Here is a 67,784-nt window from a genome sequence, read left to right as displayed (position 1 = left end):
TGATGGCTATGTTGTGAGTTTCAGCTTTTTATACTATATATATATATATATATATATATTCTTTTAAGAGTAATCAAGCCCTAATAGAAGAGACTCATATTTGGTGCACATGCTCTCTCGTATTGGTGCGTGTTCTGTTAGGGATATCTCATATTGCATTGCTAGAGACAAGAACTATGTGTGCTTGTCCAGTTCTTCAAGCATTTTATCTGAACATTTTGAGAAACAGTGTTATTTTTCTGTTCAGGTTTATAATTTGCATATTGATTAGATTGATGGAGGTTTGCCTATGGCAGAAGAAATTCTATCAAACTTCAATTCCCAGTTCATTGGGTATAATGTCTACCTTGTTTATTCAAAATGCAACATTGAACCCTTCTTTCCCAATACAGTTTCTCTACTTAAGATATTCCCTGATGAGCAACTTTTTTATGTTGTTGGACTCTGAATTTTTCCCCCTTAACTCAACCTGGGTAGAATTCTGACTCAACAGGATGAATTTTAGGCTTTATTATCTTAAAAACAATTGATTAAGCAAATGGCTTTCATTACCTACAGTCACATGAAGAGTTTATGTGTTCGGCATATTAGAATTGCTGGCATCTGCATAATCAGATGGATATAATGTCATTTTTGTTATCTGAATGGACAGGCAGTTGTCACAATATACAACTTCCAGCAATATCGTCACATTCAATCACCAGGGTGGTCACTGGAATGGACATGGGCGAAGAAGGAGATAATTTGGGACATGGTGGGAGGCCAAGCCACAGAGCAAGGAGATTGTTCTAGATTTAAAGGAAACATCCCACATTGCTGTAAAAAGAGTCCAACAATTGTTGATCTATTGCCGGGCGCACCTTACAACATGCAGATTGCAAATTGCTGCAAAGGCGGTGTACTCAGTTCATGGACGCAAGATCCAGCTAATGCAGCAGGTTCATTTCAGCTCAGTGTCGGTGCAGCTGGAACCTCCAACAAAACAGTCAGAATGCCTAAAAACTTCACTCTGAAGACACCGGGGCCTGGTTATACTTGTGGAGTTGCAAAACTTGTTAAACCAAGTAAATTTTTTACAGCAGATAAAAGGAGAGTCACACAAGCTTTGAGTAAGTTCCTTAATGAAGACCACATCTATAAATGTTCCTTTTAAGCTTTAAGGACAAAGCCAACACTGTGATATTTTCGTTTTTTCAACAGATGACAGACTAATATAAATTTCTTGTGCAGAATTTCACCTAGTTTCTTTCTGTGAATGTATGTTCTAATGGTTATAGGATAGGGTAATCTTGTTTATTATCCAATAGCTATTGTTTTTCTCTTCCTGGACACTTATTTAGCTATACCTGTATTTTTACCTGATTATTTTTATAATTACATTTGAGAAAGAGAAATTTTTAGTACTATAATTGTCACCTCTGTCAAAAAGCCTAAATGGAATGGTAATGGGTGGGGTGAGTTTGATGTAAAAATTACCAATCAAACAAGAAATTAAAACATAATTGAATCAATAAATAAAAATCACATTTTAAACTCATCTCTCTTTTATGGCAGTGACTTGGAATGTGTCGTGCACATTTTCACAGTTTCTAGCGCAAACAACTCCCACTTGCTGTGTCTCACTCTCATCCTTCTACAATGACACAATAGTGCCCTGCCCAACATGTTCATGTGGCTGCCAAAGCAACATGTCCGAGTCAGGGAGCTGTGTTGAGTAAGTTTTTTAAGCCAGAACAGCTTAACTCTTTCTTCTAACTTCTTTGTGGATGATAATTTTCTTACATATTATTTTTCTGTGTGGTTCACAGGGCAAATTCACCACATCTAGCTTCAGTTGTTTCAGGTTCTGGCAAGAATATCTATACGCCTCTGGTTCAATGTACAAGTCATATGTGTCCAATCCGATTTCACTGGCATGTTAAGCTTAACTACCAGGAATACTGGCGGGTGAAGATCACAGTGACAAACTTCAACTACAAGATGAACTATTCAGATTGGAACCTAGTTGTTCAACACCCCAACTTCAACAATCTGACCGAGATTTTCAGCTTTTACTACAAGTCATTGAATCCATATGGAACAATAAGTAAGTGAGATCCTAACATGGAGTTAGCTCCGGTTTAGAATAATAGATAATGTGCCCCTAGCAAAAGAGAATTAGTATCCAATTCCTCCCCTCCCCAGAAATGACTGGTTGTTATGATTTTCATAATACATTCACATGTTTTACTCTTGTTTTTAATGGATATTGGAAGTTGAGAAAGGGTATTTAACGGATTTGATTTTTGAACAGATGATACTGCGATGTTATGGGGACTTAAGTTCTACAATGATTTGCTTATGCAAGCTGGCCCTCTTGGCAATGTTCAATCAGAGCTACTTTTTCAAAAGGATGCAACTTTCACTTTTGAGAAGGGTTGGGCTTTCCCCAGGAGGGTCTATTTCAATGGTGATAGCTGCGTCATGCCGCCTCCCGATGCCTATCCTTGGTTGCCAAATGCTGGTTCGCGGCGACGCACTTCCTCACTTACTCTAATCATGACTTTATTGTCAGCCTTCACATTCATGCTTGCATATTCCTAAAGTCTATAATATTGAATGCGTAAAAATGATATTCTAAAGTTTTCACAAGGATCAAATTGAATACAGGGCCTATGCATCTTGGCAATGACTTCCAGCAGCAGTTAAAGTCGAATTCGTCTCCACTATGATCTTTTACACTAATATTCTTTTGTATTGCATATGGGTGGGTGAATTCACTGCCTTTTTGTTACTTCCAGCTCTTTTATGTTGGTTCGCTTACCAAATCATCTTGTTTCTACAATATTCACATCCATACTGTAATATTTGACAAGAATATGGAGATATTTCTGGTTATCACAGCATATTTTTGTTACTATTCCTCTTTTCATTTACCATATGAGCTTGTTGATTCAATTACATCACATTTTGTGATGGATTAGAGGCAATTTTGCATGTGAATCGAACATCTTATCTATAAGGTTCTGCTTGAAACCATGTTGAGATTTTTTGAACTTTTTCCCAGTAGAGTGTTAACCTTTTTAATAGACCTGCTTATTTTGCAAAAAAGAACCATAGGTGATAGGTGAAGATTTAGTATCACATTGCAGTATCAGCAATCAAAATACAAATAGATCCCATTGTTGAGACTCAAATATAATTTTCTATTCACAAGCTCGTATATTGTAGCATACATTTCCATGGTTGTTTAAAAAATGTTGGAACTTTTATACCTGTGCTCTGTTTCGGCTGTGTTAAAGTAAACTTAGCTTCAAAATTTTCAATACTGAGCATTTCCAAAGTCTAGGCATCCATCACCAGATAGACATCAACAGGAAAAGCAATGAAGAAATCAATGTTGATAAAGCAAGCAGGTTTCTATGGGCAGCATTTGGCAGAAATGGATAAGTGTCAGGTGGGGGCAGCATGCACTCATCGCCATTGAAGTAAACCTTGTGAGGAAATGCCCACCCCTGCTTGAAGGTGAAAGTGTTCTTGTCTTTCTGAAGAAGCACCTCCGACTGGACATTACCAGTCGGCCCAGCTTCCATAAGCAAGTCATTATAGTATTTCATGCCGTAGAACATGCCGGTGTCATCTGCATATGATTAAAGTAGCAGCCATGTCATGTCAGAATATTGTCATCACCTCAACAGACATTCAATAAAATGGAAGTTTATTATTGTCTCTTACTTATGGACTCATAGGGAACCAGAGGCTTGTAATCAAAGCTGAAAACTTGTGTGACATTGTTGAGATTTGGATGCTGTACAACAAGACTCCAAAGGGTGTAGTTCATCCGGTAGTTGAAGTTTGTAACGGCAATCTTCACACGCCAATAGTCCTTGTAGTTGAGCTTCACATGCCAGTGCACTCGGACCGGGCACATGTGGTGTGTGCACTGCAGCAACGGAGTATTGTCTTTCTTCGGAGTGTTTATTCCCTTCATCTGAAGAATTTTGGAGTTGCTCCTGTAATAATACCATCATTAATTCTTAATGTGATTTTTTGATAAGCATTCACATCCGGCTAGCCAGAAAGTTATTTTGGCAAGTCGGGGATGCAAAGTTTAGGTAAAAATGTGCTACGGTGCTCACTAAATTTGGTGAAAAAAAATTTTAACTCCCGACAAAGCATGCACATGACTTTAGAATGTAGGTGTTTTGAAAAAGAAATAATCTATAGTAAATGTTGATGGTTAAAATAGAGAGTAGAATTAAAAAAATAAAAATTATTTTAGCTAACATGAAGAGAAAATTTGCTGAATGGGAATGTTCATAAATGTATTGAAGTGAAGAAATTAAAAACGAAAGACTTACTTGACACACTTGTTGTTTTTCTGGCAACCACAAGCACAAGAGGGGCAAGGAGTGATTGTCTCATTGTAGAAGGATGAGAAAGAAACACAACAATTCGGGTTTTTCCTGGCAAGAAACTGCGAATAAGTGCAAGTCACGTTCCATGTCACTGCACAAAAGGATAAATTTGTTAGCCATTCTACAGCAGATCAAAACTTCAATTATTTGGGTCGTAATTTAGGTTCATGGGTCAAGTTTGTGTCGTATCGAGACCTAAGTATACTAATATATGGGTTGTGACATGAATACAACCATTTAATTATTCGCGTTAAATCTCTTAATTTAGACATGGCGTGTTTAACTAATTAATGAGTGACACAACATGATTCGCATAATTCAAATATTGGATCTAACTTATTAACACAATTTCATATCTTATAAGCATAAATTATATCAATTATACACATTCACAACTAGATTCATAACAAAAATCAATATGATAATTCATAATGTGAAGAGACAATGAAACTTACTCAGTGCCTGAGTCTTCCGGCGGAGGTCTGGGGTGAGAAAAGTGGTGGGAGGCACAATCTTTGCCGGGCCACATGTGTACCCTGGTCCTGGACCCAACAAAGTGAAGTTCTTGGGGAGTTTCACTGTCTTGTTAGAAGTACCCGCCAGCCCCACGCTCACTTGGAAGGCTGAGACAGCAGATGATGGATCCTGGCCCCATGCTGCCACCACCCCACCTTTGCAACAGTTTGTGAATTGCTGGTTGTAAGGAACACCAGGGAGCAGATCCACAACTGTGGGAGTTTTCTTGCAGCAATGAGGTACGTTTCCTTTGAACTTGGAGCAGTCTCCTTGTTCAGTGGTCTGAGCCCCCACCATGGACCATATCACCTCCTTCTTAGCCCATGACCACGACAAGGTCCAGCCTGGACTCATTATGTGGCGGTACATTTGGAAGTTGTTCATTGTTACAGCAGCCTGCAGGGATGTTGGAAAATTAAGAAGCACAGTCATCCATAAATTGTACTGAAAAACATTGATGAGAATTGAGAATAATTAGTTTGTGAAGCTTTAACTTACAACATAGCCATCTGCGGTCCAAGACATGATATCCCACTTAATCGTAATGTTTCCATTTGGATCCAATGGATCATATGCAGCTACAAAGAAAAGAAAAAGAAATTAAGAATGAAGCAAATTAAGAAGCAAGTTAATCCAATCAGGATTCAGGGGAACCAGAAGCTCTTACCTGCATAAGAAAGCAACACAAGGAGGAAGAAAGCTGAGACGGCAAATCTCATAGCTAGGATCTCAAGCTTATGATTCTGATATTGCAGAGATTTATTCAGTTCAATATAAATGTTGAGGGATCATGAGAATCTATGGCCATGCACATAATATAAGAAAGAAAGACACCCTGCAAAAGGAAAATATCAGACTCTAGAGATGGCTTACCTAATGGTTGTTAGAAACTTTAAAAAAAAATGTGAAGCCGATCACATTCTCCCTCGTGGAGTGTATGATCATTTGCTTTCCATATCTTGAAGCAATGACTATGGGAGACGACAGGCGGGAGGCACAAAGACTAAACTAACGAGTGAGTGCAACATTCCAACGGTCCTGGTTGAAGTTGAAGGTGATGGGTATGTGTATGTGTATGGGGTAGGTGGAGCAACCTATCAATTTACCCAAATAACCATGGGATATGTATAATATATCATAGTCATTTTACGTCTGCCAAGGCCATTTTGGTCATATATGGTAAGAACTTACTCCCAACCGACTAATTTTTTTCCAGTCCTTCAAAAAAATCTTGCTTTCATCAGGATGCTTTGGTTTCTGTCAGAAGCAAGAGTTTGAAGCAAGCAAACAGTGCAAGGACAGGTAGTGAGTCCCTTTTCTGATAAAAAGACACCCGATCGCTGCATATCTTTGAATGCTTCAAAAATAAAATTCCTCAAACATGTCCTTTTTTTAGCCTTTGGCCACTCAGCCATTGGCCCTTGCACTCGGTCATGAACAAGTACAATGGAAAATCTCCCTAGCTTGGCATCAAATCTCAAAGGCTGGAACCGGCCAGAAGACTAATTAAAAACGTGTACATCATATAATTTGGCCAAGTGTCAAAACTAAACATTAGTAATTGAACAAAGTGGGAGAACATATGACTAATATTTACACAATGAGTAATGCTATAAGTAATATTTTTTTTCTTAAAAATGATGTCAAAATGTTCCATTGAATGTTAGGAGGCCTACCTTCAAGGAGGCTAAGTGTATATATATATATATATATATATATATGGCCAATTGACACGAGTTGGACTCATGTTCAAGTATGAGTACCATAAATAATGGCAGCCTAGGCTCCATCAAAGAAGATATGGAGATAAAAATAAATAAAAAATAAAGGAGCACGCACAAAACAAAAGGAGAAGCAGAAAAGAAAAGAAGAAGTAAAGACAAAGAAAGTGATAAAGTAAGAAAATAAATTAACACGTACAAAAAGAAATGACTGCTTTGTTTGTTAATGTATTTTAGGTAGTTTTTTGTTTTTGATTTGAAAAAGTGTTAGGATGTGATCAAATAAATTAGAAAACTATTTTTGTTTTTTTAATATTGTTTTGTGTTTCACTTTTAAAATTATTATTGAATTTGAGATTGGTTCAATAATAATTTTAAAAGCCACATCACCTTTAAGGATAAAAGTCATACGAATTACTCTTATTCAAATGATTTTTTTTTTTTTTAAATAAAGAAAGCCTGAAATTTCATAAATACGTGTTAATACTTAATTATATGGCAGTATTCCTAGTGAATGGTGTGGGAAGTGGGACGGGAATAGGATTTGCAGCTCTTGGGCCTTCGGATCATTGAAGCTGGGCAAATGGTTTGGGCAGATTGGCTCGGTTCCAGCCCATTCAGCATAAGGTTGCAGTCCCTTATTCTAGTCTCTTTGACAGATCACAAAACAGGCCCATCACCAACCTTGTCACATATATATGTATATCTTGATGCACTATAAAACAAAACGGAGCTTTCAATATTAAAATATGCACCTAGCTAGGCTAACTTCTAGTTTATAAATCTTTTGGAGAGTGACATTAGGTTAGGACCTGAACCATATTATAAATTAATAACACACCTTTAAAATACTCTATGTATAGAGATAAACGAATGACGGCTCATTCTTATTTCCACCTTTCTTATTATCCAAGAAAATATGAGAAGCACACTGTCAATATTAAATAAACCTGGAATGGTATAAAGAAAAAAAAAAAAAAAATCAATTTGCAAGAAGAGTTCAATCAAAGAAATTAATATTTTTTTAAAGTTTTCTATTAAATGTGAGAAGATTTTAATTCATGTGATTGGGGTAAACAACGGGTCCCTTTTAAAAAATTGATAATTTCGAGTTTGAGTTTATCCTCATACGCACTTTCTCTCACAGTTCATTCTCAGCCACCGCAAAAGGCCGCTAGCTGTCGCTCGTCATCACTGATTTTTTGTACAAACCAAGAGCTAAAAAATATTTTCAGCTAAAATCATTTTTCAAAAAAAAAAAAAAAGACATTTTTCCTTGATACAAAGGAAGTATAAGAATAAGAATGTTCACAGTACTTTAAGCAAAGAAATGGGATATGCTTTCTTGGGTTATGGGAGACTTGATAGGTTGAGTTTTAGAGAAACAAGGAAAGGTAGCCTTCTTTCACAATGGAACATTTTCAAAATTCCTACTAATTTTTTTGTTATTTATTTTATAATTAGGTTATTAATCTCCTCATAACTAACTAATCCATTCAATTCAAATGAGATTAAGGTTCTTAACTTCAAATGAGTATGCATTTTGAATACAATTATTAAAAAAAAAAAGTTACAATCTTCTAATTGCCATTTTAACATTTTTTTTTAATAATTATTTTATAAATTTCCCCACTATAAATGAAAATTCTGGCTTATGGGTGTGCTTCATAAAAATAGTTTTTTATTGTCAGGCTAAGAATGACATATCCTTAATCAGTTAATCCTTATCATCAACTGTCATTTTGGATGAGTTTTGACTTTTGATGGAATAGGAATAGTGAATACAAAACAAAAGTTCCAAAGTCAAAGGTTCCAACTTTCTAAATGGTAGACCAAAGCCAATTGCCTGACTATAGAAACTTCCAAGTACGTAAACTAAATTAAAACAAGAGGCTGTAGCCCCCGGTTTTGGGTAAATCAAACGTCGTATGTAGCCCATCGTAATGTACTCATTACTCGGTCTCTTCCTACGTTGCCTATATTTTCCAATTCACCTGCCCCTATATATACACATCCATGCAAATTCTTTGTCCAAATTTACATTATCTTCCCAGAAAATCACACCTTTTTGTCGAATTCAAGGAGCATTGAAAGATTTCTTTTTTTTTCTTCCTAATGGGGCGTTGGATGAAGCCAGAGGTAAATACCCATCGTGCCTAGCTAATATTTATATCTATCTCAATTTTGATTTGACTCGTACATGTTGTTTATTTTGTGGATTCAGGTGTACCCACTGTTGGCTGCAATGACATTCGTTACAGGGATGTGCACCTTCCAGCTTGTAAGGAACATACTCACCAATCCTGATGTCAGGTACGAAATTCAGATTAAATTTAAGTTTTAAGGGGAACCAAAAAAAAAAAAAAAACAGGTTTTTTTTTTTTCTTATGTGTAATCTTTGGGGGGAATTTGCAGAGTGGACAAATCTCGTCGGAAAATGGGAGTGCTTGACAACAAAGAGGAGGGAGAGAAGTACGCTGAGCATGGGCTCCGCAAGTTCCTTCGAACCCGCCCGCCGGAGATCATGCCTGCCATCAACCACTTCTTCTCGGAAGACAAATGAACACATTACATGAAAATTTATATATTATATTATATTAATCCATGGGAAACATGGATTTTGTAGTTGATGATCATCATAATTTTTCATACCTATTTGTGGTGCCCTGTGTGTGTGTATTTTAGTTCTTTGGGATTCTATATTTCTATTGCCATGGCGAATGGGTCATGGCCAACCTTTTCAGGGAAAAAAATGGAATAAATGATCAATTCAAAATCTTAGCAAGCTAGACAGCCAAAATATGAAACAAATATTCTTTCCTTTTTTTCTTTTTTCTTTTTTTTTTTTTTTTTTTTTTTGGTATAAAGGGGGTCGTAAAATGTTAATAATAGCTAAATGACAAAAAATTGACCAAATAGGATCGTCAAAACCCTACCTAGCCGTTGTGTTGTTTCAACCACTCTTAAATGGACAAATGAGGATGGCTTAAACACTTTCAATGACTAGAGAGGGATAATCTAACCACGCTCATGGCCTTAGGATGTGGCTGATTTGGCCAAATGAAGTGGCTCAATCACCCTCTAATGTTTTTCTAAAAATAAAAATAAATAATTTTTTATATTTTTTGTTATGGGTGACACATGCATATTATAATAAGATTGGCACGGTACTGAGACAATATTTGAAAATTTCGGTTAGAAATTTAGACAGAAGTTAGGTACAATAGCCCATTTATTTTTTTTTCTCACTACCAAAAGCTATAACCAGCTTTGATACAGGAAATGGATCTATTTTGAAATGAAGAAGAGCTATTTAGGTAAAAGGGTGAGATAAAATTGTTTCAATTTTAAAAGATGAAGACACTTTTATTCCAATTTTTATACATTTTTACCTAAATAGCTCTTCTCAATTTTAAATGAAATGAAGATGATATGCCCGAGGGTCTAATTGCAAATCCTTACGAATATGAATATTAATTTTGCATTTATGACCATTATTAATGGCGCATGACAATTCAAATTAAAGCAATCAATGGGTTGACACGAATTATGATTTTTTCCATTTCATTTGAACTGAAAAATATCCCGTTGATTATGGTGGAGAGATATTTTTGTCACCTCAAAAATGAAAAGACAAAAATACTCCTGCTCTATAACTAACTGGATATTATCCAGGTCCTGCCCGGTTGACACATTCCCAAACTTCACCCTAACTACAAATTTACTTACACAATGTCTTTTGTTGCTTCTGAGCATATGCATATTCTATGCTGCAAGTGCTTTTCTGTCTGTTCCTCACGAAGGTTCTGTCGAGTTTCCTATGATTTCTCAGCCAAAACTGAGGAAGCTAGCCCATATTGTTTTGTTGTTGTTCTGTCAAGGGACATCATCCATCTTATACGCATAGCTTTGTTCTTGGAGTATTTTTCTACTCCTGCCAAATGGGTCTTCGGCAGAAGTTGCTTTTGATCACAGCTTCAGTATTTTGCAGCGTTGCCACAGCTTCCTCCATTGGAGAATGCAGGGTTCGTTTGTCCTTTGAATTTTTAGGCTCTTATATATATATATATAGTATTCTTATGGTTTTTAGCTGCAACTGTGAAGCTCCTCACTAATTTCAATGTGTAGCCACTTGATCCATGCTTATCAGATGGAGATTGCCACGCTGGATTCTATTGTTTCTCTTGCCCTCAAGCATTTTCAGGCTCTAGATGTGTTAGATCAACCACTACAAACCAATTCAAGCTCCTGGTAATCTAATCCTTCTCTCTCACACACCCAGAACAATTCATCTTATACTTTCCTAATCACGACCCAGAATAATAATAATAATTATAATTATAATAAAAAATAAAGAAAACTACCATTGTTTTTTCTTCTGATCGGGCATACAAGGCTACTTTTTCAATCGTTATATGCTCCAAATAGTACACTCAGAAATTCCTGTTTTCTTGTGAACAGAATACCTCTCTTCCCTTCAATAAATATGCATTCTTGACAACCCATAATGCTTATGCTATCGAAGGAGAGCCATCTCACACGGGGGTTCCTCGTATTACCTTTACAAATCAAGAAGATAATGTCACTCAACAGCTAAATGTACGATCTTTTATGCAAATGTAGATATTTTGTGCAAAGCTTCTTTTTTTTGTTCTTGTTTGATTAATTTACTTTTTGAACTGCCAAACAAGCACTCTCCTGCAGAATGGAGTTCGCGGGTTAATGCTCGATACCTATGATTTTGAAGGAGATGTATGGTTGTGCCATTCTTCCGGAGGAAAATGCTATGACCACACTGCATTTGTATGTGCATTTTATTGAACTATATATGCCTTTGGAACCAAAAAAAAAAAAAAAAATTAAAGAAACTAAAAAGTGGCATCACATATATTCTTGCAATAATAGGAACCGGCTATAGGCACACTAAAGGAAATTGAAGCTTTCTTATCAGCAAACCCAGCAGAAATAGTCACAGTGATCTTAGAAGACTATGTTCAAGCCCCTAATGGACTGACAAAGGTCTTCACCGATGCCGGGTTGATGAAATTCTGGTTTCCGGTGACGAACATGCCCAAAAATGGTGAAGATTGGCCACTTGTCACGGACATGGTTGCTAATAACCAAAGGCTACTTGTTTTCACTTCAATCAGGTCTAAAGAACAAAGTGAAGGCATTGCATACCAGTGGAATTACATGGTTGAAAATCAGTGTAAGAATTTATATTTATCTCCTTGCATCGTCCTGTAATTTTTCTAATTAATACATATTCTTTCCAATAGGGATATTGGAACTAAGGATTTAACTCAAGAGATTTTGCTAAAGAATGTGTTTTTCTTTATCCGAAACCTAAAATTTGCAGATGGAGATGGTGGAATGCAGGGGGGAAAGTGTCCAAACAGGGCAGAATCATCACCCCTTAATGACAAAACTAAGCCTCTGGTGTTGGTGAATCATTTTTCATCTATCCCCTTTAAGATAACAGCATGTGAACATAACTCGGCGGATCTCATTAACATGCTCCATACTTGTTTTGGAGCGGCCGGCAACCGGTGGGCTAACTTTGTTGCCGTTGATTTTTACAAGGTACCTTCAAATTTCATCTCTTTTTTCATTCATTCTACTTTAGGAGGAGCATATGTTTGGGTTCTTCATTTTGGTAATTTTAATGCAGAGGAGTGAGGGAGGTGGAGCATTTCAAGCTGTGGACACTCTCAATGGGGAGCTCTTGTGTGGTTGTGATGATGTCCATTCATGTGCGGTAAGATCTACAGTTTGCCATTTTTACTATTTTTCTTTTTAACAATGGTTAATTTAAGGGTAAATTGGCATATTCACTTTTTTTTTATTTGCTGATGAAAATCATCATGGGTTTTCTGAAGCTCCACATTGAAACTTTAAGCCCAGTTCAGATCTACTCCTATCATAGGTTGGGCTATCCTAGAAAAGCTCTGTTTGGCCCATGCAAATATTTTTGTAATTGTTTGGGTCGTCTGCACACGGGCTGAATCCCAATTTCTGTTGAGAGCCCACCAAATTGGCAACTTGTTAACTTCTCTGGACTTTTGAGATACAACTAGTTAGCTAAGCCCAATTGCTTTTATCACCATAAATAAAAACATAATTTTATTTATTTTTTATTTTTTTACATGTTCACACAAGAAAAATGAGAGAAGGGATTCGAACTAATGACTTCTGCTTCATGAATTATGGTTCACAGCCAATTGAGCTACCCTTAAGAGTACTATAGTTTTACTATAAATCTCTTATAAATTGAGTAAAAAATTATAATGGTCTAAACATTTTCCTTCCCTTTAATCTTTACAAGGGAAAATTCTAACCATTTTGATTACCTTTATTTTGCAGGCTGGATCAACTTGACGAGCCTGCCCCCCTTTTCAAACTGTAAAAAATGAAGTGAAAATCTAGAATAGTGCGAAATAAAGCAATTAATTATTAAATGTCAAAGCAGCAATGAAATGCCAATTACAAAAGTAGTAATGCAAAAGGTAGCAAACTGAACAACAAAAGAAAAGGCTCTATTTAATATCAATCATTGTTCATGTGTCAAAGCCCATTCAACTGTTACTATATGTTTGCAAATTTCTTAGACTTTAAAAATAAATAAATTAATGTGAATATTAATTCTTTTTATGTCTTGGGACAGCCTGGGAGAAACTTGGCCCATAGGCCATAGCCCATGGGATCCATAATAGAGACCATGCTTCATGTTGGCTACATGGATCCAACTCGAGATATCAATTCTTGGCATCTATCGTTATTTTTCTTATTTTTAATTTTACTCATAGGTGTTGCTATGTATTTATTTTTTACTCTTTTTTTTTATTTTTTTTTTATCAAATTTCTTTATTATTTAATAAATAATAATTTTAAAAAAAAGGTAAAGAAAGGAGGGAGTCAGGGAGGTGTACCAACGGCGACGGCTATACCTGGGCATATACCAACGAGGAGGTGTTAGATTAACCGACGACGTCCCTAACATGAGTGAACAGTGGAGATCGAGAATGAAATAGAAAGGATCTGCACTTGTAATCATCAGTTGCATTGTTAATATCTAGGCTCGCAAATTAGCAAACACAAGATTTTGCGTTTGTAAAATTCTGGTTGTTGATGGGTCTTTGTGTTCTTTTTTTGCTCTCTTCTTATTTCGACTTGGTTTAAGAAAACAAGAAAAAAATAATAATATTTAAAGAAAAATAGAGAATAAAATAAAAAATTTATTAAAGTTTGTATTAAAAAAAAAAAAAAAAAAAGAGTTTTTGGAAAGCTAAAATGCATAATTTTGCTTAAGATCCTCTAAAAGTCTTCTCAAAAAAAAAAAAAAAAAAAAAAAGTCAAAGCTAGTAATTATTAATGGTTAAGTCAATCAACCCGCTAACACATTGCCAAGCTTCAGTTTTAAATTTTTTTTTTTTGAAGTCCCTTCAAAATTACTAATTAAAAAGGGTCATCAAACATCACCTTCAAATTTACTTGCACAAAATGCCTTTTTCTTGGTTGGATAGCGAACCCCTTTTTTTCTTGTTTGTGGGCATATTCTATGCTGCAAGTACCTTTCTGTCTGTTCCTCATGAAAGTTTAGTCGAATTTCCTTTGATTTCTCAGCCTAAGCTGAGGAAACCCATATTATTTTGTTGTTGTTCTGTCAAGGGACATCATCATATACGCATACGGCATACCTTTGTATTATTAGAGCATTTTTCTACTTCTGGCAAATGGGTCTTCGGCAGAACTTCCTTTTGATCACAGCTTCAGTGTTTTTCAGCGTTGCCACAGCTTGCTCCAATGGAGAATGCAAAGTTCGTTTGTCCTTTGAATTTTTTCGGTCATATATATTACCATATATATATACTTTTCTTATGGTTTTTAGCTGTAACTGTGAAGCTCCTGACCACTAGTTTCAATGTGTAGCTACTTGATCCATGCTCATCAGATGGAGATTGCCAAGTTGGACTCTATTGTTTCTCTTGCCCTCAAGGATTTTCAGGCTCTAGATGTGTTAGATCAACCACTACAAACCCATTCAAGCTCCTGGTAATCTAATCCTTTTTCTCTCTCTCTCTCTCTCACACACACACACACACACACGTCATCTTATTAGAATTTTTCAACCCAACAAAGTTTTGATTTAATAGCCTCTCAAATCCTTATCTTCTCCATTTATCCTTCCCACATATATAGTGAATTAAAATACACCTTCCTTGGCTTCTGGGGTAAAGGGTAAAAAGATTCTTGGCTAATATTATGAAAGGATCCATTGGGTAGGACTGTTCATCAATTTTTTCTTCGCAACTTTTTACTTTCTATCCAATCAATGAACATGAAAATTTTACTTTTTGACTTTCTTTTCTTGTTATATAACATGAAAATTATTTGTGAGTAGCTAGCAAATAATTAAGACTACTTTCTCACAAATTCCTTTTTTCTTGTGAACAGAATAACTCTCTTCCCTTCAATAAATATGCGTTCTTGACAACCCATAATGCTTATGCAATCGAAGGAGAGCCATCTCACACGGGGCTTCCTCGGGGTACCGTTACAAATCAAGAAGATAATGTCACTCAACAACTAAACGTACGATCTCTTATGCAAGTGCTGATATTTTGTGCAAATCTTCTTCTTTTTTTCTTGTTGATTTACCTTTGAAACTGCCAAACAAGCACATTCTTCATCTGCAGAATGGAGTTCGCAGCTTAATGCTCGACACGTATGATTTTGAGGGAGATGTATGGTTGTGCCATTCTTTCGGAGGAAAATGCTACGACTTAACTGCATTTGTACGTGCATTTTATCCCCACTAAATAACTTATTGAACTAAAAAGTGGCATCACATATATTCTTGCAATTAGATAACAGAATATTCTATGTGATATGGCGTATATAATAGGAACCGGCTATAGACACACTAAAGGAAATTGAAGCTTTTTTATCAACAAACCCAGCAGAAATCGTCACATTGATCTTAGAAGACTATGTTCAAGCCCCCAATGGACTGACAAAGGTCTTCACCGATGCCGGGTTGATGAAATTCTGGTTTCCGGTGACGAACATGCCCAAAAATGGTCAAGATTGGCCACTTGTCAAGGACATGGTTGCTAATAACCAAAGGCTACTTGTTTTCACTTCGATTAGGTCTAAAGAACAAAGTGAAGGCATTGCATACCAGTGGAACTACATGGTTGAAAATCAGTGTAAGAAGCGTTCATTATTTATTTTTTGTAATTTATTTTTATCTTCTTGCATCGTCATGTAATTTTTCTAATGCAGATCATCATAAGAAAGTTTTAAAAATAAATAAATAAGACCCTAGCTAATTAACTATATTAAAGGATTTTTTAAACTTCCTTTTTTTCTTTTGAGGAGAGGGGCTTGGGTCGGTCTTGCTCGATCTCTAGTACTTATTGAATTATTTAATGTACATGAATTGTATTAGGGTCCCCTATAACTAGGGTGTTTGGATTACACATACAAAGAGACTGCAGGACCTTTCTATTAGAATAGGTAAGTTTCGCATCTCAAGCTACCCAAAATAAGTGGGGTTCACATTTCTTTCTCTAGTTGGTTGGTGAGGATCCTAATTCATTTATTTATTTTACATGTCCGCACAAAAAGGGGATAGTGACCTCTGCTTTGATGAAACATGATCATAGCCAATTAAGTTACTCTTTTATGAATTAGAATCTAGAGAATATTCAGTTAGTTATATTAAAAGAGTATTTTTGTTTTCTCAAAAACTAAAAAGACAATAATACCCCTCAAATAATACCCTAATTCATTTATTGAACTCACATTAAAAGGTCCATTTTATAAGTAATAAATGGTTGCCGTGTAAAGTCTATACATTCGAATAATTGGGTATGACCCAAAAGTCCTTAATTTTTTTTTTTTTTTTTTAATCAATGAATGTGCCATTTACTTATTCCGAAACCTAAAATTTGCAGATGGAGATGGTGGAATGCAGGGGGGGAAGTGTCCAAACAGGGCAGAATCATCACCCCTTAATGACAAAACCAAGTCTTTGGTGTTGGTGAATTATTTTGCATCCATTCCCTTTAAGATAACAGCATGTGAACAAAACTCGGCGGATCTCATCAACATGCTCCATACTTGTTTTGGTGCTGCCGGCAACCGGTGGGCTAACTTTGTCGCCGTCGATTTTTACAAGGTACCTTTAAATTCCCACCCTTGTTTCATTCATTCTATTTTAGCAGGAGCATTATTTTATTTTATTTTTTATTTTTGGTAATTTAATGCAGAGGAGTGAGGGAGGTGGATCATTTCAAGCCGTCGACACTCTCAATGGGGAGCTCTTGTGTGGCTGTGATGATGTCCATGCATGTGTGGTATGATCTACTATTTGCCATTTTTACTACTTTTTTTTTAAAAAAAAAAATGTTTTTAACATATCTTTTTTTTACCATAGGCCGGGCTGTCCTAAGAGCAGCCCAGCTTGCCCCATGAAAATAGTTTTGCCATGGTTTGGGTCGTCCGCACACAGGCTGAACCCTACTTCTTGTTCAGAGCCCATCAGATTGGCAACTTTTTATGTTGGACTTTTGAGATAGAATATAGAGCTGGCACCCATTTTATCACACCACACATAACTGACGTGGCATAAGCTAAATAAAGGTAGAAATTTTTGTTTTTTTTAAGTGTCCATTTAACTCATGCCATGTCAACTAGTGTGTAATAAAATGAGTGTGAAAAATAAAATTATTCGTTAATAAAGATAGTACAAGTTTTTTACAAATTGAAGTGTTAATTCACTTGGCATTTACAACACTAGCCACTAAATAATTAAATTTAATTGTGGCTGACATAATAATTTCAGTTTATAAACCTACGTGACACTTACCACGTCAGCTACTAAATAATTAAGTTTAATTGTGGCTGACATAGCAGTACTATATATATAGACTTTTGCACTGATTTGTAAAGAAATTAAATACCCCAAACATTTTCCTAACTTTAATCCTCATGGGGGGAAATTCTAACCATTTTGATTTCCTTTATTTTGCAGCCTGGATCATCTTCAGAAGCTTGCACTCCATGAGCTTGGCACTCCCTGAAAATTAACACTTCGTACAGTAAAACCTATCCCTTACCCCAATTACGTAGCTCAACACAATATTCAATCCTATATAATTGTAAAAAATAAAGAAATAAATTATTCAATTTCAAAGCAGCAATGAAATATCAACTCTATTTTGTGACCTAAAAAATGTAAGAAATTATTTACAGGAAGCAAATAAAGTAACAAAAGTAACTCGGAGTCTTGGATGATACACAAAATGCAGATAGGGCAAAAGGTAGCAATCACTGTTCATATTTCAAAGCCCATTCAACTGTTTACTATACGTTTGAAAATTTCTTAGATTTTTTTTTTCCTAGTTTTTTTCGTGTGAATGTTAACTCTTTCCATGTATGGGTATAGTTATTATGTCTTGGCCCAGATTGGATAGAAAATTGGCCCATGGGGATCCATAGTAGGCTTAGTAGCCCATGCTTAATGTTGGGTACATGGATCCAACTCGGGATTGCTCTTGCAATATATCATTATTTTACTAATTATAGGTGTTGGTATGTAGTTTTATCAAAGTTCTTTATTCATTTAATATTGTGGAATCTGTCTTAAATACTGTTATTTTAATAACAGTATCTATACTGTAATTTAATCAACGATCAATATTGAATTTTAAAATTTATTTACTTTTAGAAGCTTCTAATAAGAGAGAAAATGAAGAGACATTTTGTGAAATTTAATCTTAACCGTTGATTAAACTACAGCATACAGCATATAAGCTGGATCCGTAAAATAACAGCATGTAAGGCAGATTCATCCAGTGATAATTCATTGCATTAATGCTATAATTAATCTTTCAATGTTATTGGCAGTCAAAGTTAAACTGCCCAAGAAGGACGGTCTTAAGAATCTAAGATACCTATGCTTTGGTTTGTTTATCAGAAAAGAATAAAAGGATAATAATAAGCTACGCAACAGGTAATCCTCCCCTAGTCCACCTCAAAAAACAATTGGATGAGGTGCTTGCATGAATGCACGTGCAGTGCACACAAAACAATATCTACTTATTCCGATTATATATATATAGTGATTATTGCAGCTGGCAGCAACATATTTATATACACGTCATTTGGGATTGTTATTTAGGACTATTACTTCGTCGTAGTAATTCTATTTTGCACAATTACAATTGTTATTGCAATGTAACCCGACCAATCTCCATATGAGAATGTAAAGTGTAAACTTGGGTCGGGTGGTGGGCCTAAATTCCGAACTCTAGTAGGCCAAGCAAGCCTATTAGCTAGCTACTCATATTGCTAAGGGAAGCACGACATATACTAGCTACTCATATTGCTAAGGGAAGCACGACATATATGATATTACCCTTCCAACATACCAAATGTCTCGTTATTCCTAGCAAGGAATTAGGTGATACCCTTAACCTGTCATTAATCTGGTAACAATCGTAACTTACTAGGAAATAAGAAATTCAGTGTCATTAATCCGCTAGGAGTGTACGTACCTCCCAACAGGCGATATTTAGCAGAAAGTGTACTTCATTAGCTACAGGACGCAACTTAAAGGTCACACTCGATCAGTATTGCAACATATCAAAAGACGACACCTAGCTCACTACAAAAAATCTTGTGACCAGTAATGACACATTAATAACATGTGTGCGGCGTGTTACTAATTTGGATGTTACTAAATTTCTATTAGTAACATGTCAGAAATTGACACATCACTAAAGTTTAGTACTAAACGTGTTAATCAATTTGACACGTTACTAAAAATGGCACATTACTAAAGTTTAAAAAATTAGTAAAAATTTATTTCCGAAATTTGGACGAGTAGTGCTCCTAGGCCTGCAAGTTTTGTGTTTTTTTCATTAAAAAGAATTTCAAAGCCTTTACTATGATTCCAAGCCAAACTCTTGTTGCTTTCTGTTGGTCTCGAATCTCGGTTGAAATTTAAAACTGCCTAACCGCTTTGAAAGCGGTTAGTAAAAACCGCTAACTGCCTAGACAGTTGCGGTTAGCGATTAGTGGGTTTTGAAAATCCGCTAACCGCTTTTTTTAAAATAATATATATATATAAGTCATGAGTTTATGAACTTTTTTTGGTTGATTGAAATGGGCCTCAAGCTTCAAGTTCAACCATGTTGGTTCTTTTGGTTGCTTGTGAGTTTATGAACTTGTTTGTGTTTTATTTTATTTCTATGTGTGAGTTTATGAACTTGTTTGAGTTTATGTATAAGACTACAAGTGAAGTGATGATTTTGTTGTAATTTTATTTGTATATTATATGATGTGTAGATTTGTAGAAGGTGGCCAACAAGATTTTGATATATAACAATTTTTAATGCTAAAATGGCCATGAACAAAAAAAAAAAAAAAAAAAAAACCGTTTAAAATGAGCAAAAAAAATGTTTAAAGTGAGCCCAAAATCGGTCAAAAAAAAATCCCAAAAAATGCCCAAAAAAGCGGTTATCCCAAAGCGGTTAGCCGCTACCCGGTTAGCGGAGGCAGTTAGTAAAAATTACTAACCGCTTAGGCGGTTGCGGTTAGCGATTTTAGCCACTAACTGCTAACCGCAACCGCTATTTCACCCCTACATTTCCCCCACGGTCTCTGCCTTACTCCTCTATAGTGTCTTGGGTTAACAATACTCATGTAATTAAGAAAAGAAACTAAACAAGTTGCAAATAATTAATTAATTTGAAAGAGATAAAATGATCAGAAAAATCAACCATAAAAATCAGAGAAATTACCCATTAGAGAATTCGATATATGTTTGTTCCCCAAGTGGATTCAACCTGAAAAATTGAACTAAACTAACCAGAAAATCAGATCTAGAAAAATTTCAAACACCCAAACCCAGCGAAAAAAAATTTCTTCTCTTTTTCATTTTCTTCTTATCTTCTCTTCTTTTTCTCTTATCCTTTTCTTTTTCTTCTTCCCATTTGAGAGAAGACGGAGCTGCCAATGGGGGTATACTAGGCGTGAGAGCAAAAGAGGGAAAAAGAGAGGAAGAAAAAGAAAGAAAAAGTGTGGCAGGGAGGAAGAAAAAAGAGGGAAGAAGAAAGAAAAGAGAGAAAAAGGGAAGCAGCTGGCGCATGTTTCCAATGCCCATTGGTAGCGTGTCAAACTTAAGTAACTTTGGCACGTTACTAAAGTTTTTTTTTTTTTTTTTTTTTTGAATTTATTATTATTATTTTTTTCAGTTTTCGAATTGGTAACGTGTCAAATTTGACATATTACCATTTAGTAACGTATTACAAATTGACATGTTACTAAAAAATTTAGTAACGTGGTGAAAAATAATGAACAATACACACGTTACTAGTACTACATTTTTTTATAGTGGCTATGATCGTACGGGAAAAAACAAATCTCTAAGCTTACTCTCCAACTCTTTTGCAAGCACTGATGATCTGAAGATGGTCGCGTGATCATCTACATCACCATAATATAAATATGTAATCTTAATCAATCAGAATGATTTATTTTTCTTCCTATTTAATTTGTATGGTGGAACTCAAGAAGCAAAACAATGCTGTACGTTTTTGGAATTAGGTGTTTTACTAGTTATTGAGGCAGCATCTTAAAGCATGAGGGAGGTTGCCAACTTGCCAGGCTTTAATATGAAAGAAAAATCTTAGGTCAGGGAGGCCCTATTAATATTACTCATTATTCTTTCACCGCATGGCTTATATATGATAAAAAAAATAAAATATTTATTATCTATTTTTCATAAATTATTTTATCGATTTAGTTAAATCAGTTCAATCAGAAGCAGTATTTCCACGTTGTTGCAAGAAAAGCAGTATCTAATCGAGGAGGAGGCCTAAAGATTTCTGATTTGGTCTAAAAGATTCTTCACACCATAAATTAGAGAGAAAAAAGTAGCGGCATTCATGTGGTGGATGCATGATAAAAACTTCTTTAAGCCGCCGCTGTGTTGTAATCCAATCATATAGAAATGATATGGATCGATATATCACTGTCTGTCTTCACCGACTAGATGAATATAGACGCACTCATGAGTCACGGATCATGAACCAGGACACAAGAGCTGCAGTCAAAAAGTTGATGCTCCAAACTTAGTCAAAAAATTAGGTCCCGTGGTTTCAGACTCTTGACTATTGACTAATTACACAGTACCCAGTAAGTCGTGCTAAGTGGCATAATAATTTTCCCATGTATATATATGATCATCGATCTGAATTGAAGCATGTGAGTAGGTAGATTAGGAGGTATCTAACACATGCTACCAATAGAAAAATGTAAATATATTCTGATTATAGTACTCTTAATTAATTAGCATTAATTAGATTATTTATATCAGATCTACATGAATAACCAAATATTACTTTCCCTACCAACATGCTCTTCATGTTGCTTTGTGCGATCGAGAATAATGGGCTTCATGTTATTGGTGCATTTTTTAAACATATATATTATATAAATCATGCATGTGTGTCTGCGAGAGAGAAAGAGATGGTGTGCCTTGATATTCCTATATGAAAAGTTGATAAATTTTGGATGGATAAGAAGATCGATGAGGGGGATTGAAATTGAAACTGAAATTGAAAGAGCAGAAAAAACTTGGTTTTCACTGAGTCACTCACAAAGTGTCTGGTACTTGTCAATTGTTAGCTGTGGTACGAAGGATGATTACGAAATGGCCACGAGGGGGTAACGTGCAGTATATATGGACATAGTTGCTATTGTTGTTTGCTGCAAAAGAGGGAGCCCCACAATAGATTAAGTTCCACCCGCATTGTGGCCAAGCAGGCACCGGATCACATGGGTTTTGGTACCCCTTTGTAACATGAGGTTACCTAATGTGGGCTGGATGGAAGGGGAGGAAGATTTAAATATACAAAGTGAGAATGAAAGAAACAAGAGCAAAGACAAGCACTGGAGCATCAAACAAAAGGCAATGGGGACCTTCACACATGGGGTGGGGGTTCTTCAGCTTCTGCACTACTACTGGATCCAACCAAAAGCTGAGAATCTTTTGCCAAATGTTGGTTGGAACCACACACTTTGGGCAAACCCCTCATGCTAGCTAGCTACCTCATTTCATTAATTCTAATTAATCTTTCTCATTTGCTTACCATTCTGGTAAGGATATATATATATATATGAGTTCCAAAGAAGCAAATTCATGAATGTATAACTGCCTTAATTTATTGGATTACTAAAACGATGAAGAATGGAGTTTTCAGTTACCACTTATCTCAAAATTTTAAGTGGTTTTAAAGAGTTTTATGTTAGAGAGAGATCTCACTTAGGGAATCCATCAAAAGCATATTAATATACATATTTGAACATCATTCTAATCAAAAAGCTCAACCTAATGAACACATATAAGAGTTGTACCAATTGCGGGCCACCAAACGCAACTTTTCTCTAAGGGCATATAATCGTTCAAGCAGACTATAACTTTTATAATAATTTGTTGGAGAGAGAATCACTTAGGAAGTCTACCAAGAATAGCTTAATATACATATTTGGATACAATTCTAATCTAAAAGTTAAGTTAATAGGGAGTCCATTTAGGTACATTAACTTCTCACTTTTTTTTTTTTTTTTCTTAACGTGGGACACAACACTCACTCATGACAGTTCAAATTCAAGACTTATACTTTGATATCACGTTAAATCACCTTTATCCCAATTAATGAAATGAATATAATTAATTATTGGAATCATGTCCAAATATCAAGCATTAATTTCGTAGAATGCTTTAACCACTATATATGCTAAGACTTGGTAAAGTATGTGTTTATGGCATACGATCGCCTAGCATGCAACAAATTGGAATAATGAATCACATTTAGAAGAAAGGTGAAGAGGTTATTGAAAGAAGCATGAAGTCTTTGGTCATGAGTGATGAGTGATGAGCCAATGATCGATTTCCTGCATGCCGCTTTCAAGGGATAGACGAGGGTTCAATAAAGACGGCAGGATAGAAATTGATCACTACGCTTCCATATATCCTTGAATGATTGGGGTATGCCCAACTTGTTGAGTAAGTCAAAATTGCAACTGTGACCTTGGATTAATGGGTCATATATATTATAAAGATTCATCATGTATATCGATGGGTGTATGTTAAGTTAAGCAATGGTGACAATCTTTGTCTTTTCTATATTTTATGCTTTGGTTTGGTTTATCCATCCAAAAACACTACACTTTGGTTTTTTTTTTTTTTTTTTAGTTTAAAAAGGAGGAGATCGAGATAATAATAAGAAAATTTTACAACTTAAGGATGACAATTTGTATTCGCTTGTTGGGTTCAAGGTTTATTTATAAGATTATATAAGTTAACTCTAATTCGACCAATTTAATTAAACAGGTTAAACCTTTCAATCTTAACCCTTTAATTTTGTATTGGATTCGCGAATCATGTCAAAAATTGCATATTATTATGGTGCGTGTCGAGTTTGAGTTCTGTCGATACATGAATATAAAATAATATAAGTCAATCATAACTTGATTCGCCCATTTAATTGAATAGGTCAAATTCTCCTTAATCATTATCCTTTAATTTCTTGCTAAAAACTATCAACCCTATTGCACCACCCTGTTGGTGTAGGACTTTAGTATTGGGACAAGCCTGTTTCACATGCCTCTTACTCCTTAAAAAAATGGCAGAACTCAGAAGTAAGAGGAGATCCCTAGTTGCAAGGGATCCCTGTCCTGGGTGAAAAATGAATAAATAGGAGAGCACATGTGAATTAATATTGGAACAAGGCAGGTAAGTAGAGCCATAACTGTGGGTCGTGTAACAGTGAGCATCTATGGACCAGCACACGTGAGTTCGCCCCTGCCAAAATGGCAGTACTCTGAGTCTGCAGTGAAAATAAATATAGGGAGGGAGGGATGGAGGATTATAAAAACTATTACGCCGTGAATGCGTAATCTTTGGTGTCGTCCAAATTGCTGTGTTACCACTTACCAGTCTCTGACGTGAGTGCATGTACCGGTACGTGCACGATCTCACTTCTACACACAACTCTCGCAATTGCATTTGGCTCTGTGCTTTTCAAACTGAAAGAGACAAGATTGACACCAAGCTCAAACTGTAAATTCAACTTCCATACCATACGTGTCCTGCCCGGTGTCTATGAATTTATGTGCCTCCCCTCCTAATTAACGTTGTCAAACAAGACACTATAGATTTAAATTAAATCAAGTTAATTAAATAAATTAACCTTGTCATATTTATGGCTGCCACTTGAGTGAATCGTTCGAGGGGAAACTTTTAATGCATGAGCTCAGATGAGATGGACATCCGACTTTCCACGCTTGTGTGGTAGGAGAGGGACCCTTAAATGCAATTGGTATGCCCCAATAAACATATGGGTATTGTTCAAACCCGAACAGAAAGTGAAAGCCTCTGTTCCTTACTCCTTTCCCTATGCAATAATTAGAAAAATAAAATTATATATATATATATATATATATAATCGAGGGGGCTACAGCCTACATCAGCGTGTCACTCCAAAGTGAATGTGAAAGACATTGAAATGACGCTGTCTCACAGTTAATGTATGCATGGTTAGGATGTCAGTGAGCACTGATGCCTTCTGGGTTTTGCATTCTATTCCAGGTTACTTTGGAAGGTTAAAATGAGATTTAAAAAGAAAAAAGAAAAAAAAGAATGGCTAGATCATATATAGCTGAGTTGTGTGTGTAAATCCTTTTTGATTTTTAAAATATATTTTTTACTTTATTGAAAAAAAAAAAAGAAGAAGAAAAAGAATGGCGATAACCAGTAGTAGAAGTGGGAGGAGGTCATAGGAAGAGACAAAAGGAAAGGGACGCGAAAATATCAGAGAAAAAGAGAGAGAGAGAAAAGGAGGGACGACAAATCAATCAATTCTGTGAATAAAACAGGTGCTCGTGGATAGACCTACCACACGTGCACTCAATCATCAAATGTGTTACGCTTTCTCTCTCTCTCTCTCTCGCAGGATAAAGACGTCAAGAACTAAAAAACAATGAAATAGACATCTTTTATGGGAAGCCAGAAAGGGGTCCTCTTCTTGTGCAGAGATAGTACTACAGTTCTGCGTATTTATTTATTTTCTTTTGAATGTGGCAACTGAGATTGTTATTCTCAAGAATCCTGATTCTCAATAAATTCAATCCTTTTAGGCAACCCTTTCAAGGCTTTTTTTTTTTTTTTTGCTTTTTTAAAAAATAAAATAAATAATTTTAAAAATTAAATATTATTTTTATTTAACGTTATATTACAGTCAAAAAAAAATTAAAAAAATAATGTTACACTTACTTTCACTTGCTCTGCAATTTTTTTTTTCTTTTTTTTTTCTTTTTTTTTTTATCTGTTTTCACGTAATGGTACATAAATATTAAAGGGCAGTAGGTTTGGTTCTTCTTCTATAATAGCGACAAGTCCTTCTTAAAGCATCTTATTAATATTATGCATTTTATCAAATAAAAAGAATTATTTTCCACTTTACTATTTATTTTTTCAATATAAACTTGGGGAGTAGTTTGGGCCACCATTTGACCACACCCTCAATACAGGTATATCATTTGTGATACTTTTTAAAGCCAAGGCAGTCATTTAACCACAAATACTAAAAAACTAAGCAGCCTTAAAAACTTGGGAAAATTTTCTTAAATTATCACCCAATTAATAATGTTTTATTGTTTCTCCTAAATTTTTAAATGAGACAATGTTCTTTCAAACTATCAAAAATTTATCCCAAATTTAATAATGAGCGTTACATGAGAGTGAGTAAAAAACTAAGAGTATGTATAGCATTACTCAAATAAAAATAAAAGCTGATCAAAATTGAACACATCCAAAGGTTCGAACCTTGTGTGAGTCGGAGTCAATCAACCCAGAGAAAGAGGTAAGGTGGAGAGACCACCAACTTCTCTGGGATAGAGATTCCTAACAATTTTTTTGTTTGAATTGCTAGCAATTTTAGTAATTCGAACAGTAAATGTAAGAAAGTTAATATGAAATCCACTCGCTCAAGCAAAAATTGGGTGCTTGCCCACTTGTTTAGGCAAGTAAACTCCATATAAATTCTCTCACATTTACTATTTGAATTGCTAACTCTTCAGATAACAAAATTACTAAAGATTCAGATCTAGCTTCTCGGTGCAAATAACCGATAAACATTTTGGTTAGTTCAAATTTTCATTAAACAAAATTTAGATTCCTGCATTTATGAAACTGGGCTCTAATAAAGTGTTTTTTTAGGGGCATGCAACTTCACCGTTTTTTTTTTTTTTTTTTTTGACATGTTCACATAAAGGAAGTGGGAGGGGAGAGTCGAACTAGTAACCTTCGCTTCATTAAGTGTGGTCCACAGCCGATTGAGTTACTCTTGGAGATCAACTTCGCAGTTGCAAAGTCAACAATGTCACTTAGCAATTGAAGCAATTTTTTTTAGGAAAGATACGATTTTTTTTCTTATAAACAAAAAAGACTTCCAACCCTAGCCAATAAAAATTACACCGTCCTTAACACAAAAAAAAAAAAAAAAAAAAATTACACAGCGTGGACATTGGTTCAAGACTTCAAGGCTTGAAGCAAGAAAACAAAAAGAATATGAAGAGACCTAAGAAAAAGAGGGCAAAATCTTACTTCTATTGGACATGACAAAAGAGATAGAGTCAACCTAACCTATGAAAAACGTCAACGTTCACTAGGTTTGGGGCCTTTGGGCGAGTGATTAATGTTTTTTGGGTGGTATATTTTTTTGTTTTCTATTTGAAAAATTATTTTGAGTGATTATAAGTGTTTTGTGAGAAGGGGAGGACCCATTTATAGACCAAGCTAGGAGGGTGCCTTGGCTATCAAATTTTCTTTTACATGTTTTTATTTAGTTGTGTTTGTATTTTTAGACTTATAAATTAGATTTGACATCTACCAAAACAAATTGACCATTCATTCCTACTTTAATTATTTGTGAATGTTTTTATCTTGAAAACATAAAACAAAAACAAAAAAAGAAGAGAATTTTAACAAGTAACGTTAGTATAATCTTTTTATCCTCTCAAAATTGATATGACTTAATGATAATTTTAAAAGATACATCAACTTTGAGAGCGATAAAAAGATGGTCCCCAAATAAAGCAAAATTCTCGGCCTTATATGGTTGAGGATAAAAAAAGGAAAAAGATAGGTAGGAGGTTGATGATCAGGGGCTAAGATGACATCCACTTTAACGAAATGATTTAGAAAGAAGACAAAGAAACATGAATTGACCCAGTGAGGGGAGGGACAGTATCTCATACTGGTGTGAGAAATGGATCTTTTGCACTATGGCTTGATGCAATTTGCATTTTGCTAAAGACAATTAATCAACTGCACATGCATTTATTTGTAAATGCCCCACACAAATATACATTTATTTGTGTATGCATATATATATATAGAGAGAGAGAGAGATCAATGATTAACAGGAAATAATGCAAGGGAGAAGGAAAGGACTGAGTTGTGCAGAAAAAAGCACAAGAGAACAAAATCGAGGCCCTCGTGCAACTACTGGATGTTTCGATGTACATTTCAACTTTATTATTATAATTATTATGAATATCAATGAGGCAAAAGCAAAGGGCATCAGCTGCATGTGTGCGTGTGGGTAGACATTCCCCCTCCTCTCTTCTGCCCCCTCCCCCTATATGCAAATTTGCAAATGCCCCTTCCCTTCCTTCTTCACCCTTCACACTACTCTCTCTCTCTCTCTCTCCACACTTATTAATTATAAGTAACCTTTTCTGGCCTACCGTATGTATCCCTTCTGAAGTTCCGTGCATCTCCTTCATCCACTTAAGTCCTATCATTCATTCACATATCCCTATCTTCTTGTTCTCTTTGCCTTGCTCTCTTTTTTATTTTTTATTTTTTTGGAGTTTATAGCTCGAATCAATAACTTAGTATGTCGGCAATATATATCCAAATTGTGTGATCCATTTTAATTTAATACTTTAACATTTTTGGGAGCCCTTTATGCCACTTTTCATGCAATAATGATGTCTACATATTGTGGTGCAATTACCCAACCTCCAATATCCCGTCCAGCATGTATCAAATTAGGTGGAAAGGAGATTCTTCCGTTTATGATTCTCGCATATATTTTTAAAAATGAACAAAATGTTTTTCAATCCTTAGGATAAATACTTTGTAAAAAATATACTTCCAACATCACATCAATGGCAACATTTTGCAATCGATGGCTTCTAGAAATGTGCATAGCTTACATGTTACTCATGGCTTGCATGTTCTTCACGAGATCAGTTTGGAATAAAATGTCAAGTACAAAAACAACAGTAATAGAGGAAGCTTTTTAAATTACTTGATCTAAATTGAATTGAATTTTCTTTTTTTTTTTAAAAAAAAAAAAAAGGGGGGGGTGGGGGGAAGGGAGAAATGGCAATTAATCTGCTCATCACTTCTAAATATTCGAAAGTGGGACTGCATCTTTTGTGTCAAATCCCTTTCTAAGGATCTCCTTATGGATCCACACATTGTTCGAGTCACCATCCAATCTGCCTTTTATGCCACTTGAAGACAACCCATCAGCTTCAAAAAAAGAAGTCAAAAAACAAAATAAGAGTAGAAGAGATAAACAGAAATTACAAGACAAAGGCTGTCTCATTACAATCATATACCATGTTGATTAGACTGATGATCATCATGTACACCTACTGTACGGAGCCGCCCAATTATCTGTAATATTTATCGTGTATGTTCACAATAACCCTTGTCTTTGATTGATTCCCAATGCAAAAAAAAAAGAAAAAAAAAAAGAAAAAGAAAAAAAAAAGCACTTGTTCAAGGGAAATTTGTTGTCTATTTGGTTAATTAATTTACAAAATTACCTCTATTTGTCATGTTTCAACACTTACTCTAGCCCAAGACAATTAAACTTTTCTTACCTCTTCCTTTTCCTCCTCGTTTCCTTATGAAGTTGTCCCAAGGGGTTTCTCTCTTCAAGAGCAAAACTTTCATTTTTGTCTAGATTTGTTTGCCTCTTTTGAGGTTTTATCCGCCTCTCATAAACCTTTATCTATCATCTCAGGTAATATATTATTCGCCTCTCATGAAACTTTATCCATTGTCTCAAGCGATCTATTTTTGATCTGTCAAAAAATGCGGCCTCATTCCCTCCACATCCACCTTACCACCTCCGGCCTGCAACCCATTACATTGCCCCCTCTTCCCATATTTGCCATAACTTTCAAAATTGGTTCTGACAAAACTCAATCGGTCATCTTCAATAAGTTCCTCCCCCAATGCACACTTCACCACCGTCATCACTAGTCTCCTTGTTCCCGTCACTACATCCCTCGCATCCTTGCCATCTCAGTTGTTGGTGGTGTTTTTTTTTTTTTTTCTATACTTTTCTATTTTTGCAGCCCTTTTTTTTTTTTTCCTACCAACGTCCGAGTATATGGTTAAAGAATATTTCAAAGGTCATGTCTCTATTTGCGTCCTTTACATTGAAGGTTTGAGTAGCATTGAAGAGTATCGCGACAGTCATGCCCATGCTTACACCTTGTCTAACCGTCTTAAGTGGCGGCCACTTTTTTTAGTGTTCGTGCCAACAATTCATAAGGCCACGTCATTCATTAGATACAATTTTTTTTATTTATTTATTTACTTTGGTTGTTTTAGAGCATATTAATGGATTCACCAACCATTTTTCTTGTTTGTAGTTCTTCTCTAATGTACTTGATAAAAAAAAAAAGTTTGGCTATATCTAAAAGTTTCAATTGCCTGCCCTGTGTGGCATACCTCTTCTATGTGCTTTTCCTCGTGTCAGGAACTTTAAGGGGGGCACCCATAGACCCAGTTATGGGTGGGTTGGGGGATAAATTGTACTGTTGTGAAAAAAAAAAAAAAAAAAAAAAAGGAGGAAAAAAAGGTGAGGATGTATTTATTACTTCATTTTAGATAGTCAATCCATCGCACACACACCAATAAACAACTATAGTTGGTGTGTGTGAAAAGGGTTATTTTTTGCCATTAAATTAGTAAATACATCCCTATTCTTCTTCTTCCTCTAATTGTTTAATAAAAATAATATTTATTTATTTATTTTTTGTAAATAAAAATAATCTTTATTGATGTTGTTGCATGTTGCTAAAAAGAGAGATGATTAGGTACTCTTTTTTTAACTAAACTTGGGTTTACACTGTCTTTAAGGGGTAGGTTAATTGGCTGAAAATCGATCACCAATTCGAATTCTCCCTCCCCTTTTGTGTGAACATATAAAAAAAAAAAAAAAAAAAAACTTGAGTTTACACTATACATTTAATAAGTCTCATATATATTCATTGACAAAATGTTTCGAAAACAAATCCAATATGTTTAATATAATTATAGTTAAGGATATTTCGGGAAAAATTAAGGTTTTAGAGTTTTAGACGAATAGAAAACTCCAAATCTCCAATCATATTCAGTCAATTGATGTGACTAATAGAAAACTTTATTAGATAACACTTTTTTCTCTCTTCCAAATAAAAATATTAATCAACAATAAAAAAAATATTTACAAAACACTTAAAACTATTTTCACTCTTAAATTTTATCAAAATAATGATTTTTATTGTTAAAGTAATGATTAAGTAATTAAATGATCTCTTCCTATCGGCTTAAGGTTTTAAAATAACTGATAATTTAACATAGTATCAAAGTCAAATGTCAAATCAGTCCCTATTTAAATTAAATATTTCACATGTTGCGTCTCACCTATTAAAAGAGAATTTGAGTCCATGTGTTGAGCTTAAACTTTTGCTTTTGTGATAACTGGTAATTTAGCATCTATATTTTATTTTCTGTTTTTAAGTTAAAGATATTAAACAAACTCTCAAAAAATATAAAACATTATACAAATATTTATATAGGAAAAAAAAAAAAAAAAAAAAAAAAAAGCAGCCCCAAGACACGAACAAACATACTCAGGAATCAATTTTCGAACTCTTGAACAAAAATTTTCGTTTAAACAAAAATTCTCGAGGCCTGAATGCACGGAAAAGTTGATTTATCATTATTATTATTATGTTTTTGGAGTAGGGTCTTATGGAATTTCGTTTCCTTCCTTTCAGAGTTTACCAGATAAAAGAGTCCAAAAAGTCAACAGCAGACTTCTATGAACATAGCCTCTGTAGGAATCACAGTGCACAGCTTCAAACTGCTACAAGGGCCAGACTAGGTTTCAAACCTGCTGTTTTAGAGTAGATATACAACTCTCTCTCTCTCTCTTCACTTATTCACACGCTAATCAAGTTTCTTTTGTAATTCCAATTAATTTCTAATTGGGTGTTTTGCATGTGCCTCCTCATTTAGATATACCTTTTTTTTTTACTCACTAGTTAAGGCCTTTCTCTAGCTTCATGAATATAGTAATGCCCAAGTCATTTGCTTGAAGCCAAGGAAAGAAAAAACACACACACCTCTTAGGGTTTGGGCTCACTAGCCCAATGAAGTGGGCCAGCTAACCGAGGCCCAAATAAGCCTAATAACGATACCCACGTGGCTACGAAGCGATATGGTGCACCTACAAAGTACTAGTTAACCTCTCATACTTGAGTCAAACTCTAATTCCAACTCGACTGGCGATGTTTCAGAACCGATAAAAAAGTGTCATAATTCACTTTGAAACTTTAACATTCATGTGACATTTAACGCCGCCTAAGCTATGGACGTTATTGAAAAAACACTACCTTGCTAGAGCTATTGGCTAAACATCATAGGCAATTCATGTACGACTTAATTAAAAGACTATATTTAACTAGACTATGTAGATCGAGAGTTTTCTGAATAAAAGTATGAATTCAATCTCTTGATGATTAGATCGGTCGTTCTTTCACTTCTAGGGTTCCTTACGGATTAACTTAGACATTAAAAATATTTTCGTCGGCACATTCGACAAGCCTTTATATTTACTATTTTCTTTTTCTTTTATTCTTTTTTTTTTGAAAGATATTTTCTTTTCTTATAATAGGTATAACAGGGTTATTCCTTCTTTGTCTAGGCAGAGGTGATTTCAGTATCATTAAAAAAACAAAAACAAAAATCATTTTCTCGAAAACACCAACATTCATTATAAAGAATTTTTAGGTGTAGACATTTTACAATATCTGCCAAATTTAACTGCCTTCCAACCGCCTCAAATCCCACCCCCGGCGGCCCCACACACGCACAAACAAAGCCCAGTCTCTCTTTCTCTTTGTCAAAGATAAGTTAAAAACGTTGGGAAGTTTGATGGATAATAATATTTTATCTAGATTTTCTACCTTCTCTTTTGTGATTTCAACTACAAAATGTTCAGTCAATTGGCATCTTCAGTAAAAACTTTGCAAAATAAATAAAAAATAAAAAATAAAAAACAATTTTGTCATTTAATTTTCTGAATGTGCTTCATTTACTTTGAGGTCTTAGAATAGGGTCCCTCCTTGTAGGGTGAATGGTTTGGACTATGTGGCCTCTCTCTCTCTCTCTCTGTGTCTCTCTCTCTCTCCATCCAGTGGTGAGACCCATTATATATATGTACACTTGTGGCTAACTGAAACTATAGGAGCCCATACCATTTACAGTTCTTTGTGAAGTGCGGTGGAGCTTCTTGGGAGCATCAATGGCTGTTTTCATGGTGGTTCTTGGGGTGCTCTTGGTGCTCTGTATCTGCTCTGCTTTGTTGAGATGGAATGAGGTGAGGTACAGGAAGAAAGGTTTGCCTCCAGGAACAATGGGTTGGCCTGTATTCGGTGAGACCACCGAGTTTCTAAAACAAGGTCCAAGCTTCATGAAAAACCAGAGAGCAAGGTGATTCTTTTTACTTCAATTGGGTCTTCTTCTTGGTTGGATGTTACAGGGTATCTCTGTTTCTGTCTTGCATTATTGGTCAGAAACCTTTTGGTTTACTTTATTGTCTGTACTTTCTACCCTATGTTTTTGGCCAGTTACTGCTTCTTATATTCAACTAGTTAGTTTTATGCTTAAAGCTGACCTCTGCATGCCCTACTTATTTGTTAGTATAATTGAGCTTTTGGGTTACTGTAGCTTCGACTAACCCTTTGCAAATCTCATTAAGAAACTAACAATACCTTGCTTTCCTTCTGTTTGAAAGATGGCCTTAAAGCATTTAATCAAACTTTGTTTTTATAACTATATGACAAAAACATCCCTCTTCACACTTGTTTGAGTTATTGTAGTTGAGTAGGATGTTCTAGTTACTTTGTGATTTATCCTAGAAAAATAAATCTCATACAGTTTTGTTCATGTATTTTTCTCTTTTAATAACAGATATGGCAGTTTTTTCAAGTCCCACATACTAGGCTGCCCTACCATTGTATCCATGGAACCAGAGGTGAACAGGTACATCCTGATGAATGAGGCAAAAGGCCTTGTTCCTGGCTACCCCCAGTCCATGCTGGATATCTTAGGGAAATGCAACATTGCAGCAGTTCATGGCTCCACCCACAAGTACATGAGAGGGGCATTGCTTGCCCTCATTAGCCCCGCCTTGATCAGAGAACAGCTTTTGCCAAAGATTGATGAATTCATGAGAACCCACCTTAGCAACTGGGATAACCAAATCATTAATATTCAAGAAAAGACCAAAGAGGTTTGTGTCATAGCCACAATCCTAATTCCTCAACACAAGGCAGTTTCATAAAGTTCTAACCTTTTTCTTTTTCTCTGTTTCTGCAGATGGCTCTTCTCTCATCCCTTAAGCAGATTGCTGGTATTGAATCATGCTCAATAACGCAACCTTTCATGACTGAGTTCTTTAAGCTAGTTTTAGGGACACTTTCATTGCCTATTGACCTTCCTGGAACAAATTATCGTCGCGGATTCCAGGTAAATTGCTCTTCATAGTATTTTTCTCATTCTATACAGAGTCTTGATTTCATGGAATTTTTAATTATAATTTACATGCTTCACCATGTTTTACAGGCGAGGAAAAATATTATAAGCATGTTGAGCCAGCTAATAGAGGAAAGAAGAGCTTCCCAAGAAACCCACCAAGATATGCTCGGTTGCCTTATGAGAAGTGATGAAAACAGACACAAACTAACTGATGAAGAAATCATTGATCAAATAATTACAATTTTGTATTCCGGTTATGAAACTGTTTCCACTACTACTATGATGGCCATCAAGTATCTCCATGATCATCCTAGAGTTCTTCAAGAACTCAGAGTGAGTTACAACATCCTACTTCGAAATGTTAATATATTCTAGTATGGCATGCTTGTGGTGCTGAATTAATTTTCAAAATTTTGTAGAAAGAACATTTGGCAATTAGAGACAGGAAGAACCCGGAGGATCCAATCGATTGGAATGATATAAAGTCCTTGAGGTTTACTCGTGCGGTGAGAAATTTGTGGCTTTCTTTGAATACATTATCCGGTTTTTCAATAAAATATACGAAGTTGAATAAAATTTCATTTGGGTTTGCTTTTTCTCATGCAGGTGATCTTCGAGACCTCAAGATTAGCCACAATTGTTAATGGTGTTTTAAGGAAAACCACGCAGGATATGGAGCTGAACGGTGAGTTAAAAAAGTTTGTCTTTTTTGTGCTAGCTTCTATAGTCTTTTTATGGGCTCAAGAAGCTGTTTTGCAGCTACCATCTCTGTTTCGCACTTTCGCAATAAATAAGTCTGAAACCTAGCATTTCCTGTCGATCTAGGCAGATAATTCTATTTAAGACTAATTAACAAAGTGGGGAACTTTTCTTTTGTTTATAGTATGTGTGCTTCTTCGCTCAAGGTGTGGTTAGTTAGTCAACATGTGGTTTAGAGAGTGATGTGTATATATATTTTTATTTTAGATTCCACCCTTGGTGTCAGTCAAAATGTATTGTTAAATATTAAGCCGCGTTGGTTTGTGTCATGTGCCGGTGCATACCAGATACGAGTTTTGAGTGTCCCGCGTTCCCAATTATTGATGTAGTAGCTCCATCTTGCGTCCTGTGCATGTGAACGTTTCTCTATCCATAATCAACTGTGGAGTTCAAAAAGCTAATTAAAGCTTTTTTCTCTGTTCAGGATTTGTGATTCCAAAGGGATGGAGAATATATGTTTATACGAGAGAGATTAATTATGATCCTTTTCTATACCCAGAACCATTCACCTTCAATCCGTGGAGATGGCTGGTAGGTGACTGTTTTACTTTTGCTTTATTTGCCTGCATTATTCATGGAAAAGTTCCTAATGGCCTAATTACCTATGACTGCAAAAAGCAGGATAAGAGCTTGGAGTCTCAAAATTACTTCTTGATATTTGGAGGGGGGAGCAGGCAGTGTCCTGGAAAGGAACTGGGAATAGCAGAAATTTCCACTTTCCTGCACTACTTCGTGACTAGATACAGGTAAATATAGTGGTTTACCTATTTGTGTCAGGTGAAAACTGCAGTAAAAAGGTAAATAACTTACACAAATGTAATTTTTTTTTTCTTTCATTGCAGGTGGGAAGAGATTGGGGGTGATAAACTAATGAAATTTCCAAGAGTTGAAGCACCAAATGGGCTACATATTAGAGTCTCGTCTTACTAAATTAACTCACATATGTATTGTACAGAAGCAAGACAGCATATAAAAGAGAGATGATTGCACAATAATGTTCTAACAGGCTAGAAATTAATGAAACCGAGAGTTTCCATTTCTTGGCTAATTAATATTGCTCTCAAATCTGCCTTTGCTCTCAAGGACCAATCTCCCTGACCTTTGCATGCCTTCATTACCATCATCACTTCACTTCCAAACGAGAGTTTAAATAAAGAGAAATATGGAAACTATAACTAACAAATATATAAAAGTAGACAAGCTTTAAAGGCCCAGGGGCCTCAACCCTTCATTCATATTGGAGTTGGGCCATTTCTATGCTTCTCATCCTATGTAAAGTGTTGAAGCATGGGCCAATAAGAACATCCTCATCAAAGCTTTTATATTGCACTTTGCCATCTATCTGGGTTTGAAACCAAGGAACAATATATAAAAGAACAGAGCAATCCCAAACTGAATGGCCAATTCCCTGCTTTTGGAGCAACCAAACTACATAGAAAGCTTTCTCTTTGTCGCCCAAAGAGGTGGCAAACATGCAAGAATGTGGAATTCTAGATATGGATCTATTAATTTTCCCTTACCCAAACACGACCATATGATAGAATTCAAGTGGGCTTTAAGGAGAAAGTATGTTTAAGAACTCTTATTCAATTTACGACATAAACAATATGCTGAAAATCCAACCATAATTTCTCCTTGAATAGGAATCTTGAATAATTCATAAATATAATAATAATTTATTACTTATTTCAATTTCTTCTTTATTTAAGACATAGATGTTGTGCATCACTTGAACATTCATAATCATTTTAAAATATAATATTTTTCTCAATTTAATTATTTTTCTCTCTACGTCAGCTTTTCTTTTTTGGGTTGATAAAATTTTCATGCATTGAAAAAAAAAAAAAAAGGATTAATTACTTTTTCAATATACGTGGTTTATCCTGAAATCAAACTACCCTTCAATTGTAAAAAGTACCATAGATAGTACTTGTGAATATCTAATAAATGCAGTTAGTCCTAACCAATAATTTAATAGTGTGATATGTCAAACCAATTAGCAACTACCATGTGTCTCACATGAAACAATCAAGTTATGCATTTGTGAATTATTGCGCAAGTCTTCAAATATTTGCATCTGGTTATGATTAAAGATTCAAAAAGTGTGATTGAAAAATAACGATTTTAAAATGTGCGATTTAGAAACGTAATTTTAAAAAACGCAATTAAGCTTTAGGCAAAATTACTATTTAACCTTTAAAATTGTAATTTAATTACCATTTAAAAATTGTGTTTTCAAAAAAATACTTCATTACTTACGATTTAAAAACGCATATGCATTTTCAAATTGCAATTTTTTAAAAAATTAATCCTAAACAATTTATTATTTACAATTTGATTTAAAATCACTTTTTTTTTAAAAATTTTAATTTTAATTTTTTATCAATGAAACCATCCGTGTCTTCTTAATTCAAGAGGCTCTTCCAGAGACAGGCCAATGACCAATGGGACCTTATTGCTGCCTGCTATTAATGTCAATGGCTCAGTTGCCAAGAGCGCGTTGAGGTTATTTTCTTGTTGGGTTTTACTTTTTAGGCTTTAGCCCATGGAAATGGACCAAATGGTAGGCAATTTACCACTTCAAAATCATGCTGAAAGATTTCCAGAATTTTGATAAAGGACAGTTGAAATGGTAGCCTCTAATTCCTCTGGCCCTCTCTCTCATCTGAAATTGCAGAGGGCGTCCAGTGCACTAAGAATATGCTCCATTAAGAACGCGTTTTATCTGCAATTTCGTACATTAAAAATGATATTTTAAACCAAATCATAATTAAAAATGTTATTTTAAACCAAATTGCAAAAAACATATAGTTTAAGAGTGCATTTTTAACATCTACACATGGCACGTCAAAACGGACAGAAATTTGTTACAAAATAGTTTGTAGTTAATTCATACAAACCTATCTAATAAAGTGACATATGTCTCATATCTATTAAAAAAAAAACATGTGAGAAACACATATTTTTTTAAAGACATAATTTTCCTTTAAACTGAGTTGAAAGGATTTTCTTCAACCTAATTTATAAAAGTGACATGTATCTATTGAACATGTGAAAAACACATGAGTTGACACATGTGTCAATTAAACATGTGCATCTCACATGTTAATAAAAAAAAGGGATACATATTACTTTTATAAACAAAGTCAAGAAATTCTTTCAACTCGGTTCGAAGAAAAACTCTTTCATTTTTTTAATAATACGTGTTTCTCACATGACACGAACACGTGTCGTATGAATTAGAAATTTTAGAACTGTCTTTTGATGGAGATAGAAAACTGAAATGGAAAGACTGGTTCAACGGATACCCGCGTGAATATTATTTCACTTTATGGAAAAGTTCATAGTTCATAGGATATGGAAAAGTTGTGTCTTTGACGGAGAATTGAAAACTGAAATGGAAAGACTGGTTCAACGGATACCGCCGTAAATATTATTTCACTTATTATGTTATTCTCCAACGTGAATATATATACAATAAAAGAAAATAAATTGAATTGAGCTATTTACGCTATAGTTCGAACAACATATTGCTTAATCATTTAATTAATATTTTAACTATTATTCTTGTATATATGTGTCTCTAAACTTAAGAGGCCAATAAAAGAAAAAAAATTCCAACTCAAGATCTCGAGATAGATTTATTTAAACAGATAAATTTTATATAGACCATTTCACAAACTGTCAAATTTAAACAATAAATTATTAGAGATCCGAATTCCTTAATGTTGACCATTTCACAAACCGTCAAATTTAAACAACAAATTATTAGAGGTCCGAATCCGTTAATAATCTGCCATGGGTAGGCAACCTAATGTAGTGCCAAGGGTAGGCAACCTAATGTAGTGACAAGGTGCCAACCCAATGAGTGCTCCCAGGCCTGGCATATTATAGCATATGCCCCCAGTGCTGCAGTCATGTATAAATATTGACTAACAATCCGTTGGAAAGTGTCAAACACGTTTTCCGTAGAAAAATCCCCCTATTTCGTTTTCCTGTGACCAGGGAATTGGGGGTCCATTTGCAAGCCCAATTCTCATTTTCATATTTCTCTACTTTTTTGTTTTGGAACCTCTCCTATTAAATTTATTATTGTCTTTCAAGTATGTAATTTTCAAAATTACCTTCCTTAATTCAAACTCTGAAAAAGTGAGTGAAAAAAAATATTAATCTTTATAGAATCTCATAATAAATCAAAAGGATAAAAAGAAAGATAGGAAAGACAGAGAGAATTAAGGGTTGAATAATTTTAAATACAAATAAATTCCTTAAATTAGGATTAACAAATCCCTTAATTTATAAAATACAAATATCAACATGGATTTCTATTCTTATCAGCTTTCAAAGTAGTAAATAAGTTTTAAAAAAAGTAATTAAAATTATTTTCGTGATCTCAAAAAATCCTTTGCATTTAAATGGAAGTACATTGAGAGGGGATCACGTGACGTGACCAGCCAGGGCTCCCCAATATAACGGCGAGATTAACGCAAAAGAGAAGAGAAAGCTTTTACTCTCCCAAACAAACCAATACACGTGTTAACTTCCTGATCCCACACGCTTTCTTTATCACTCCTCCCCATTCCCTCCGCATAAAAAGATTCAAAACCACCTCCTTTGTCGGTGTTATTCTCTCTGCACTTCTTTTTCTCTCGTGACGTGTCTCCCTCCAACTGAAAATCAGATTAATTAGGAATTTTTTTTTTTTTAAAAAAAAAAAAATTAGTTAATGCCATATACCGTTTGAGCACATATTTGCTCCTTAAATTGAGCAATTGTAGACTGCAAATTTCTTATTCATGTTGTCCCTATTTATGTTTTAAATCCATTAAAAGGAAAAGAGATCTAGCATTCGTAGGAATAACTTAGAGCATTTTTAACGGAAGAGCCATATTTTTATATAAAATGACTTCTCAAAATTTACTTTTATCTAATTTAGTTAAGCTATTTTTAAATGTCTCTATTCTATTAAAATATTATTAAACGTAAAAAAAGTTTTAGGAAAAATGGGAAAAATAAAACATGCAGAGAAAAAGTAGGAAAAGATTTGGAAAAAAAGAGAAAACAGGTAAGAAAAACAATGAAAAATAAAATAGCCCACTTGAAAAGTGCTGCTATAGTTAGCCTTTTTTTTGTTAGCTCTTCCAATCAAATATCTATTTTACTTTTTTTTTTTTTTTTGCTAATCTAATGTATGGAGTTTTTAAACATTTGAATAGTTATTTTAGATAAAGTAACATTTGACTATTCCATTAAGAATGCTCTTCCATTTGGCTATTTTAGATAATGCCAGATTTTGTCCATTCAAAGGTGATATGCTTTTAAAATTATACCATTATATCAAGATTTAATAATAATTTATTTTAAATTTAATGATAATTTATATTTAAAGGAATAAAAAAGGAACAAAAGTCTTAATGCAGCATTAAGTATATTATAAATACGAAGGGTTAGAATTTACATTTACTTAAAAACACGTTGACCTTTAATCTAGAGGAAGTAAAGTAAAGAACAAAGTATTTAATTTAACAGTGACAGATCATTACTATTTGACCCCCCACATGTACCGTATTGGACCAATGCCACCTTTCCTAATTACCCTTTGCTTCTCATTTTACCTTCTTTTTTTTTTTTTAAAGCAATCACTTTATAGTGCGATTGATATTGCTGTTTTATAGACAAAAAAAAGTATAATTTTAAAACAAATAACAGAAAATGAACTATTTGGGGATTGATTTTTTAAAAAATTACAATTTAAAAAAATAAAAAAATTAGAATCTATAAAGTATAATTTTAAACTAAATAACAGAAAAATGAACTATTTGGGGATTGATTTTTAAAAAAATTATAATTTAAAAAAGTAAAAAAAATTAGAGTCTATAAAGTATAATTTTAAACCAAATGACAGAAAAATGAACTATTTGGGGATTGAATTTTTTAAAAATTATAATTTAAAAACCTAAAAAATATGAGTTTTCAAATAGTAAATATGAATGTAATTTTTGAAAATGTGCAATTTTAAAAATTAAATTTTTTTTTTTTTTTTAAAACGCTTGATTACGTTTTTAAAATCACACTTTTAAATTGTAAATTTTTAAATTATTATTTTTTAATCATACTTTATAAAATCGTAAACTCAACGGAGCTTAACCATCAAAATTAAATCAAACCGGTTGAATCATAGGGAGTTCTGTTGTCACAAGACTTACAATTGATCATGGAGACAACTTCTGTTTAACCAAAGAAACCCAATCTCTATCTCGCTGTCGCGCTGTCATTGGTTGTTTGCACGAGCACCGGCAGCCTTTGAACAAGTCATAAAAGTAAAACCTTAAACATTCGGACGCGTCTCCATTTAACCCTCCACTCGTGCCGATCTCCGCGGACTCGCACGTGCCAACGCCTACTCCACTATTATATTCCCACACAAAGTCTCCCTCTCTCACCCTTCAAAACCACCCCCCCACCTCTTCACACTCTTCAACTCTTTCTCAAACTCTCTCCCTCTCTCTCTCCCTCTTTCTCTCTCTGCAATGGCTTCCACTGAAGCTTCCGTCGCCCCAACCCCGTTGCTGAAGGATGAACTTGACATTGTGATCCCCACCATCAGGAACCTGGACTTCCTTGAGATGTGGAGGCCATTCTTCCAGCCTTACCACCTCATCATCGTCCAAGATGGTGACCCTTCAAAGACCATCAACGTCCCTGAAGGCTTCGACTACGAGCTCTACAACCGCAACGACATCAACAGGATTCTGGGTCCCAAGGCCTCCTGCATTTCATTCAAGGACTCTGCTTGCCGCTGCTTTGGCTACATGGTCTCCAAGAAGAAGTATATCTTCACAATTGACGATGACTGCTTTGTAAGTTCTTTGATTTATGCTGTTTTGCATCTCGATTTTTGTTTCTCGTGTGAAAGTTTAGATCTTGCTCTGTTTTTAGGTTTGGATTTTACGATTTTTTGTTTCAGTTTTGTATCTATTTGGATGATTTGGTTTCTGGGTGTTGTTGATTCTGAATTTGTTTGTGTGCTCTGCTTGTTTTTGTGTTTAATTCGATCTTCCCTTTTGACACGATATTGTCTGCTAATTTTATTTTTGTGCGTGGATCTAATCTTCATCGATTTCAATTTAGCTAAAATGTGTTTCTGATCTGCAATTTTGATTTTAAGCTTCAGATACGAACGAATTCTTCGCGTGCTTCAAAATTAATTAATATATGTGTTTGTCTATCATTCAGATCTGAATTCTTGTGCCAATCTGATTATTCAACAAATCTAAAAAAAAAATCTGATTTTCACAGCATTGGAATTGAATAGTCATCTCTAGTATTGTGTTGACCAAGTCCTGCTGAGGGATATTTCTCGCTCGGTAGTCTGGATTGATTTTTCCAAATTTTTTTTTTGGCCCTCATTGTGATAGTGACATTTGTAAGTTTGTCGGTAATGCTAGATTTTTAGCATGTTTAAGCCCTTTTTCCAATCTATATTAAACAACAAACTATTCTTATTCTGCGTTTGGTAGTGCATTTTTAAATTAAACCGCATAAAGTGTATAGTTTGGGAGTGAAAATGTTAAAAAAATATGCTTTTTCAAATTGCAAGCAATCGATTTTTGAAATTGCCTTATACTTTCATGTGAGATTTGAAACTTCTTCACATGGATCTATCTTAACTTGGCTCTCTATCGACAGACTGTCGTCAACAATCTCAGAAGTGGAGTCAATCTATGCTTTTTGAATAATGAGTGAGATGTTGCTGTCATGATTGTATATATCTTTTTCTTAGATCTACAGCTGTGATTTATTTATTCATTATTGTATGATTGTACCCTGTTGTATTATTATATGCTCCTGGAAAGTTTTTTATTATAAGATGGATCTTCGCATATTCGCATTTTTTAATGAGATGTACCTAAAGAGATAATAGTAACTGCAAATTACCTAACTGCCCTGTTCCTTACACTAAAAAGGGTAAATACCATTCTGCTTCCCGCTTGTGCTTTGGTTGACCTTTGCAATGTTTGGGAACTTGCTGGTAATGCTATGACCATTTTCTTCATTTTGATCATTTGTTATGTCCAAAGAAATTTGATTCAAATTGTTTAAACTTGGGCATGCATCTTCCTAGCACATTGTTTCTTGGTTTGACGTTAAGAGTTTATCTTCTACTGACCTATCAAAAGATGTTTGTGTTTTTCTTTTACCTTAATCACCAAACTGATGTTGTGGTAATTTGTTGATGCTTAGGTTGCCAAAGACCCATCTGGAAAAGCAATCAATGCACTTGAGCAGCACATCAAGAACATCCTCTCCCCATCCACCCCTCATTTTTTCAATACCCTGTATGACCCTTACCGTGAAGGTGCTGACTTTGTTCGTGGATACCCTTTTAGTCTACGTGAAGGTGCCAAAACTGCTGTTTCTCATGGCCTCTGGCTCAACATACCAGATTATGATGCACCTACACAGCTTGTGAAGCCTCGCGAGAGGAACACTAGGTTAGCAGTTTATTCATTAACCAAAATGATTTGAAATTTCCCTTTGTAACATAATCCTAAGTGCTATGATTTTTTGTTTTTTTTTAAAGGTATGTGGATGCCGTTATGACAATTCCAAAGGGCACCTTGTTCCCCATGTGTGGAATGAATTTAACATTCGACCGTGAGCTTATCGGTCCTGCAATGTATTTTGGTCTCATGGGTGACGGTCAGCCTATTGGACGTTACGACGATATGTGGGCAGGCTGGTGCATGAAGGTCCCCTCTCATTCTCCTTTGATTCTCCTCTGATTACTCTCATAGTTTACCTTCTAGTTTCATATTTGTTTTCGATCTTTTCTAGCATTAGTCCTCCTTGCACATTTGAAAAGTTATGGAACATTAACAGATTTCTGATTGATGATTATTTAGGTGATATGTGACCATTTGGGATTGGGAGTCAAGACAGGGCTGCCGTACATCTGGCACAGCAAAGCGAGCAACCCATTCGTGAACCTGAAGAAGGAATACAAAGGCATCTTCTGGCAGGAGGAGATCATCCCATTCTTCCAATCAGCTGTTCTTCCAAAAGACTGCACCTCTGTTCAGAAGTGCTACCTTGAACTGTCCAAGCAGGTTAAGGAAAAGCTTGCTAAGGTCGACCCCTACTTCGACAAGCTGGCGGATGCCATGGTCACATGGATTGAAGCTTGGGATGAGCTAAACCCGGCTGGAGCTGGAGCTTCTGCTCCACTGCCCAATGGCCAAAAGGCCTAATTGCAATTTTGATAGAGAGCCAATGCCATCCATTATCTTACTATAGTTTTTGCGAACTGTCGGTAGTTTTAGTCGTTGTGATGTTTAATTATCGTATCTCTGGCCCATTTGGTTACCTCTTGGATTTGCAGATTGGCGGGTGTAATTTTATTTATTGACTTCATGCTATGTTATCCCAATGAGCTTAGAGCAATAAAATACTCCATTTGATTTATTTACCAGGAATTTCTAGCTATAATTGCTTGATTGATTGACAGTGATTACACTCCTGTCGGAAAACAAGTGTTTGTGGGTGGGACATGTTTTTTTCTTTTTCGTCTCCTGTGCTGTCAATATCATCATCAGCAACCTCTATAACTTACCAAGGATTTGAATTTTGAATTGGGAATAATCGAACTGTTGTGAGACGCCTGCAAGCACCTGGTCATTGCTCACTACTCATTAGATGGAATCATCAATCATGGATGTCGGTGATGTTGTTAACTACTGGAAAATGTATGACTTGTACATAAGAATCCTCAACTTTGTTAGTAGTAGTTTTATTTTTTCGTTTCTTTTAAAGATGAAATAGATAAGAGGCGTACAAAGTTGCAGTTAATCACATGTATGAAATTTGAGTAGATGATCATACTGAGTGAAATATGAAGCTCAACCTACCTAAGCTGAGGCTTGCGGCTTGCGCTGTAGGATTTTCATCGTAGATACCGGTTGCAAAGTTTTGCATATTTCCAGATTTTACTCTACGGAGAGAAAAAAAAAAGCAACTACGGAAAAACTACGCCGTTGCCGGGGATCGAACCCGGGTCACCCGCGTGACAGGCGGGAATACTTACCACTATACTACAACGACTTGTTGGATTGATGCTAATGACAAAATATATTTAAATACTATTAAAGTGATCCTCTTTTACAAACGGATGAAAAAGATGAATGTTATCAAACAACCTTAATTAAGAATTTGTATTTGGTGATATAAGTCTCGAATTGACAAGTACGAGTCTTAGAAGCTACTATTTCGTACAAAAATGTAAAAGGATAGAACTAAATTCAGGCCATCTCCCGTAAACTCCACTTAAATTATACTAGTATTGGGTAATGACTCTTAAAACTTTATAAACTTAATTAGATGAAATAAGCTTGAAATTTACATACTCTTTTTTAAGTTAAAATTGGTCCGAAAATATCGTTAAGATCTCATACGCCGATTTTAGTACAAAAAATACTTTATTCTTTTGGGCAAAAATGGTTGAACAAATCAAATTTAATAGAAGTAATGTTATAAACCACACCAAGATTTTTACTATGTTGACATGATCCTGTCAATCCACCCTTACTATTGGTTAAAAAACATAAATAAATAAATACACACACATTACAAATGAAGCAACCCAGGGACTTTTTAATATAAGGCCACACCACATAGAGCAGTTGAAAGATCTAAGTTTTGAATAGCAGGTGAACAACTCAGGAACTTGAAATAAATAATAAAGTTTTACATTAAGCATTTCCAAAACTCAAAATTTCCCACAAATTCACTTCTAATATCACCACACTTTCTCAATTCCCATTTTCTTAAGAACCTGATCTCTCTCTCTCTCTCACTCTCTCTCCCTTTACAATCCTCCTAAACACGCGCGCCCACATTTTAAAAGGAGAAAGCAAACAATATTTTGAAAGGAATAATAATATAATAGCAATGGGAGAGCCGACAGAGAAGTAGGGCAGGGCTTGAATCATGGACACTCTCCCCCAAAATGAAGTCGGATTCATGAATTTGAGGTGGGCTCCTCATCCTCATCCTCAGTCTTTTGACGCTTGGCAGTAGGCTCTTCACCATTTTCATGGTTAATAGTTCCATTTAATGCCAGTGGACCCAGAAGGGAGATGTGCTTGCTGGTGATTTGGCGACCTGCCCTCAGCTTCGGGCCCCAATGCCTTTCAGGATTTGGAAGGAAGCGCGTTACCTTCTTGGCTTGTGCTTTGCTAAGAGATGCAACAGCTCGAGCAAAATTAGCCTGTCAAAATAGAAAAAACAACAACCATAGAGACAACAACTTTCAGTCACACACCACATCTGTCTCACTCTCTCTCTCTCTCTCTCTCTCTCTCTCTGAGTGAGTGATTGCTCGTGCATGTGCCGACAGTGCATAATAGGTTGTGTTCTGACAACGTAGTCTAAAGGGCATGCAATAAACTTACAAAAAATGAGGACATAAAAGCAATAGAAAATAAAAAGAATCATTATAAGCCAAAAAAAAAAAAAAAAAAATGCAATTTGGGAGATGTCACGCACTTGCAGAACTGGTTCCTTGGCAAGTATCACACTTCCTGGTAGATCTGCTGGTTGAGTTTTCACCGGATGACTTTTGACCTGGGGATAAAAGGAAACCACATATTAAATGCATGAAATGCCAGCGCTTCTAAAATGCTCACATTTACTACTTCGAACAAATAATAGTTAAAAAAAAAAAAAAAATTCTTGTGCAGTTGAAATGTAAAGAATAGCCTGTTGATGTAACCCAAAGCAAAAGCAAATGACATGGTGACAAAAAAAAGTGGCAATTTTACCTGGTTTCTAGGAAGACTCGAGGAAAATCAAAAGAAAGAAACAAAGATGGAAGCAAAGGAACCTAAAGAAATGGACATCTCAAGTATATGCATATTTCAAAAAGATAACAGAGTGAAAATGAATTCTTACCCAGCAGCGCATTATATCCCAAATGACATCCATGGGAGCATCTGATTTCAGCCCCAATGGATTTACATGGGTACCGGATATACGGTATCCAGCATTGATCACAGCTGAACGGAAGATTACTGCTGATGGGGAAGTGCATTTAAGAGTGGCACAGAGGTTGTGCAGGCTCAAAAATAGGGGAACATCAGGCAGTTCCTGCAAACAATATACTCATGGAATAAGAATTCACATATAGGTAAGACGGTTGTCATAAGGGAACAGGAGATTTATCAATTGAAAATGTCCACGACACAGCCCATAAGTTGGGCTATCTGAAACAAAATCCAAAAGGCATTTTTCACGTCCTCTAAGAAAACTAGGCAAAACCAAATATGTAAGAAAACTATATCAATCTTTACGTGGAGACCTCCCACTCATTCTGTGAAGATATTATAAATTGAATGAGGCACATTTAAACATGGTGTGAACTAGGCACCAATCTTGGGAAAATTTGAGAATTACCAACCAATCTCTTGGAAAACGCTATAAAGTAAACATACAGAGATATGAGATCAAGCCAAAGAAAACAAACACACCTCCGATATTGTTGTCAATACAGCAGAGATACGATCATACGCAGGATACTTGTCCTTCATAGATTTCACATCTGCAAGTATGGAAGTTACCCATTCTTGATCATGTATAGGAGCAGACCATATAGGCCCACCCATGTTAAACTTCTTCCCACAGTCGCTGCAATCTTGAGGAACAGCAGGACCAAACCCAGGCAGATATCTTACACTGTTGTTCTAGAAGATGAAAAGGATAAAAGAACAGAATATTGTCAAATTTTGAATTGAACATAGAAACAAAAAAATTGGTCACACTTTCTCAAAAAAAAAAAAAAAAAATTGGTCACACATAACTTGCTTAATATATATATATATATAATAAATGAGCACTTGGGTCTATTCATAAAAACCAATGCATTGGTGGTTTACAAGGACTAATCATTAATATTTGATCTACTTTCCCTTCTTATTTTTTAAAGAAAGACGTAATACTTTTTTCTTAAAAAATAACTTTTGTAAGTTTTGACAAATGCATTTCTACAACAGAAATTTCCGTCTATGCTCACTGTCATAGTGTCATCTAAAGAACTAAATGTAGCATCAGTAATCAGACACTGCACAATACAAAAAAGTTCAACACGAGTCCCAGGCTCCCATATCAATTCTCCCCATCCCCACCTCCACTGTTTCTTTGGACCATATTGCAGGTTGCGTGATGCTGGAGTTGAGACGCTGAAGTATTTTATGGCCCAAAAAAATATAACAATAACCAAATTGATCGTATACACGCTCGTGGCAACACAAACCCTACTAACACCTACAAAAGCACAAACCATTTTGTGATCTCCAACCTGCTGGCATGTCCCATTATATAAGATAGGGTTCAGCATAGCACAGCAATCATGAGTTCATTTCTGACAAATATTGCTAGAATTACCACTAACCAGGTTTATGAGGATAACTTGGCATAAAATACCCCTAGGTTACCCTTAAAAAAGTCGTTTTCTTCTTTCTTTTCTTTTGGGGTGGGGGTGGGCGGAAAAGAAAGAACCTGCAAATCAGTCCATTTACTTCCAAATTTGGTTGGTTATTATCCTTGATAATATCTTTCCACCTCAAACAAACCAAAAACAACCCACTGCCATGTCCAGATGTAAGCATGCAAGCAAGAAACACATGAAGTAATTTGTATAATCTACGCATTTCAAAGTCACACAAATGAACCCAAATGCATCTGCACATGCATGATAAAACCATGGTAATTAAGGAGCAGGGAAACTATTATACAAGCTGTTAGGGCCTGCCCTTGAGGAGTTCTTTAAGTGAAACCATAATATGTTAAGAACACACTTAACCCAAAAGCTTAATCGTATAGGTTTAGGCTCAACCATGCTGTATTAGTCATGCACAATTATGACGTCTTTCTGATGTAAGACTTGACCATTTCACTCTCACGTGTATACTCAACACAAGCAAACCCACGCCACCATAAGAGTATGTAAGAGTATGGAATATCTTAAAGCTCTTTAGAGCAGAACAATACATCCTAAGAAATTTTTTAGTAACCTTCCGTTTGAATTTTCTATGTTATCCAAAAAATATAGTTTAAGCACTCTAATGTGACATAGTCAACCAGAACTAGGCAAGCATGGTGTTAAGCTACAAAGCACCAATTTCATATCAAATCGAGATGTACGCACCTTGGAGACTGTCCTCCCAATATGTTGAAGATGGAAAGAATCACAACCAATGCACTGATAAACATAGGACAGCTTAAGGGGAGTGTTTTTCATTGCACTTGCAGAACTGCAGCCAATTAGTTCAGCCTCAGGTCAATATCATAACAAAGCGCTATCTTATCCTAGAAATTATAACACATAATTCTACCAGCTATGACTGAATTCATTTCAAAGTAGATAGGCCACCTACGTGTATATGCGAACAAAAACCCGAACATAAAAGTTCATCTTAACAGATAGAACCGGAACAATGTACCGCTTGTACCGATTTGCATGGCTCTGCATTCAATAAAAAAGAAACAGGAAAATATGCATAAGAGTTGTCTGTACAAGAAGTATATTTATTTTATGCATAAGAGTTGTCTTAACTAGTGTTAACCTTGAGCTACAGGCCAAACAAAGACAGAAACCTAAAAGGAAAGTTGTGATGGCAGGACTAAATCATTCAACAGTCAATCAGAACATCATAGCAGAAATTTTCAGAATTTGAGTGGAATTAAGAGTTACTCATAAACATTTTAACCCTTAACATGCTAATGTCTTTTTGATTGTTCACATTTCAAAAGGAAAAACATTCTCTCTCTACAGTTGTTTTCTTGGCAGAACTCTAGGCTAACATCTTGTGGGTGCAATCTTGGCTTCTCTAAACAGATGATCATGATGAGTTCAACCATAGACCAGAAGCAATTTTTTAATGACTAAAATGTATATTACATTTGGGGTTCGAGGAGAGGGGAGAAACAACAGTAAAGCAAATTGCAAAGTGCTTATTAAGCATAAAGTTGGCAGGCTTTCATTGATACCCAAGAAGTAAACACTGATAATCTTTTTTATACAAAGTGCACCAAAAAGAAACAAATACATGATCCTCCACCTCACATATATACAAGAATTTCTAATCCTAAGGTACACAAAACAGAAGAAATTCAGATCATTCAACCCTCATGCGGGTGCCCCTGATAAGTGATTTAATATCTGTTATACACATTAAAATCCTGCTCAAACAACTATCAGAGGTATCACCTGCGCCGCCTAGACTTTTTAACATATGCACATGAGCCTGTAAAAGATTGCCTGTGAAGAGGAATCTTCTAATCATTTTATTCTAGTGAAGAATATTTCTATTATCAAATGATATTATGGGAAAAGGACCGGCAATTCCTTGACTAGCCCTTCTCTGAAGATATACAATTCTAACCACCAACAGAAAACTTTAGGCTATTACCCCATCCCACATGGGTGCCTGGGGAGGGAGATCTAAATACAGTCCTAACCTTGAGCAGTTTGCATTAAGTGACTACTCTCGAGAATCAAACTCACTTGCACTTGACAGCTAAAAACATTGCGCCAGACCCCTACTTACAGAAAAGATAAATAGTTTGTAATGGCACTGCCAAACACTACCCTAAGATAGAGCAATGGAGAATACTTCGTATACGGTCAACTAAAACAAAAAAATATACATGCAAAAACTCAGACAACCAAAACTGAAGGAAACAAAGAAAGATAAGAGGACAGTTGAACAGCTCAAATAGTTTGAAAGTTTCCAGAATTGTACAAAAACATTAGGCAAACAATTAAAGTGAGACATGAAGTGACATCGCTAATATCAGTTCTCTCTGTTTCTGGAAAAAAACACAAGAAAACAAAATAAAATAAATAATCTTTTCAATAATGTCTACGTGTTTTGGAAGAACATAGAAATACCTCAATACAGGCAAGGAGGATCCTCAAAGCCATTTCATGGCAATATTTCCCTCTCAGTGGATAGGAACCATATCTAATATCACAAAGTTGGTAAATGATGAGCCTACTAATCCAACCACTTTTCAACTAAAGGTGAGGCCAGTAAAAAGGCTTACTTGGAATAGCAAACCTCCCCGCTACTCCCACAGAGTACTGCCATATCAGTTGCTGTACACATCAGCATGCCCCCATCAGCAACTGATTGAACTGCAGAGTCCAAGAACACAGAAGGTGCACCATAAGGATCAAGATCAACCTGAAACACCAACAGCCAATAAAGACTATTGAATACTGGCTTATTCTTAAAATTTTGAAAAGGACTATGCTAACTTTCAATTCAATTATATCACAACAACAGTTAAGATGGGCCAGTAAGTGACTCCTGCGAGAGTGAGAGACAGGGAGTGGAGCAGGCAATTAGTTATTATTCAGATAATTTGGACTTCAAAGCATATTCAGAGAAACCATCTATAGATGCCATTTATAAAAAAATATATATATAAATAAATAAAAATAAAATAAAAAAATAAAAAAACTTCTTTTCAGCAAATACATGTACCTAGAAAAAAAAGTATATGCATACCACATCAAATTCTTTTGGATGCGTGAGCATATATACACGAGCATCAGTGAGATGTGATTCCACCTTTGAACATGCTACTGAACCATTGAACTTAATATTTCTCTTGCAAGCTTCAACAGACACTGAAAAAAAGCAAATGATTATAATAGGGTTGAGCACTAGATAAGAAGTCCATGCACATAAATGAATAGGTACTTTTTAACTGGAGGTGAACTGAAATGTCTTATTTGTAAAGCAAAACAATCGTCAGGAGGAAAGGGAGGACACATATATGCAATATTCAACAAATTTTTTGTGTATAAACAATTATTTTTACTGTATTGAGTTATTTCAGTCTAGAGTGTGCATTATTTATATGCCCCTTTCAAGCCCAGGAAAAACCAAAGGGCTTCTCCATCAAATTATATTGAAATAGAAATACCCACCTTTATCATTATCTAGTGCCACAACTTGACCTATTCCTTCTATTTCACGTGCATATCTAAGAGATCTCAAACCAGAAGCTGCCAAGGCCTGTATAGTCACAAGGAAAGCACTCATATGAATTATTTAACAACACCAAAAACTATAACTTCTCATATTCCTAATAAACTCTTAAAACTGGAACAAACAAATCTTTATTGTAAAGGTAAACCAAAAATCACATCAGAACATAGAAACACCTCAAGAACTCTTGGTGGCCTCAATTCCCCACGTCCTTTTCCCTCAGGAGTCTTGACTAATTCTTTTGAAATGCTACATGGTTCATCCTGAGATACTTCCTCAGGCATTTCACATTCTCCATTGGTATTTTCATCATTCCTGACAGATTCCTCAGCTGCTTCTTTTCCATCAGGTTCAGAGGAATCCTTCCCAGGAGCCTTTTGAGCTCCTTTTGTTCTTTTCAACAAAAGTGCTTCATGCTCATGTTTGCGTTTGGATATAAATGTCCTCAGGACAGCAATGGACATGTCTCTGTTGTCAACCTGATTATTAGAAGGTGAAACAGTTAGAAGCCTGTAATTGTACAAGAAAACCACAAAGCAAGTTATTGGAGTTACTAGTTATAGCAGTTAATAATTTCCCATACGATCTAGCATCTTCAAAAATACTTTGAATATAAAAGGAAAGTTTGAAGAGAACATAGTGCTGTCTAAATAGTTTAATTCTACAAAATAGTTTTAATCGGACCAATCGAAATTCAATGCATTAGCTTATAGTAGAGAACAGGTACCTGACATAGCAATTTAATAATTCAATCTTATGAAAACAAGAATTGCTGGAAGCAAAACAAAATTTTGATAAGCAACGTGAAAGTTCATAAAATACTCCACATGACACAATGTATAGAATCCCATTATGTATTCCCATTGCACACAATACTAGACGAAAAAATTGCTTGTGTAAGCATTAGTTACCAGCATTATCTTGCCGAGATATCCTGAAATCCTTATCTGATATAATCTCCACTTCAGTTCACTAATATGAATTACCACAGTAGCCATATTTGCTTTAACAAAGCTCAAAACAGGTCAATTTGACTTATGGCATATTATTATTTCCAATAGCGAACTACAAGGCAACATATGCCCATAACTTCAGTCCCACAATGAATTTCTACTTAATTCCATAACAGTTTCTTATTTCAATCATACCAAAATCAGAAGGTTCTCTTTGCTAATTACATAATACTCAAAACCTCCTGTGAATAATCCATTGGTCTTCAATTCAGATTGTACCCCCTGATAGACATTCAGCATTCTTTTAAATGAAATATAAACTAATTGGGTTTCCTAATAAAAAATAATTAGTTTGTTTAGTTATTTTCCTACATATTAATTCAGCAACCAAACACATCTCTTCAAGTACCAATAATGACCCATCACAGACACAAGGCAGAACCCCATCCCAAACACAAAACCAATCAAAAATTTCATCCGAAAACCCCATCAAACAGCACAGAACCACCAAAAGATAAGATTTTGGCACCTGGGTCGGATTGTAAAAGACTTCATTCTTGCGCATGAGAATCTCAGCCTCTCCCTCCTTGATAATAGCGTAATCATTGAGATCTACCGACATTGTTCCACTTCCTCCTCCTCCAGTTTCATGCATATCTTTTTTCTTCTGCTCCTCTTCTTGCTTATAAGTTATATATATGTAACAGAGAAGGAAAACAAAAACCGTAAGAGTGAGTGGCTGACTAATTATTCTTGTTGGGGTTTTAAGCTTCTGCTGTTGGAGTTTGAGAGCTCGTGAAAGGAAGCCATACATGAAGCGGAGGTGCTTTTATACGAAACATTTGTTCTACTCGTGGAAACCCTACGTGACTGCTACCACGGCCCACGAACGTGGGGATTTTCCCATTGTGGGTATGGAAAACGGTTTTTTTATTTTTTATTTTTTATTTTTTGCTTATTTTGTTTTTTCTTTTTCCCTTAAACCCAAATTCTTAACACCGGTGCATGTTAGACTTTGTTGATCGTGTATTACTAAAGTGAGCTGGTCCGTTGGAAGATGGAATTGCAGAAGAGTGGGGATTCGATCTGCTTAATAAAATATGGTCCTTAGCTGATTGAGTTACCTCTAAACTTAGCTGATTGAGTTACCTTTTAGAGTTGACTTGGACTGATTTTTGATTTTTTTTTTTTTCTTAGCAACATTTCATTGATATTTGATATATCACATATGGATTGATAATTTTATATTTTTTTAAGTGATCGATAATTATTCATTTTATCAATATGATATTTTTTATTTTATTTTATTTTTTATATTTCTCGATATATTTGCGAGTAATCAAGATATATTACTTGATATATTTAATTATTTAGATTTTTCCATATACTTTTGCAATGTTTCTTACAATTTTTTTTTTTTTAAAAAAAATGTTTTTTTTCCATAGACGATATATTGAGTTATATGTTTTTAATCTCGTATACTATTATTGATACCAAAAATCACGATATCTCAACAATATTTTGAATTAGACTTTAATATATTTTTTGACTTCAATTGAAATGGCACAAGAGGCAAATCCATAGACTCGTGATGAAAATCCACACGTAATAATAAAGAATAAATGATAGCATGCTCGTAATTGCATTAATTTAGGGTTTCATTGTATTGTATTGATCTTTATTAGTGCAAAAAACTAAGAAAGAGATAAATAATTACCCAATGGTCTAGTTGATAAAATATTTTAAACATCATACCAAAAGGAAGGGAGAAGCAACTCTTATAAAGCCTAACTACCGAGTGTGTGGGCTGTGGTTATGGTAGAGTACTGTTTCCTATAAGTGACTTTCAGTTTTACACTGTTCCTTATCCACCCTTTAGTGGGAGTAGTTTCATGATCCGTTTACCCGTTTGAAGAAAGTGAAATCTGGCCATATCGGCTTCCTAGAAATGAATAATTTTTAAAGATTCGTTCATTTAATGTGTTTAAAATAAAGCTTAGAAAGCAAAACTCTATTGGGGCATTTTGATGAGGATAATCTTTTAGGAGTCTGTTAATTGTTACAAATTATTTCGTTTGGTTGCACTTAATTGAAGGGAATTCATATAGCCAAGGAAATTGAATCCTCTCCTTACCTCCTTTTGCTAGGATTAGGAATGTAGATTCCCTTAATAGAGAGGTGGAATTACATATTCCCTTGACTTTGAAGAATGTTTACTTTATTTTAAATGACAATAATGCTCATATCCCTACTATTATTAATTAACAAGACGCTAAACTTTATGAATTAATATGAGATGTTGCATCTTGTGGTATGATTTTGATATGATAATATTATCTCCTCTCTATAAACCCCTCTAAAATTGAAGCCAGTTTTACCCTTAAACCGATCTCCCTCTTAGAAGTAACAATTTTTTTCCAACCCCCTGACCCCAATATAACCGAACCAGCCTGCTTTAGTCGGTTTCAATCGATTTTTGTCAAGTGGATCGGGTGGTTGGGTTTTTTTTTGGACACCACCCCCACATTAGCATTCCAAATTAAGAACCTATTGCTCTAGTGAATTAAAATACGTAAATTAAGGACCAAAGTAGATGAGAAAGTATCAATTCCCTTGGAATGACGCTCCAATTTTTCCCCAAAATCAAAGGCACTTCAATTGTGCAAATATGATTCTACTTCCATTGATAATTCGCAAGGTTAAAACAATTAAAAAAACACATAATGTAATTAATGAGAAGAAATAGCTAACAAATCCATGCTGACACGGCATACAGAGGCCGTTCATGCCAACAAATCATCAAGCCAGCCTTCTCATTCACAATTTTATATCCATCCTTCCCATTGGCCTCCTCCACCATTTGCTTCCCATCACACCACAACCGTTCCGGCTTGAACCCGGCACCACCAAACCGAACCATCCACTTCCCATACCTCTCGTGCCTCTCCTCCCTTTCCAAGCCCTCACACGCCACAATATCTTCAATTTCTCTCCCAAACATTTCCTCCATTCCAACTCTCTCCTCACACCCATAATTCCCCTCCAATGAATCAAACATGGCACTATAGTAGTGCAGCCCCTCAACAAACCGGTCCTCCAACCGGTTTAAATTATGGTCGGCTTCTTGCTCCACCAAGAAAAACACTTTTGGGGACATTGACTTTACCATTCCCAAAAATTCCCCCATTTGCTTACAATCCTTGACGCCATTGCCTTCGCTGCCACCAAACCCAAAATTTGCTTCCACTCGATCGTCCTCGGCCAACAGGACATGAAGACAAAGAATTGAAACAAAACCCAATGCTTCTCCTGACCTTACCTTAAGCATGTCGGCGGTCAGCTCTCTGAGAGGAACATTCAGAGGGTTGAATTGGAAGGCCATGTCTAGGCCTACTGCCTCTTTCACAAGCCTTGTACCCATCTTCTCTAGAATAATTTTGTTGCTGTTTACGCATGTGATCCTTAAGTGGGGTGGGCGGGACGGGCCATGGCCCATACCCACGAAGCTTTGCATAACTGAGGCCCATAAGTTCGGATCCCCGGAGCCCAAATCTACAATGTGGATTACCCGCTCCTCCGACATGGCGTGGGCCAAGGTCCGGGCTATGATAGCATAGGCAAAACCCAGGCAAGGAAATGCTCGGTCCACTGCTACTTCCGGCTTAGACGGTTGAGAATGGTTTAGGGCCTTGTAAAGGCCCGGCCAGCGTTTGACGAGCCGGGTTGCTAAGGCGTGAGCGAGCCGGGCCGCCAGCCGCTGCAGGGGATCGCCGGAAACCGAGGCGAGCGGCGATATCTGGCGGAGACATGCGTCGGCATGGTGGAGGTTGCCGGATGAGGTGTGGTTAGCGCATGTCAAGAGGAGTTGAATGAGGCGTATGCCTCTTTCTTCAGGCTTTAAGGCTTCAACGACGTGGCACGGCGGCCTGGCCGGAGACGTCGTTAACGTTAGGGAAAGATTTACGTCCGGCTTCTTGGAAGGAGACGTTGAACTCATGATTTGCAGCTGCAGCTTCCTTTTGCTTGTGCTAAATGTTGAAGGAAGGCTTTGTCATTTGTGGGATGCTCTAAGACTTATATGGGGAATCAAATATTTTGAAGGAGTGGGTGGTGACTGGTGAGGATGAAATGAGAACTTTGCTCTTGGAAGTATGTTAAGAGTTCCAAATGAATAATTACAAAAGGGTGGAGTATTTCCAAGGACGTATGAACTGTTCATAACATTGACCTTTTTGTGGATTCTTCCAAGTCAATGGAAAATGGGATTTAAAGCTTTAAACCATGACATAAATTATTAGAAATTTGGAAACAGTTTCTCTCCGGTTGAAAAAATTAGAGAGAAATCGGTTAGTTATAAGAAGATGGTAACATTGTCAAAATAAAAGTGAAATTACTATTTTATCCTTTTTTTTTATAACTAACCTATTCTTCTCCAATTTTTTTCAAACCAGAGGGCGGAGAGCATCCCGGTCCAAATTATTGAACAGGTGGGAATTGATACCATGAATTCCTGACCCTTGAAAAAAATAAAAAAATTTCGTTTCAAAACCAAAAACAAAGATAAGATGACAACTTGACAGTAATTATATCCATTTTAGCAATTAAAATAATTGTGTTAGAACAGTGATAAGTATCATAATTTTTACTATAAATTTTTTACAAAACAATATAACAATTAATGTGATTATATTTATCATGTTAATCACTAAATTTAATTAAATTTATCTATCAAATTTTAAACCACGTCGCGCTCGTGTGGACTGTGACACGAAGAAGACTGGCCCTTCCTATGAAAGGGCAATTGCATCTACCATCAGAGTTTAGCTTTAACAGTGGTGTCCACCTCACTCGTCATCAACTAAAGTTCCTTGTATGCATGTGTGCGGCTGACTGACGGATCACAGAGCTCCAAGAACAATAATTCACAAGTGCAATAAGTCTAAGCAAAGAAGATTAATCTAGAAATTCCACTCATTAAACAAAAAAATAAAAAAAATCATTAGGTTCCCTTAAACGTACGTTGATTGTAATTTATTTGAATTATTATTTTGCGAACATCGATATATCTAACTTTTTGTGGAGTGGAGTCTTACCAAAATGTTTCCCTGAAGAAAACAATAGAAATAAGAATGTGCATGTGTTAACCAAGTATAAGATGAATATACTTGCAATATGCTGAGTATTAGTTAATATGTATTGGGTGAAAGAAAAACAAAAAGAATTTAGACATTAATGGAAAAAGACAAGCTCTTTGGTTTGCATTTAAGCAAAATCAATTTGTCTTCATCAGTTGAAATAGGTGCCGCCCATCCTCAATACATCTCATTATCCCTTTGCTCCCAGCTGCTTTGAACCTGGCCATCGCAACAAAACAATAAAGACAGGATATTGGGTTAGGCCTTGATGGGCTTTTGTTAAGTTCTATGCACTACCTTTTATGATTTGTCTTTAGGATGGAGGTCTTAAGTGCAAGTTTAAATGAAGAGTTTGAAACTTAGGGCTTGTGATAAGTTTAGGATTCCTTTCAACAAATTTGAAACTTAGGGGATCCATTGTGTCTTTCCTTAAGAGTGGTGGTGATTGAGGGTAAGTGGGTGGGTTAATCTCATGGGTATGAGAGAACCCGTGTGCGGGGGTTAAAAAAATATGTATTTCTTACATATTAAAGGGACGCATGACACTTTGAACAGGAGAAAAAATTAGCCATTGAAAAAGATGTAATTCCTTATTTTATGTTCTTGTTGGATATATTTTGCTTTCAATGAAAAAATCAGAATGTAGTGGAATCGATCCATACCTATTTCTCAATATATATTATATTGAAAGAGGCAAGGGAACCATATTTTCATAGCCATATTTTAAAGGTATACCTTCCTTATTATATAGTTGGAGTTTGGAGAAATTAAATTCGCTGCATTATAATATATAAATTTAAGATCTTTATATCGGCCAATCACATGTTAACATATGTTAATAAATTATAAAAAAAATTGTAAATAAAGTTGCAAATAAATAAGTTCCTTCGACAACTCGCTCCATGATGTAATCATTATTATAACTGTCTCCTTTGCCATGAATGAAGTTGTGGTGAAATCTTGTCATAGGGATGTAATAATTGATATTGCCAAACACAGCCTAGAATTCTAGGTAGAGCATGGATTTTAATTTTTTTTATTTATTTCATAGCTTGAACATTGGGGCCGGTCCATGATGTCGATCGAAACATCAACCTTCTAGAAGCATTAAGACATCACAATATATTCTTCGAACTTTTTAAGTTCTTTGTACATGTTTCATTTCCAGAACCTTCACAAATCTCCTCAAATACTTACCATGCACGTGTACGGTCACCCCCTATTTCAGAATTAAAGCTCTAATCAGCAGCCACTGATTAAATAATTTTACATAACCCGCATGCTTCTGATCACACATCAAAATGCCACCCAAGTAGTAGAATCATATCAAACATTTTCCACTCCATTTTCACAACAAGTCTACAATCTTTGAACCTTTCCCAGATCATGCATGTATATAGTCTCTCAATGTCTTTTGAGTTTTGATGCCTTTATGTTTTAAAATATTATTTATAGCCATGATCAAGACCTATATATAGGCAAAGCAGGTATAAAGAAAAATGGTTTAACCAATTAAACAATGCACTAAATTCCAGATATGCTACTGACATAAGCATAAATTAGTATATTAGGGTAGGTGAGTCGTCAAAGTAATCTCCTTTCACAAATACCCTAATTGCTATCCATCATGCTAGACTCTTCTTTATGTTAAAAAAAATAGAGCTCTAGCAATAAACAAACCCAAAAGCATGCACTTAAAGGATTTTGTAGATCAGCAAATGTTGCAAAATCATTGGAGCAACAGCCGTTTTCCAAGAAACATCAACAACCCACTAGCTTTTGCTTTCTTTTAATCTAGATATCGACAAAATAGCTCGTGTTCAGGTTACGGAATTCCAACATCATTGACGACATTCTGTACGGTCCCTAGGATTCAGAAGACCCACCTGTGTGATTTGAATTGGGTGAAAACAATCGAGCTGGTTAGCACCAAGGGATATAGTAACTCTTGGGTTCGAGTTATAGGCTAAAGGATCATGATGGTAATAAAGAAATCAGGGGAAAAATTCGATCTAAGATTTTGGTCCTGGAGAGATCGTCAAGAAAATGATTAAAAAAGAAAGAAAGAAAGAAAGAGTAAAGATGAGTGATTGAGGATGATATATAAGCTAACCCTTTGTCCAATTTGTGGCATACTATTTAATTGGAAACTAACAGCGTACGAAGTGGGAAGTGAAATCATGGCAACGATGATGGCTTGGGGGGTGTCAGAACAGGGGTGGAGGAAGGGTCCTTGGACTCCTGAAGAGGATAAATTGCTTAGCGAATATGTAAGCTTGCATGGGGAGGGAAGATGGAGTTCTGTCGCTAGATCCGCAGGTAATTAATTAAATACCACATTTGTTGTTTATGGCAACCTGAAATTCTTTGTAATTCACATTGACATGCCTTTCTTCTTCCTTGGTATAAATTTCCAGGTCTGAATAGGAGTGGCAAGAGCTGCAGGCTAAGATGGGTGAATTATCTGAGGCCTGGTCTCAAGAGAGGCCAATTAACACCTCAAGAGGAAGGCATCATCATTGAGCTGCATGCTCTTTGGGGTAACAAGTAATGCACCCCTCTCTCTCTCTCTCTCTCTCTCTCTCTCAATCTATCTCATTATTATTACGTGTCATTTTTTGTGTTAATTTTGTGCAAATATGAACAGGTGGTCAACTATTGCTAGATACTTGCCGGGGAGAACAGACAATGAGATAAAAAACTACTGGAGAACCCATTTCAAGAAGAAAGAAAAGTGCTCAAGAAAGCATGAACAGCGCAAGCAGCAAATAAAACAACTAGAAGAGCAACAGCTAGAGCAGCAGGAGCAGCAGCAGCAGCAGCCACTAGAACATGACATGATGATAAGAAGTGTCTTGTTTCATGCAGAGACAAGCACTGATCAGAAGAAAACGACTGAGCCTCAAGAAAGGCAACAGACGGCTTTCACCCACACGACTAATTATGATCAGCACCAGTGCTTGCCTCATCATCATGTTATGTATCAAGATGTTGCATCCTGGTCCGACACAGTGGGAGATGATATGCTATGGGATGGCCTCTGGAACTTGGATGATTAGACAGTTTCATGGAAATTCAAATTAACTACGATCTCCATGCAAATTAAGTCACGCCAATGCTTTTTCTTTGGAGTGGTTAATTTTCTAAAGTTTCATATGTGGAGGGTACATTTTCGAGGAAGGCTGATTAGACAGACATATTGATATTGTTATTATGTCTCTCCTCTCTCTCTCTGTCTGCCGCAGATGTTGTTAATAAGTCTAATTCAGTTCTTTTGCATAGATTCGCAGTAAATAAAATGATATTAGACTTTTAAAGCAAAAAGATGGTCCATTACTTTCCCAAAATACTCTGCCTTTTTCCTTTTGGGCTGCTTTTCTTTGGAATTTTCTGTCCATATGTGTGTTTGAGAAATTCTACCAAATTACACGCACATATATGTGCATATGCTTCCTACACCAAATTCTGTGGCGAATGAGAAATTCTAACCCCGAGTGATTCTGATTCATACAAAGAGGAAAGGTTAATATAGAAGTAAACGGCAGAAACAGGGGTACATTAAGACCTATTTCTGAGTTTGTGCATAATATTCGGTCTTATAAGGAGTACAGTTAGCTCTGTTGCCATGGTTAGTGAGTGTTTGAATCATTTAAGGGATATGTGAGGTTTGGCTATTATGAGAAGAACTGTTTGTTTACTTGTGGACTTGAAAGGTGATGCAGCAGAATTCGCAAACACAAAAATTTACAACTCTTTTATAAAATTTGGAAGAAAAAAAAATTCCAAGATAAATTATAAGAAAACTGAAGATCAAAACTCTCTCTAGAGTGTTCTTATTTATGAAATTGAATAATGACAACAACTGGACAATCAAGCCATCCTTATTGAATTTAAATAGTATATACTAGGGTTTATCCCCCTTTGAATATGAAAAAAAAAAACGTATTAGGGCTTCAACCCTGAAAGTAGAATTACAAAACTAGCATTTTCTAAAATTGTCTTCACTCGAGTGGACGTTGCAACGAGCGTCACACGAATTCTCTATTCCGCGTTTAATTGCAATCTTGTTTGAGCCAAGGTCAAGCGAACTTTGCAAATTTGCATGTCCACACTTAAGAAACTCTCCTCTTCACTCAAAGTCCAAGAAGAAGGTGTTTTGGCCTCCATTTAATCCACCAAATTGTATGTATCAGAACTTGGACAGTAGTGGACTTCAGTAGAGATTTGAGGCTACAATATGTTGTAATCGAAGGAGATGCATTGGAAATAGTGCATGGTTTGTGGAGATAATAACAAAGTTGGAGTCGATATGAGCAGCTGATTAAAGATGCCAAAATTGTATTGGAGAGTTAGCAATTTTGGTTTGTGAGGCACATCAAAAGGGAAAACAGCCGCAAACCAATCGTTGAAATTAATTGGATGGAAGACTATCTGAATTCATATGAGATATTGTATTTGCTGAACAAGTTGTTTCATCTTGATTTATTAAAGAAAGCAATAAAGCCTTACTTCAAAAAAAAAAAAAAAAAAAAACAAGCTTGATTATGGATCAGAATAATTACGTACTATACAGTAATTCCTATTCCTGTTCAAGTTTGTTTCAGTGTACCAAATATGCCCTTGATCTCTTGAAGTTCAATTGCAATAATCGCCAACTTTGTAATTTGATTTCGTCACTGCTCTATTTTGGCCCTATTGTTGAGCTCATGATATGCTTTGTTGTACTATATATATCAAATCAAGCATGTGTTAATAAGGTACAAGAACTTTATAGGATTTCGAACTCTCTCATGCTATCTTTTGATGATGTTGTTGATATTAATGGAAACTTCCTGATATCATCAATACCTAATATAAAAAGCATATGAGTTTAAATAGAATCAAAGCCACGTGTCCAATGACGCGTCCCCCCATTACCATCATCAAAATAATATATAGAACCTTCTGTACAATTATAAAAGCAGAGATCATCTGTTATAAACAATGTTTGAATCACGCAATTAATTGAGAGTTGTTTATATCAACCCTAGAACTAGAAGACCCACTTGTTCCATTCTAATTGGCTAGATAAAAGTTTAAGCCAGCAAGCACCATGTATGTTTGGACACTTGGTCTCAAACTAGAGGTTAGATGGTTGATTTTGTTGTAAAGAAGTTGGTAAAAAAATTCGATTCAAAGATCTTAGGCTCTTAGTGCTAGTAAGATCATAATTAATTTAGTAAATCAAAACATAATTCAGTTTTTGAGGAGTATATAAGGTAAGCCATTGAGGAATTTTTTCCATATAATTTGTAAGCAGTAGACAAGTACTTGAGAGTAGTGAAATATTAGCTTAGATGATGAGTTGGGGGATTCCAGAACAAGGGTGGAGAAAAGGTCCTTGGACTCATGAAGAGGATGAGTTGCTTAGTGAATACGTCAAGTTGTATGGGGAGGGAAGATGGAGCTCTGTGGCTAGGTGTACAGGTAGGCAAATTTGTGCCTAAATTTTCATTTGGGCTATGTTGCTTACTGTGAGGAAGATAAGCTTAGAGTCTTTGATGTTAGACCTGCTTCTTTTTGTTTTTACAGTATCTTTTAGCAGTTTACTTCTTTTTTAAGTTCAGTAGAGGTCAATTTAGTTTATGAGTGGATTATAGGAGGTAATTTATCCTTTAATTTATCATCCCATAAAAATAACATACCCATTTGATAGTTTTTTGTTTGTTTTACCAGGTTTGAATAGGAGTGGCAAGAGCTGCAGGCTAAGGTGGGTGAATTATCTCAGGCCTGGGCTCAAGAAAGGCCAATTAACACCTCTAGAGGAAGGCATTATTATTGAATTGCATGCTCTCTTGGGTAACAAGTAATGCTCTCTCTCTGTCTATGTCTCTGTCTCTCACTCTCTCATTAATTTCTTATACATAATTCTTTATTTTATGCAAACACAGGTGGTCAAATATTGCTAGATACTTGCCTGGGAGAACAGACAATGAGATAAAGAACTACTGGAGAACCCATTTCAAGAAGAAACACAATTCCCCTAGGAAGCAAGAAAAGGGAAAAGCCCCAATTCCTAAACAAAAACCAGCACCACAGAGACAGGAGCAGCAACCACAGGAAGATGACGTGGAAATGACAACACCTTATGCAGACCCAAGTGGAGAACAGATGATTAATGCACAGGGAACAAAAGAGATTTCTTCCATGTACTCTACTTTGGAGGACCAATGCTTGTCTATGATGTCTCAGGATGTTGCTTCATGGTTGGATACAATCAGAGAGGAAGATATGGATGGTGGCCTGTGGAACTTAGAAGATCCAGAGGGTGACATCACTGACATGGATCATCCAACTACTGGTTTTTTCTTGTGGAGTGGATTCGAATAACTTTGAGGATGGATTTCATGGAAGGCTGATGAAGCATATATGATATAGTTAGCTAAGTCTGATTGTTTTAGTGATTAAAGGAGAGCCTAATTGGCTTTGCCTAAAATAATAAAGTCCTTGACATGTTACTTTTTTTTTTTTTTTTGGAATTCAGTAACACTGAGAATTTGCAGAGGAATAATATCTCTTCTTTCATAACTTTGTGCATTTGCATTGGGGTCTATTGGTGCGGTGTGCTCTAGTTCCCCTAGTTTTTGTCTCTCCAATATCTGCTCCATATTACTTCATTAGAGTGTCCTAGCTACTCTCTCTGTCTCATACTAAAATAAAGTAAATACACTAAAAAAGAAGACACAAGTACGACCCATAGTGGAAGCTTACTTGGAATAAAAGTAGAATGTTGAGAAAGATGAGGCTACAAATAGAAAGTTAAACTCTATAAAATAATGGACAAAGTTTTCCATATCAAATTGGACTCAAAAAAATTTCTCAAGCCTTGTCCGTTAAATTGACATTTATCTTTAAATAATATGATTCTTAAATGATTTTCTCATATGCATTATTCGATAAACACATGCTACGAGAACATAAATGTATATCAGTTTAATAGATTTAATTTAAGAAATTATTTTTAACCCGATTCCATAGCAATTATCTATTATTGTGGGAAATTCCACGTGGCATGGAGAAATTAAAAAGAAAAAAAAAAAAAGTGCAGTTACATATTTACCCATACACTAAGCCATTGTTTTTGGTCTTGGACCGTCACCTACTTACTGTTCAAGAAGCTCACATAGGCCTTGTTTTATTGCTAAAAATTTGCAAAACTCTAAATTGGCCCATGCAGGTCTCGAACCTGCGACCTTCGCGTTATTAGCACGACGCTCTAACCAACTGAGCTAATAGGCCGATGTCGATTCTTCATTACAACTATGACTTTATTAAGGTAACTTCATGGACTTTGAAGTTCTGATAAGGAGTTGTGCCACCAACGCTTAAGTGGCGGTGTAGCAGAGGCAACAAGGATACAGAAGAAAGAGATGGACAATATAACGGCAAGCGAACTGGCTGGATTTGGGGTTGGCACGCTGTTATTATGCGCCACCATTGCTGCCCCAAGAGTTGATGCCTTCATCTCTGCCTCCCAGCGCAGGTAAACTTCACAACTCTTCATCTCATATTCTTTACCTGATTTTGGGTTCTTTTCTCATTTCATACCCATGGAAATATATAATATGAAACTCAAAGTTACCCCAAGATGTGTGTAAATTGTTACTTGGAATATTGGTACTGAAAAGTATGTATATGGGTTCTCTTTTGCTGCAGAGTGTAGTCGTTAGCTGATGTAGTAAAACGGAGGGGGGAGGAGAAAATGTTGAATGTGTTTTCACCTGCTGGTAGTTTTTACTGGAGTATTTTGTACTTATTGTGTTCTTTTATAAAATTCTCATTCATCTAAAAAAAAAGTTATGTAGATGGGTTCTGTTAAAGTTGCCCTTCTGGTTTTTGACTTAATCTCAGTATGGAAAAAATTCAACCTCTAAATGTTATAATTGGAGTGGAATATAGTACCCTTGTTGAATTTTGTGTTTGGGAACTTTTATTTATCTAAGCTATACTTGTTTTAAATATAGGATATCCATAGCCTTATTATTGGAATTTTATTTCCCTTTCGGTTTTATAGAGATTGTAAATTGGAACAAGGCTTTATCTTGATATTGGTTAAAAGGGGATACGTACTCTTGTCTTTTTTTTAGTGAATTTACTTTATTTTAGTATGAGAGAGTTGCTTGGACACTCTAATGATGATGCTAAATTCCAAAAACATCTTTGTATCTACATGGGTGCGTCTTATTAGCTATTTAGTGTGTTCTACCACGGTTTTATCCTCTTGAATCAAAAGTGTTCGTGCCAAGATCAGTGGCCCAATCACATTGGCCTCGTGCCTAGACTCCAAATAAGGCCTGCACAAAGTAAGTAGAAAGAGGGTTAGAGAGTCACTGGAGGGGTTCCGGTGAGCTCGCTTCAACGCCCAAATTAGAGATTCTGGTGAAAGAGGGGTTAATGCACTGTAGTCAGTCAGGAAAGTGGGAGAATAATATGCGTACCTTTCTACAGTGTCGGGGTTTGCTTTTATAGTGTGGGGTGATGATGGGATAATGGCCCTCCCAGGAATCTTGGGCCGGTATTCCGCTTCTTCGTCCTTTTGCATGACCTAGCGGGGTCTGTACAGGAGGCAGAGAAAGTGGCTGCCCACCGGGCCTTGGAGCTGGGGAATGACCGTTCACTGGGTCTTACACCTGGGCCGGTTGCTCCTTGGGGTTAGCTGGGCTGGCTGTCCACCGGGCCCGAGGTTTGGGCCGGTGATTTCGGTCCCCCCAAAAAGCAAATGTGTTGTTGGTTATTTCAAACCCAAGAGAATATATAAGATGAAACTCAAACTTATGAAAACATGGTAAACTAATCATGTAAAAATAGCTTAGGCACACGTGCTAGTTATGTATCATGTTTGCCATCCAAACTAACAGACAAATCTGACTCAGGAAATGGTTAGGTAGTTTATAGGATCAAGTTGCATTGAGTCGTAATTTGGAGGTGAAAGTGCAATTGGGGGGACAGTTTAGGAGGCAAAGTATAATTTACCTTATTTTTTTGAGCAAGATGTGTGTAGATTATGACTTGGAAGTTGGAATATTGGTACAGGCAAGTACGCATATGGGGTTCTGTCCTTTTGATGTTTGAGTTAATGTCAGTATGATAAATTAGCAACCTCTGATTCTTAAAACTAGACTGCATTGCAATACCCTTTTTGAATTTTGTATTTGGGAACTTGTATTATTCAAAGCTTAATTTGTTTTAACTATATTGATATCTAGAGCTTATGACTGAAATTGTACTTTTCCTTGTGTGTCATGGAGCTTGTCAATTGGAAGAAGGCTTTGATTTCATATTGGTTAAAATGACTTG

General features: G+C 35.6%; 11 protein-coding genes, 2 non-coding genes and 1 pseudogene across 16 annotated transcripts in view; 9 read left to right on the top strand and 5 right to left on the bottom strand.

Annotated features, from left to right (window-relative positions):
• Positions 1 to 3,020, top strand: part of LOC132182300 (COBRA-like protein 1) — a 3,770-nt gene extending 750 nt beyond the window's left edge. Inside the window, exons 2-6 of the mRNA XM_059595503.1 lie at positions 1 to 13; positions 653 to 1,109; positions 1,555 to 1,714; positions 1,809 to 2,086; positions 2,294 to 3,020. The exon at positions 1 to 13 is cut by the window's left edge and continues 67 nt beyond it. Of these exons, the coding sequence (XP_059451486.1) occupies positions 1 to 13; positions 653 to 1,109; positions 1,555 to 1,714; positions 1,809 to 2,086; positions 2,294 to 2,583 (1,198 nt within the window). The 3' untranslated portion in view covers positions 2,584 to 3,020. The remainder of the gene's footprint in view (positions 14 to 652; positions 1,110 to 1,554; positions 1,715 to 1,808; positions 2,087 to 2,293) is intronic.
• An 83-nt stretch (positions 3,021 to 3,103) lies between these two features.
• On the bottom strand, positions 3,104 to 5,686 carry LOC132181290 (COBRA-like protein 4). The gene is made up of 6 exons (XM_059594439.1): positions 5,581 to 5,686; positions 5,412 to 5,491; positions 4,853 to 5,309; positions 4,341 to 4,488; positions 3,715 to 3,992; positions 3,104 to 3,619 (listed from the first exon to the last, which is right to left on the bottom strand). The coding sequence occupies exons 1-6, from the start codon at positions 5,630 to 5,632 to the stop codon at positions 3,336 to 3,338; spliced, it is 1,299 nt and encodes a 432-aa protein (XP_059450422.1). The 5' UTR covers positions 5,633 to 5,686; the 3' UTR covers positions 3,104 to 3,335.
• Positions 5,687 to 8,686: 3,000 nt separating this feature from the next.
• On the top strand, positions 8,687 to 9,394 carry LOC132183432 (uncharacterized). Its single transcript, XM_059596868.1, has 3 exons — positions 8,687 to 8,773; positions 8,859 to 8,947; positions 9,050 to 9,394. Exons 1-3 carry the CDS (start codon positions 8,750 to 8,752, stop codon positions 9,195 to 9,197), a joined length of 261 nt encoding a protein of 86 aa, XP_059452851.1. The 5' UTR covers positions 8,687 to 8,749; the 3' UTR covers positions 9,198 to 9,394.
• A 1,136-nt stretch (positions 9,395 to 10,530) lies between these two features.
• LOC132182549 (PI-PLC X domain-containing protein At5g67130-like) lies at positions 10,531 to 13,285 on the top strand. Of its 2 annotated transcripts, none has more exons than XM_059595828.1 (8): positions 10,531 to 10,659; positions 10,763 to 10,885; positions 11,096 to 11,233; positions 11,339 to 11,437; positions 11,540 to 11,843; positions 11,994 to 12,217; positions 12,306 to 12,392; positions 12,998 to 13,285. In XM_059595828.1, the coding sequence occupies exons 1-8, from the start codon at positions 10,576 to 10,578 to the stop codon at positions 13,010 to 13,012; spliced, it is 1,074 nt and encodes a 357-aa protein (XP_059451811.1). In that variant the 5' UTR covers positions 10,531 to 10,575; the 3' UTR covers positions 13,013 to 13,285. The 2 variants fall into 2 exon arrangements, with proteins under 2 accessions (XP_059451811.1, XP_059451812.1); XM_059595829.1 differs by having other exon boundaries at positions 10,617 to 10,659; positions 10,785 to 10,885.
• Positions 13,286 to 14,183: 898 nt separating this feature from the next.
• LOC132182599 (PI-PLC X domain-containing protein At5g67130-like) lies at positions 14,184 to 18,145 on the top strand. Its single transcript, XM_059595888.1, has 8 exons — positions 14,184 to 14,451; positions 14,564 to 14,686; positions 15,089 to 15,226; positions 15,331 to 15,429; positions 15,540 to 15,843; positions 16,594 to 16,817; positions 16,909 to 16,995; positions 17,673 to 18,145. The coding sequence occupies exons 1-8, from the start codon at positions 14,368 to 14,370 to the stop codon at positions 17,703 to 17,705; spliced, it is 1,092 nt and encodes a 363-aa protein (XP_059451871.1). The 5' UTR covers positions 14,184 to 14,367; the 3' UTR covers positions 17,706 to 18,145.
• A 15,075-nt stretch (positions 18,146 to 33,220) lies between these two features.
• On the top strand, positions 33,221 to 36,342 carry LOC132181229 (cytochrome P450 85A). 3 transcript variants are annotated; one of them, XM_059594351.1, is made up of 9 exons: positions 33,225 to 33,500; positions 33,981 to 34,302; positions 34,389 to 34,538; positions 34,635 to 34,880; positions 34,967 to 35,053; positions 35,154 to 35,232; positions 35,731 to 35,837; positions 35,925 to 36,052; positions 36,149 to 36,342. In XM_059594351.1, exons 1-9 carry the CDS (start codon positions 33,313 to 33,315, stop codon positions 36,234 to 36,236), a joined length of 1,395 nt encoding a protein of 464 aa, XP_059450334.1. In that variant the 5' UTR covers positions 33,225 to 33,312; the 3' UTR covers positions 36,237 to 36,342. The 3 variants fall into 3 exon arrangements, with proteins under 3 accessions (XP_059450333.1, XP_059450334.1, XP_059450335.1); XM_059594352.1 differs by having other exon boundaries at positions 33,229 to 33,500; positions 35,928 to 36,052; XM_059594350.1 differs by having other exon boundaries at positions 33,221 to 33,500; positions 35,731 to 36,052.
• A 5,403-nt stretch (positions 36,343 to 41,745) lies between these two features.
• On the top strand, positions 41,746 to 44,771 carry LOC132182574 (probable UDP-arabinopyranose mutase 2). Its single transcript, XM_059595858.1, has 4 exons — positions 41,746 to 42,166; positions 43,551 to 43,801; positions 43,891 to 44,059; positions 44,213 to 44,771. Exons 1-4 carry the CDS (start codon positions 41,837 to 41,839, stop codon positions 44,555 to 44,557), a joined length of 1,095 nt encoding a protein of 364 aa, XP_059451841.1. The 5' UTR covers positions 41,746 to 41,836; the 3' UTR covers positions 44,558 to 44,771.
• Positions 44,772 to 45,335: 564 nt separating this feature from the next.
• Positions 45,336 to 45,407, bottom strand: TRNAD-GUC (transfer RNA aspartic acid (anticodon GUC)). The gene has a single exon. It is a non-coding gene; the product is annotated as a tRNA-Asp (tRNA).
• Positions 45,408 to 46,008: 601 nt separating this feature from the next.
• On the bottom strand, positions 46,009 to 54,186 carry LOC132181933 (tRNA (guanine(26)-N(2))-dimethyltransferase 1-like). The gene is made up of 12 exons (XM_059595156.1): positions 53,843 to 54,186; positions 52,537 to 52,839; positions 52,300 to 52,387; positions 51,875 to 51,996; positions 51,408 to 51,547; positions 51,253 to 51,325; positions 49,736 to 49,824; positions 49,507 to 49,612; positions 47,831 to 48,043; positions 47,256 to 47,450; positions 46,851 to 46,928; positions 46,009 to 46,572 (listed from the first exon to the last, which is right to left on the bottom strand). Exons 1-12 carry the CDS (start codon positions 54,125 to 54,127, stop codon positions 46,324 to 46,326), a joined length of 1,941 nt encoding a protein of 646 aa, XP_059451139.1. The 5' UTR covers positions 54,128 to 54,186; the 3' UTR covers positions 46,009 to 46,323.
• A 1,775-nt stretch (positions 54,187 to 55,961) lies between these two features.
• On the bottom strand, positions 55,962 to 57,379 carry LOC132182892 (scarecrow-like protein 3). Its single transcript, XM_059596259.1, has one exon. The coding sequence runs from the start codon at positions 57,308 to 57,310 to the stop codon at positions 56,060 to 56,062; it is 1,251 nt and encodes a 416-aa protein (XP_059452242.1). The 5' UTR covers positions 57,311 to 57,379; the 3' UTR covers positions 55,962 to 56,059.
• Positions 57,380 to 60,619: 3,240 nt separating this feature from the next.
• On the top strand, positions 60,620 to 61,507 carry LOC132182894 (MYB-like transcription factor EOBI). The gene is made up of 3 exons (XM_059596261.1): positions 60,620 to 60,767; positions 60,866 to 60,995; positions 61,096 to 61,507. The coding sequence occupies exons 1-3, from the start codon at positions 60,629 to 60,631 to the stop codon at positions 61,505 to 61,507; spliced, it is 681 nt and encodes a 226-aa protein (XP_059452244.1). The 5' UTR covers positions 60,620 to 60,628.
• A 2,071-nt stretch (positions 61,508 to 63,578) lies between these two features.
• Positions 63,579 to 64,818, top strand: LOC132182134 (MYB-like transcription factor EOBI; annotated as a pseudogene).
• An 834-nt stretch (positions 64,819 to 65,652) lies between these two features.
• On the bottom strand, positions 65,653 to 65,726 carry TRNAI-AAU (transfer RNA isoleucine (anticodon AAU)). Its single transcript has one exon. It is a non-coding gene; the product is annotated as a tRNA-Ile (tRNA).
• Positions 65,727 to 65,817: 91 nt separating this feature from the next.
• Positions 65,818 to 67,784, top strand: part of LOC132181371 (uncharacterized) — a 3,471-nt gene continuing 1,504 nt past the window's right edge. The window contains exon 1 of the mRNA XM_059594564.1: positions 65,818 to 65,970. Coding sequence (XP_059450547.1) covers positions 65,858 to 65,970 — 113 coding nt within the window. The 5' untranslated portion in view covers positions 65,818 to 65,857. The remainder of the gene's footprint in view (positions 65,971 to 67,784) is intronic.

The sequence above is a fragment of the Corylus avellana genome, chromosome ca5 (genome assembly GCF_901000735.1).
Source record: "Corylus avellana chromosome ca5, CavTom2PMs-1.0".
Lineage (NCBI taxonomy): Eukaryota > Viridiplantae > Streptophyta > Magnoliopsida > Fagales > Betulaceae > Corylus > Corylus avellana.
This window is presented reverse-complemented; position numbering and strand designations above follow the sequence as displayed.

Excerpts from the sequence above, each read along its gene's own strand:
- LOC132183432 (XM_059596868.1), top strand. The coding sequence starts at position 8,750 with ATGGGGCGTTGGATGAAGCCAGAG. Across the intron at positions 8,774-8,858 it reads GGCGTTGGATGAAGCCAGAG|GTGTACCCACTGTTGGCTGC; the intron begins GTAAATACCCAT and ends TTGTGGATTCAG. Across the intron at positions 8,948-9,049 it reads CTCACCAATCCTGATGTCAG|AGTGGACAAATCTCGTCGGA; the intron begins GTACGAAATTCA and ends GGGAATTTGCAG.
- LOC132182599 (XM_059595888.1), top strand. The coding sequence starts at position 14,368 with ATGGGTCTTCGGCAGAACTTCCTTTTGATCACAGCTTCAGTGTTTTTC. Across the intron at positions 15,227-15,330 it reads ATGTCACTCAACAACTAAAC|AATGGAGTTCGCAGCTTAAT; the intron begins GTACGATCTCTT and ends CTTCATCTGCAG. Across the intron at positions 15,844-16,593 it reads CTACATGGTTGAAAATCAGT|ATGGAGATGGTGGAATGCAG; the intron begins GTAAGAAGCGTT and ends TAAAATTTGCAG.
- LOC132182892 (XM_059596259.1), bottom strand. The coding sequence starts at position 57,310 with ATGAGTTCAACGTCTCCTTCCAAGAAGCCGGACGTAAATCTTTCCCTA.
- LOC132182574 (XM_059595858.1), top strand. The coding sequence starts at position 41,837 with ATGGCTTCCACTGAAGCTTCCGTCGCCCCAACCCCGTTGCTGAAGGAT. Across the intron at positions 42,167-43,550 it reads CAATTGACGATGACTGCTTT|GTTGCCAAAGACCCATCTGG; the intron begins GTAAGTTCTTTG and ends GTTGATGCTTAG. Across the intron at positions 44,060-44,212 it reads GGGCAGGCTGGTGCATGAAG|GTGATATGTGACCATTTGGG; the intron begins GTCCCCTCTCAT and ends ATGATTATTTAG.
- LOC132181290 (XM_059594439.1), bottom strand. The coding sequence starts at position 5,632 with ATGAGATTTGCCGTCTCAGCTTTCTTCCTCCTTGTGTTGCTTTCTTAT. Across the intron at positions 4,489-4,852 it reads CCGGAAGACTCAGGCACTGA|TGACATGGAACGTGACTTGC; the intron begins GTAAGTTTCATT and ends CCTTTTGTGCAG. Across the intron at positions 3,993-4,340 it reads AAAAACAACAAGTGTGTCAA|GAGCAACTCCAAAATTCTTC; the intron begins GTAAGTCTTTCG and ends GTATTATTACAG.
- LOC132181229 (XM_059594350.1), top strand. The coding sequence starts at position 33,313 with ATGGCTGTTTTCATGGTGGTTCTTGGGGTGCTCTTGGTGCTCTGTATC. Across the intron at positions 34,303-34,388 it reads TTCAAGAAAAGACCAAAGAG|ATGGCTCTTCTCTCATCCCT; the intron begins GTTTGTGTCATA and ends CTGTTTCTGCAG. Across the intron at positions 35,233-35,730 it reads GCAGGATATGGAGCTGAACG|GATTTGTGATTCCAAAGGGA; the intron begins GTGAGTTAAAAA and ends TTCTCTGTTCAG.
- LOC132181933 (XM_059595156.1), bottom strand. The coding sequence starts at position 54,127 with ATGTATGGCTTCCTTTCACGAGCTCTCAAACTCCAACAGCAGAAGCTT. Across the intron at positions 51,997-52,299 it reads GGCACTAGATAATGATAAAG|TGTCTGTTGAAGCTTGCAAG; the intron begins GTGGGTATTTCT and ends GCTTTTTTTCAG. Across the intron at positions 49,613-49,735 it reads GTTTTTGTTCGCATATACAC|TTCTGCAAGTGCAATGAAAA; the intron begins GTAGGTGGCCTA and ends AATTGGCTGCAG.
- LOC132182549 (XM_059595828.1), top strand. The coding sequence starts at position 10,576 with ATGGGTCTTCGGCAGAAGTTGCTTTTGATCACAGCTTCAGTATTTTGC. Across the intron at positions 10,660-10,762 it reads CCTCCATTGGAGAATGCAGG|CCACTTGATCCATGCTTATC; the intron begins GTTCGTTTGTCC and ends TTCAATGTGTAG. Across the intron at positions 11,844-11,993 it reads TTACATGGTTGAAAATCAGT|ATGGAGATGGTGGAATGCAG; the intron begins GTAAGAATTTAT and ends TAAAATTTGCAG.
- LOC132182894 (XM_059596261.1), top strand. The coding sequence starts at position 60,629 with ATGGCAACGATGATGGCTTGGGGGGTGTCAGAACAGGGGTGGAGGAAG. Across the intron at positions 60,768-60,865 it reads TTCTGTCGCTAGATCCGCAG|GTCTGAATAGGAGTGGCAAG; the intron begins GTAATTAATTAA and ends ATAAATTTCCAG. Across the intron at positions 60,996-61,095 it reads CATGCTCTTTGGGGTAACAA|GTGGTCAACTATTGCTAGAT; the intron begins GTAATGCACCCC and ends AAATATGAACAG.